Source organism: Ictalurus punctatus, chromosome 4, assembly GCF_001660625.3.
Source record: "Ictalurus punctatus breed USDA103 chromosome 4, Coco_2.0, whole genome shotgun sequence".
In the NCBI taxonomy this organism is placed as follows: domain Eukaryota; kingdom Metazoa; phylum Chordata; class Actinopteri; order Siluriformes; family Ictaluridae; genus Ictalurus; species Ictalurus punctatus.
The window spans coordinates 13495738-13552500 of NC_071284.1; the positions used below are offsets into that span (position 1 = coordinate 13495738).

The 56763-nt window shown below is 42.5% G+C and overlaps 1 protein-coding gene across 1 annotated transcript; it reads left to right on the plus strand.

The window, feature by feature from the left end:
• Window positions 1-23718: 23718 nt before the first annotated feature.
• Window positions 23719-44553, plus strand: tle3a (TLE family member 3, transcriptional corepressor a). Its single transcript, XM_017466529.3, has 21 exons — window positions 23719-24169; window positions 24769-24943; window positions 25603-25703; window positions 25976-26039; window positions 27211-27255; window positions 31653-31715; window positions 32206-32310; window positions 36398-36596; window positions 37010-37017; window positions 39186-39308; window positions 39426-39476; window positions 39650-39802; window positions 40352-40481; window positions 40810-40985; window positions 41288-41361; window positions 41568-41817; window positions 42381-42628; window positions 42721-42868; window positions 42959-43109; window positions 43443-43519; window positions 43944-44553. Exons 2-21 carry the CDS (start codon window positions 24920-24922, stop codon window positions 44049-44051), a joined length of 2298 nt encoding a protein of 765 aa, XP_017322018.1. The 5' UTR covers window positions 23719-24169; window positions 24769-24919; the 3' UTR covers window positions 44052-44553.
• Window positions 44554-56763: the final 12210 nt, after the last annotated feature.

Genomic DNA, 56763 nt, shown 5'->3' on the forward strand with positions numbered 1-56763 from the left:
TTAGGAGATGCATGGAATCTGCATATTATACACCTTTGTTGGAATGAACCAGATTTCTCTGAAATCTGCAATACACACACAGCCCTCATCTCTTCTCCAGGAGACTGATTGATTTATTTACATCTGCACTGCCATCCCTCCAGCCTCATTTTAATCGTCACTCTTGGTTTTTACTTCACCGTCCTCGTTTCTCCCCCCGGTTTATCGATCATGTGATGAAGCGGCGAGTGGAGAGGAGAGGAGCCTCAGTGGGTTTTTTAGTAGATTTAATGGTTTTCATTTTGCCACTGCGATTCTGCGGACTGTGTTATTGATGGTTGTCTTCAGCTCCTCCGTCATGCCATCCATTTTGTTTATTTGCAGAGCTGACCTTTTTCTGGATTGCCCCATGCCTCCATTCAGCCTGCTACGCCACTGTACCACTATCGACTACTGCATTATTACAGTTTTAACCATGTTTTTTATGTCATTATTTAACAAGGTATTAAAAGCTTCTTCTTTTTTTCACAGTCCATCTTGGGAATGGTTTCAAGATTGTTTTGAAGCATGAGAGGATATTGTGTACTGTATTAACCGCAGTCTAGTACACAAAGTACTTGAAATGCATTATGTATTAAAAGAATGCATTTCAGACGTTTTCCCCAACGCCTTTGGCATCGGTAGCATATGAGCAATTACCATGGACAAGAATTAGGATAATTCTTCTTTATTCTTCTTCAGTGTGTCTTCCTGTACTGAGAAAAGAACAGAAAACCTGTTCACCTAAAATTCATTTATCATGAAAGTGTAAGGTTAATAAAGGTTTTAGGATGAGACAGATATAAGAGAAAGCTTTCCAAAGCTGTTGTGATTTAGATAACTTTTACAGCTAAATGTATCTATGCATGGTTAGTCATTAACTAATGCACATTCATGCTTTTGTGACATTCGTGCTCTTTTAACGGACAAACGTTACAGAGATGATGCTTTACAAAGAACTTTGACTAAATGATTTAATAAATGTGAATTAAATATCATAAGTATCATGAGTTTAGATAAACAGGTTTTCCTTTCCTTTTTCTGTTGACGATTTAAAAAAAAAAAAAAATGGTAATCAGCCATATGCTACAGATGCACCAGATAGAGATTAGGTTGGAACATTGCTTCAACCTATTAAACTGACAGTATTGCTGTAGGCTGCTTATAGCCAGCAAATTCCAATATAAAAATCTATTAATAATGCGTGCGCACGTAGATGGGTAACGCAGAATGAATTCTCAGTGGTGTTTTGTATAAGAATTATGAATGTGTGCTGTTTGTACCTGTGGTCAGTCAGGATGAACCTGTTTGCTTCATAGAGATGATAGTGCTTTTTGTGCATGCACAAAAGCTTCAAATAGGATATCATGTGTGCTGTAGCTACATTCAGCACATTCAGCAGTTGTTTTTATATGAGCCGGATAGGAAACTGTGAGTCAAAGAGGCCTTTGCTTGTAGCAAGCTGTGTTGCGGCTTGTGTGGAAGTCACGAGTTTAGTAGGGCATAATGAGGTTAAAAGAGCAAGTTCCTTTTCTTGAGGGCGAAATGTGGGGGAAGTTGTGACTTCAGAGCATGCCTGCAACCCAGCATTGTGCCTCCAAGGAGGATATGGAAAAAAACTTTGGGTAGCATGTAATCACATACAATCTTCTCTCTCTCTCTCTCTCTCTCTCTCTCTCTCTCTCTCCTCCTTCATCTACTAACATGCACACACACATACACATTCATATGAGTCACAGCCACATGACTATTTTAAAGGACCTCCTTCTTCCTTGTCTTGAGTCTTGGCAACGTTATCTCAGAGTGACAGTTGTGGCTTGAATGGCAGTGATATATCCTGACGGGGAAAGTAAGACTGCATATCTTTGAGGGAAAGCAAAAAGCCCACAGACCAGAAACCGCATGCCGGCAGCCTCTGCAGACTTCAAACACTAACAAGCTGGAATAACATTTTGCTTGGGGTGTCTGCTGGAGGCCTTCCAGCTGCTGGCAGCCTGATTGGGGACAGAAAGAGGGGAGAGAGAGAGAGAGAGAGAGAGAGAGAGAGAGAGAGAGAGAGAGAGAGAGAGAGAGAGAGGGAGAGAGAGAGAGAGAGAGAGAGAGAGAGAGAGAGAGAGAGAGAGGGAGAGAGAGGGAGAGAGAGAGAGAGAGAGAGAGAGAGAGAGAGAGAAAATGAATCAGATTCATCTTGGGGTATGTAGTGTTCAGATGTGGGCTAAGTTTGTGTGTGTGTGTGTGTGGTGACTTCATGGGGTGAAGTGATGTCCCCCCACACCATTAAATGACACTTACTTTAACTGTCAGGGCTTTCTATTGACATGGAAACAGCAAAAATCTCCATGTTGACCTCCCAGTGTTCTGGGATGAAGTTTACCATGTTCCACAGCCTTCCATCTCTCCTCATCACTGAGTATCAAGAACGATCTCTTTCTTCAACACACTCGTTACTATCCTCTCTCTCTCTCTCTCTCTCTCTCTCTCTCTCTCTCTCTCTCTCTCTGCTTATGTGCTTGGAGCGTCCACTCACATGGTTTATTTCATGCTTAATGTGCTGAGCAGAGTGTCTGGTTGTTTGATAACAGGAAGTTGGAGGTGCTGAGCCAGTGGGATCACCTTTTAACATCTCTGTTTGTGGGTGTGTTGTGACACGGAGGACACGCACAAATATACACACAAATACATGCACACACACGCCTTGATAAAGAAATCATACCAATAAAACACACAAGCTCGCATTCATTTATTTCATCTCACATGCACAACTATAGTACAGCCCACAACAAACACACACCCACACACACACACACGCACACAAATACATTTTGTGTGCTCAAAAAGACAGTAGGCCCTAATGTGATAACTAGTCACACGTGTCTGAGGAGAGTCTGTGGCTTTGCTGTGAGGTGTGTGTATGACACACACACACACACACACACACACTCACCCCAGCTGACAGGCCTGTGACACAAGGCACACAAAGAGAGTGTGTCTTAGATGTTAGAGCACAATAAAAAAAATGTAAGTGAGAGCACAGTAGCTTAACCACACCACCCCGAAAGGAAGTGGTATAGAAAGACTTTCGGGTAGAGATGTGGGTTGTTGCTTGCATTAGAAAACAAGGTCAGCGCTTACTCAAGCTTCAGTGCTCAAGTCAAATGCCTCTGAAGCTCTGTTCTTTCCTAAAAAGGGTGTAGTGAAACATTTAACAATTCTAAGCAACAATCACACTCTTTCTCTACATTTACATGATTGTAATGATAGAATTAAGGGGAAGTGGCATTTCTATTATTAAATGTTTTCCTTCCCACCTTAAATGGCTTGTGTGCCTTGTACTAAATGCAACACAGGCCTAATACTACAAGAGGCATCTTCATTCATCTTCCCAGCATAGTTCAACTCCAGTACTTGCACATCCATTACAGATCAGAGCATTTCTATAGAACCAAGCCTTCCTCTATTTACTTGCTTTTCTGGTGTTGAAAAAAAAAAAAAAAAAGGCAGCTGAAGCACAGCTTAGACCACCCACAATGTCACGGAAGTATAAATTGGGTAGAATGTGGTCTGGGTGCAGCGAAGCCTCTATCCAGATAAGTCTGTTCTTTCATGAACCACATGAGAGGAGCCTACAGCTGCAGAACATTTCCGCTTCGCACAGACGCAACGCCATTTTAACTTCACAGAGCTGGAAATCAATGATTTCATTGAAAATGATGGTGGGGAAAAACACATGCCCATGTAGTTTATGTAACAGCGGTATTCAATAGTGACACTGTGTACATGTACAAGTCAGGATGTTGATGGAAAATGTAACTACCTTTTTCCACATCTGTAGTGGTTTAACAGAAACTGTTCCATTATATATTTATACAACAGTACTGTTGAATTGTCAGTTCTGATTGGTCAGAAGGTGTTCATTTTTTTAAATGTATTTTTTAATAACTGCACAGCTCTGATAGTAGTTCCGGTTGCAAGGCAACTCGCAGGCTTATATCAATGCACTAGATCGAATTCATTATTGTTTCTATAATAACAACATTCACTGGGATTTGTATTGTGGGTGTTCCACATAAATTGGATGGATTTTCGAAATCGTTTATAATTGTTGATATGATAACAATATCTGTGAGATGTTTATTTAGCATTTTTGGAAAGAATCTCCAGTGTTAGCATTTTGTAAAGAGTTAAAGCTGTTCCTTTAAGTTGGGAAAGTCTTCAGGACAGAGGGTTGTTACCAAGGAACTGCAATTACTTGCCTGCATTTTCATCTTCAAAAGAGCATAAAAGAGAATAACGGTAGAATGTTTCTCGGACATTCCACGTGAAACAAAACTAAAAATGAATACAAAATACAATCGTTCTTTAATAATAAAAAAAAATGGTATAAGATATAAAGCACTTGTGGATGTGCTGTTACAAAATAAATTAAATAATAACTGTCCAGACACATCCTATTACCCTGCCACTGATATGCGTGTATATACATGGGCGGCTGTGGCTCAGGTGGAAGAGCGGGTTGTCCACTAATCACAGGCGGTTCGATTCCCTGGCCCACGTGACTCCACATGCCGAAGTGTCCTTGGGAAAGACACTGAACCCCAAGTTGTTCCTGATGGTAAGCTAGTGCCTTGCATGGCAGCTCTGCTATCATTGGGGTGTGAGAGGGTGTGCGAATGGGTGAATGAGAACCAGTGTAAAAGCGCTTTGTAGGACCGCCAAGGTTAAAAAAAAATCACTATACAAGTACAGACCATTTACCATAATACTCAGACCAACCTCACAGCCTCAACATAGATTCCACAAGACGTTGGAAACATTCCTTTGAGTTTCTGGTCCATGTTGACATGATCACATCTCATGTTAATTGCAGCAGACTTATCAGTTTCACATTCATTCTGCCGTTCTACAACATCTCAAAGGTGTTCTGTTGGATTCAGAGCTGGTGACTGGGAGGACTCTGAAAGCCATTGAACTCATCGTCATGTTCATAGAACCAGTTTGTGACGACTTGTGCTTTCTAACAATATCATGCTAGGAGTAGCCATTATAAGATGAGTGGTTGTGGTTATAAAGGGATGCAGATGGTCAGCAAAGATACTCAGATAAGTTATTGCATTCAAACAATTCAAACAATCGATTGGTATTAAGGGGCCCATTGTGTGCCAAGAAATCATTCATCACACCATTACACCACCAGCAGAAGCCCGAACTGTTGACATAAGGTCATTCATGCTGTTGACACCAAACTGCAGTTATTGCAGACTTCCACTCTACAGTTACTGTAGACTTACTGTAGACTCGACCCAGTCTGGTTTTTCTGATGTTTCTGCCAGCCTAACTGCTACTTCCTGGATGTGTGTGTGTGTGTGTGTGTGTGTGTGTGTGTGTGTGTGTGTGTGTGTGTGTGTGTGTGTGTGTGTGTGTGTGTTTTTTGCACCATTCTGTGTAAATTCTAGAGATGGTTATGCATGAGAATCCCAGGAACAGTTTCTAAAATATACAAACCAGCGCATATTTCAACAACAAACATGCCATGGTCAAAGTTATTCCCAATAAAGCTCTTAATCTGTATAATCTACTTCATTACTCAGCTGCCACGTGAACGCGGCTTGGATAATTTCATGAATGACCAAGTGTACAGGTGTTCCTATATACGTATATAAGTTTATCCACTACCTTCACTGAAGTACACTGCAGTTATTTCCTGGATTCGTATATACTTATATACTGTATATATTTTTCTATATCACATATTTCATTAGTGTTGCATTAGTAAAGGTTAGTACAACCTGGTAATATGAATTTAAGAAAAAATCGGAGAGTTTCTTGTGACCCCGAATGAATACATTTATTTATTTATTTATTTATTTATTTATTTATTTATTTTTACATCAGCAGAATGAATGAGGCCAAAGGATGAATTATGACCGCTTTATGTTTGTGCAGCCTTTTTTTTTTTTTTTTTTATCCTTTTTATATGTCATCGATTTACACCAGCGAGGCTGCCTCATTGTCCCTGCCACTAAAAATAACAGAGAGGGAAAATAACAACAGTGACACAGCGCTGGTATTGATTTTAACGGCTGGCCACGGTCTCCTAGCCGCCCCAGGGCACCTTTTATCGAGAGCAGTAAAATAACAAAGGAGATGGGCTGGAAGTTTTCCATGTATACCAATCAGAGTTTATAAATTGCTCCATTACCTTCATTTCCCTTGGTTACTCTGGGAACATTAGCAATTATTTTCTCGGGGGCTTCACCCACGAAACTAATAATCTGGTGATTTAGTGCCTTGTGGCGCGGTGCACCTACTCCCGCCTGCCTTAATCCATTCATCCCGCCACCTATCAGTTTGACTTCGCTAGGACAAATTGCTTTCCTGAGCACATCCAAGGGAAAATGGGTCAATAAGTATTCTCCAAGCTCCCTCTCCCATTAGGAAGTGCTAACAATGTGTCTCGAACCCACATGCTTTAAGATTAGTGAGGATCATTATGGTGCTAATAAATAGAGAGAACAGCTTAATGCATATTCCATATGATGAATTCAAAATCTTCTTGTATTTATCTATTGCTATTTAACTCTCTGTAGCACAGTGCTGACTAAATCAGATGACTCATACAGTATGTACTGCATTAGGATTATAATTTATTAGTTGTGTATACAATGCATCGTGTTTGTCTAAATACGGATGTGTGTGAGAGTGGGGATAGCGGGTGTGCATGCGGATATGCTTTTATGTGTACCCACGGTAAGCGAGGCTTCTTGCAGGGCTGAGGCTTATTTTAGCCCGTGTTAGTACAGTAGATGGATAGCAGGCTGATGGAGTGGACAGGGTTGCTGTGTTGCTGCAGCCTGCTGTCCCATTAGCAAGTCCCCAGGGACAGACAGACCTGGAGGACAAGGAGACAGGTCCAGATTAACTCATATATCACTGCCTGGGGGACAGCACGAGACTCTGTGACATCATCACCCGAAGACAAGGTGGCCACCCCGCAGCATGGCTGATTGTGCGCTCCTAAAACACTCTGACTCAGATGATGTGACCTGACAAGTTGTTTGTTCCATGGCATCGCTGCAGTGGCACCATCACAGTAAATTGTACTCAAGGGGATTTTAGCTGCTCTAGTTAATGTGTGGTTAGGGGTAAAGGAATGTTAGTGTGAATGTTTGCATACTCTGAAACATTTTTAAAAAGTTTGTTTTAAATTGTCAAGTAAGAAAATGGTGAGATTATTAGCATTAAAAGGGAAACAATTAAATCGATATTTCTTGTGATTTATTTGACATTTTCATATCTCCTGCTGTTTGTTTTGGATTTTTGTGAATCACAGGTTTTTCTGTTGTTGTTGTTGTTTATTCTTTGCTATGAGTTTCCCCCCCACTGTTAATGCTACAGTATCACTAAACACTTTTATATCTTTTATATATATATATATATATATATATATATCTCCTTCAACCCAGTGAAAGATCAATATTTTCCCATTCTCTCCCATTAACTTTACTGCTCAGAAAAAAAACCCTGCTTGACACTTGGAGAATGCTTGAGCATTCGTTATCTTAATGCCTATTTACTTTATTAAATCTTATACACTGTTAACTGTAATGAGACACCTTCAAATAAATGAACTACAGCATGTCAACAGGATCTGCAACTTATAAGATTAGAAGCAAAAAAAATAACATAACTACTGACAGACTCAACAGCTGTAATATTTAGGCGATGTTGTAACAGGATACAGTAGAAAAATGTTAATAAATGAACACCGAATTCTGTTTTGATGCAAACATCTGTGTTGAACTCAGATAAGTTCAGAATTGCTTTCGTAGAAACTAAAAAGAGTAACTTATGGGCAACATTGGAGATACCTAGAAGCATAATGGGATATGTTTTCAAGAAGGCTTTAAATTTGAACATGGTAAACAGTCTGTAATACGACACACACACACACACACACGTACATTCGCCTGTGGTCACATGGTTCCAATGTTGGCCAGCAGCCTCGACCTCAGCTCTTCCCAAGCTGGGTGGGATAGGAGGCTCAGCCAAGCCACAGCAGTGCCAAGACAGGCTGGAGACCAGCACACACCACAGCCAAAGTGTGTGTGAGTGTGTCTATGTGTGGGTGTGCGTGTGTGTACGCTCACGCCCAGCATCACTGTATGCCCACAGAATGATGGGATGTGGTTCCCCCCGCTGCTGACCTGTTTCTACCAATGCTACATACCACAGGGGCCCACCTATAAATACACACACACACACACACGCACACACATCACCTAATTATCTAACCAGCACCTGGTAACACTACAATAGTGGTTCAGTCCATGGATGTGCATCAAATGGATGGTGCTCCAATAGATGCTGTGCTTTCGGACAACTGTATTCCATGTCACCACGCAGGATGTGATGCACTCTGAAACACAGTAGTGGCACAGTCCTGTGGCACGATGCACTGCACTTTATTGGAGTCAATGCTCCGTGCTTAATTCCGGTGGCCGGGGGAAGAGAGAATGGAAGTGCGCTTGCTTTTCTCTTAGTTGCACTATGCTTCACTCCCTCATCAGGAGTCCTCCAGGCGCTGGGGGACAGGATCTATGTGTCACCCAAGCCCAAGCCATCTCTCTCTCTTCCCGCTCAGGCCCTTGGGATCTGCCCTTTGTTGCTGTCATGTTCTGTTGGTATAATCACTCAGACTAAACTGTACATTTACCCTGGATCTGAGGCAGTGATAAGAGGCCCTAAGGCTCAGGCTTATCTGCAGCTATCAAAGTAGGGAAAAAAGTAGGATTTGAGCTACCACCACCATCCCCACCTTCCCCATACACCACACTCCTCATCTGTCCTGCAGGCCTTCTGTTTTGGCTGAATGTAAATGCATAACAATGTCAGACAGAAAGAGAGATCCAAAGAAAAGACAGAGAGAGAGAGAGAGAGAGAGTGAGATCATCATGCAGCAAATCCTCCTTCACAGGAAAGCTATTTCACTGAGAGACAGACAGCACAGACAGCTACACTTCATCCTTCATCTCTTCCCATTTCCACTCTGGACTGTACCATAAAGGGCTACGAGGAACATCTGCCACATGTTTTGGAAAAAGTGCTAGCAGCATTCGACATTTTGAGAACTGAGTAATTGGCACCTTATGTTCCCTCCTGTCAGTATTAGCATAGTTTTTTTCTCAGCCCTGTTTGAACAGATTGGTGCCATTTTAAAAACCAAGACGAATTAGGCATGATTAAGGGTGAGGGAATTAGGCAGGGAATTACTGGAATTGTGCAGCCTTTTTGAAAAGGTCCTGGCTGTGTACAAGCCTGAGGAGCTGTTAAGATGGTGCATGTGTTCAAGTTGAATCAATAGCCCAGCCGTAGACGTCGCACGCAAACCACACCGCAGCCGCCCAAAGTGTAAGTCCGCCAGCTCCACACCAGAGTCTGCGCTATCTTGAGGTCAGTAGCTAGGGAGGGAGAAAAACATCACATGAGAGCCACAATTAAAGCCCTCAGACATGAAAAGTGGCTCTTTTTATTCCCTGACAGGCCTCCCGTTGTTAATGGCTGGCTCTGGGCACACAGAACTAGCAGACTACACTGCCTGTAGCTGGAGCGGTTTCGGCAATGAGGAGCCGATGCTAGGACAGAGCCAGGGCCGCGGGTGAGGTGGCTAAGCTGCCTAGTTTCCCTCAATCGCAGACTCTCTTTCATTCCCTTGCGCTCTCTATTGCTATGCTCATGAGCAAGAGTAGCTAATTGCCTCTAACAAGCAACTGTCTTCCAGCTGATTAGAACGCTCACAGTCAAGCAGGCGTGAGCTATTTCACACGCCTCCCAGTACACCCACCATCATCTAGTGAAGCTTTTCCACTGCTTCAGAAATGCAAATGTCAGAAGGCACCTATCTGTGGCCTGACATAAACACACATGTTTAAATATTGTTGCGTGTTCCATCCTCTGCAATATACACAGAGGATTTGAGCACACGCATCAAAGTGGGCGAAGGCAACGGAGCTCATGCCCAGTAGCTCAGCACATGACATGCTTTACTGCTGAGGAGATCTTGCTCCAAGGCTGTGATTTATTATCTGGCATATCGTAGCCTTCGAGTGCTTCATACACGCTGAACCTTTGAACTTCTCTTTTAAATCTGCAGGATTAAGTGGAATATTAGTCCCATATACAGTCGAATTCCTCCGATGGAGATAAACTTCCTCCATATCTTAATGGAACGCAGACACATCGCTCTCTGATGATAAACGAGCCCCACACTCAAAGCCGGCAGATTTGCCAGCACCGCTGTAATGCTGCGGATGTTATGATACATTATCAAAGGTTGGAGTTAGTTTAGGGTGGAAAAAAGTGCAAGCTCAGGACTTTCTTGGTGAATGGAAACGCTGGCCCAAATGCCCAGACTCCCTCTCACCCTTGCACGCACACACTTGGAAAATGGCACAGCTGCTGCACCTGCCTGCGTTTGCTGGTTCTAGACTCTCCTGCATCTCCTCACGCCTCTCTAAGCTCTGCTAATGAGGGGATTTTAATTACTGATAGCGTGGCCCTATCCCTCCGCTAACTGTACTCAGCTTCATTAACCGCCATCAAGAGGAGAGTGCTGCACATAAACACAGCTCATTAGTGCTGCCTCTCCTTCTCTGCTCATTGCTCTCTCTCTCTCTCTCTCTCTCTCTCTCTCTCTCTCTCTCTCTCTCTCTCTCTCTCTCTCGCTTTGCCTCCCAATGGACTGAGCAGGCAGGTCATTTTTCTGTGCCCACTGAGATTAAGATACCGAACTATGTAAGCAACAGCTCTGGAGGGGGGAGGGGGGAGGAGAGAGGGGGGGTGATGTTTGTACACTGACTATTTTTTACTCTGAGGGAAAGTCAATATTTGTGCTTTTAGGGGCTGCAGTGCGGTCAGATCGCCACTGGATACTGAGAGAGGCTGGGTTCGTCGTTGAAATTTACACACGGATGTCAGCGAGTTATCTTGACAATAAATGTCAACATGGTGTGGGTTAATATCGGTGCAAGTGGATAACAGCTGGCAATGCTCCACAACATGTCAGATAATATGGTATAATCTGCCTCTTCACACTTCAGATAGTGCAGAAGGGCTAGGTGAGATAGCTCGACCTTCACCTCACACCCTCCTCACTTTCTCCAATCAGAACTGCTCAGTGGAGTTGAAAATGCATTTGGATCTATGTCCGAGAAAGAGTGAGAGAGAGAGAGAGAGAGAGAGAGAGAGAGAGAGAGAGAGAGAGAGAGAGAGAGAGAGAGAGCATCAGTGGCAGCAACCTGTTCTAGTTTATCTAGTTAGTTTATTCATTGCACCCACCAGTCCTCCCACACACATCTATACAGTTTTTATTGCTGCCAGCATCTATTTCTCTCTAGTGACAGAATATTATGTTTGAACGATTCTGAGAGAAGAATACCGCAGTTGGACTGCTCAGCGTGCTGAGTTTTACAGGCGTGTTGCTGTGGGGCTAGTTAAAGCAAAACCGAGTGCTAGGCCTGGAGGGATATGTGGCTGTGCGTGACAGCGGCTGCCCAGTAAAAGCTGGCCTTACAAATTCATGTTACTACAGAGAGCAGAAGCTCTCATGACATCATTTCCTTCTCTGGAATGTGAAATGTGTCACATGTAAATGCTCTCATTTGCCATTCTAATTACCCCCACAACCGATACCTCTACAGCTCTCACTGGCCGGGCGTTACAGCTCAGCCTCTCCGTTTCGGATGGCAGCATGGTTATGAAGTGAAAGTTCATAAAACACACTTGGTTTGACACTCTATCGTTTCATGGCTGAGTGAAAAGAAATCCTTTCGGAGAGGTTGTAGCCAATCACACCCGCCCACGTCATCAAAGCCTTCAGTGCTTGGCTGGCACAAGCACGATCACTGTAGCAGGTACACTGAGCTCTTTGTTTACCCTCTTCTCTTACCAATCTGGCGCACAGATGGCTAACAATTATTTCGCTGTGTGCTCATTGCTTCTGGCAAACTACCAGTGTGCGCCTAGATTGGTGTAATCTTTTATTATTTATGATTGTCTAAGATTCCTGGATCAGGATTTGAGCACAAGCTGTTGAATAGCTGAGAGGAGCGATTGAGAGGGGGAGGCGGAGGAGTGAAATTGAGTGTAAACAGAGAGCCTGGAAGCAGAAAGAAGTGGGAGAGCCGCCGTAATGAAGTTGTGAATGTTGGGGGCTGTTTGCAGGAGAGACGCACCCTGTGAATTCGAAGGAGTTTAATCCCATTATCACACACTAAATATACAATTTGTTTTAAGCTCGCGTCGTCAGTTGAGTTGTATGATAATAAGTGGAATGCTGCAGGCGCTTTTGGGGAGACTTTTAGAGGGCACATGCTAATAATTAGATATTAAAAGTAAGTCAATTTGGATCCTCATTTGAAGTGAAAATAAGAGGCTTAGCTTCACACTGTGGCATCATATTAATTTGCTTGGTCTCTCTTTCTCTCTCGCTGGATTATTTGTGGTTGATGATATTAAAAATCTCAAAATAACAAACATGGCTCCCTTCCAGATATCTAATGGGGCAAGGAAATGTCACTATATGAAATATAATATCATTTATTATGTGTGAAATGAGTCATCGGCATCGTATGCATAATAACTGTGTCTGTAGGGGATAGATTTAGTATGAAGAGCTATGCTTTGGTTCAATAGCTTTCTCTTTATCCTTTTCAGCAGACCTGCACAAAAAGTGTCACCAGCCTTAATGGTGCTTGATAACAGTGTGTGTACTGTGCCGTGCCGTGGATCTCACAGTGTGATCTCTGTTCAAAGGAGGCCAAAGCTACAGCCCGAGGCCCTCTCTTAACACCACTGCTCCATGCTTAAGAACTCGTTCTCTCTTCCTCTCACACACTCACCTTTCTCTATTATTCTTTTACTCAACTCACCCCTCTCATTTTCCCCTACTCCCTCTCCCTCTCCCTCTCTCTCTTTCACTTTATCACTCTATTACATTCCCTCCCTATCGTGTTCTCTCGCTCTCTCATTTTTGACTTAATAGCGGAATGGAGTCCCCCTTGGAGGCGGTGGGCTCGGCGGATGGAAGAGTAATTTTTTTAGGGGAGCATGTGTCAGTCAGGAGCTCTAGTAGTGCTTGTGCACAGGCAATTTTGCCTGGAGGAGAAGCGGTTTATTGCTTTTGTGGCAGGAAATAAGAAAAGAGACCCTCTATGGTGTGGAAGTCATGAAATTACAGTATCCTGGAAGAAAATGAATAGGAGCCCTTCGTGAAGTAATTGCGGCCGGCTTTGTTCTGTGAAAGGAGCACATACTGGTGTCCTCAGTGTGTCCAAGCACCACAATCCTCTCTCTCTGTTACTCCAGAGTAAGGGATTTGCTCATGGAGATCATAATATATATATATATATATATATATATATATATATATATATATATATATATATATATATATATATACTACCAGTCAAAAGTTTAGACGCACTCATTCTTTTTTTTCTCTCCAAATCCCCGTCATCAAAACTCTGGAATAACACAAATGAAACTATGGGAATTATGTTGTGATAAAATCCAAAATGAATAAAAATAATTTCGTATTTTAACATCTTCAGAGTAGACACCCTTTTTGCCTAGAATTTCCAGAAATGTATTCTTGGCATTTTCTCAACCAATTTCTTGAGGAATTTCCCTGAGATGCTTTTTAAACAGTATTAAAGGAGTTCCCAACTATGCTGGACACTTATCGGCTGCTTTTTGGATTATTTCGCTTCAAGTCATCCATTAAAAAAAAAATTTTTGCAAATAAAATTTTTTTTTTTTTTTTAAAGAAAGAAATTAATATGTTGGCACAATTATATTTTTGTCTATAACACCGATTATATATATATATATATATATATATATATATATATATATATATATATATAGAGAGAGAGAGAGAGAGAGAGAGAGAGAGAGAGAGAGAGAGAGAGGTGAAATATGTCTGTTCAAATGCCATGGCCATAATACCTGAATGTTTACCCCTCTGACTCATTCCAGCACTTCTATGAGACTTTTTGGTAGAAATTAAATTAAATTTAAAATATATATTAAAAGGTCAGTATTTCCAATAACACAACAAACCAATAAGATACTGTCTGTGATTATGATTTACTAGTCCTTTGTCAAACAGTCTGTCTGATCTGCTCTTTTGTGCTTATTGGTGCAGTCACTTTATTAGCTGAGTTCCTCTGGTTCCTAAAATATATGCTATAAATCTGGAGTTGTCATCTGTAAAGGTGCTCTGTGTGATATATCTTTATAATCACACAGCACTGCTAGCTAGACAAGTGATGACTTAATCCCCCTCCTAATTCCCCACAAAGCACTTGTTTGCGATGGAGAGCCACAGTTATTTCCACATCAATGACAAAAATCTCAACCATTTAAACTTTTATTTTTCAACACCATATTTATGGCTGTATGGCTTTCAGCACATAGTGGTTGCCAGCACTGGAGCCATGGATCTATTCATCTTACTTTCAATTTCGTTGAGTTTAACAGAATGATTCTAAATATTTAAGTCATTCATCTTCAGGAAAGGTTTATCCTGGTCAGCGTCATTGTGGATCCAGGGCCTATCCTGTGAACACTGGGTGTAAGGTGGGGACATACCCTGTATGGGACACCAGTCCCTGCACATAATTATTCACACTTTTATTGGAACAATATTGGGTAGCCAATGGATCGCATTTTGTGACTGCTATTGTAGTTCAAAATGTGTCCAGTAGGTAGAACCTTGGTTGGAGATCTGGATGGACATGATATACACAAGGAATTTCCGTGCAAAATAAATAGGGCAGGAAGATCATCCTACACCACTTCCTTCATATTGGTGTGTGTTTCTGTTCACGATACTTTTTAAATGTATAACAAGATAATCATAGTCATGTAGAAGTATTGAAACAGTGGAGCAGATTATGTCAAATTATATAACTACCATTAAAACAACCCTAAATCATTTCAGGGGTATTAAATCAAGTCCTACCTAGAAACAAAGGTTTATATAATGGAAGTTTCTATAGTTGGTTATTGGTTAGCTAAATAGCTAGCTATATTTGCCCACTGTCCTAAAGTTAATGCTAGCATTGAAAAAAACAACAAACAACAACAGTAAACTTTTTTTTAAAAATCTAACTCATGCCTATTTGTAGTTCGATAAAACACATATTATCACCAAAGTGCATCCTCTATTTTGCAACTGTTGCTCCATGAAGACATCCTTGTGCATCCAAAGCTGATTTGCTATTTGCTATGTATGTTCCATTACAATGAATGTAATATTGCATATAAGATAGAATGTTTATATTTCATTGGCAAGACAAACAACTTGGACTGCATTTGGCCATGTGGTACATGTACATTTGAGCAATCTTCAGTATTTATCGGCATCCTTTAAATGCATTCATCACACTTTTTATACACTTGCGTTTCCGTGCCAACTATGCCCTGACTTTACAGAGGATTCATGTTGTGGTGTTTGCTCCTCGGGTATTTACAATGAGTCAAATTAGATTATGAATACATATTTAAAAGCACAAGAGTCGTCATATTTAATCACTCCCAGCAGATCTAAGTTAAGAAGCACCTAATACTGCCTTTTCTGAAACAGACTCACATGAAAACACATTCATATTCTCAGGCAGTTGTTCACCCTGTTGAAGAAATTACAGTATTGATTAGTTCTGGCATTGTACAGAGTGAGTGACGAAGGTATTGCCTGCTGATATGGTGTTTAGTGAGTACCAGCAGCGAGCGTAATAAACAAAAAAAGGAAAATGTCCAGGCATGCCTGGCTTTGATAAGTAGCTTTTCATGGAGAAAAAAAAACGTTTCAGATAACAAGAGAGGAGTCATGAAAACAATAAACATGTTCAGTTGAAGGAGGTGTTTCTTATGTTGCGAGGAGAAGGTGTGAGGCTGCAAACTGTGCTGACACCTCATCTTTTGCCCTGGAGGTCAGTGTGGGGGTATTTCACAGGCTGAATGTAAAGCTAAAGCACTCATTGACTACAGTCAGTTGCCAACATTATCACTATTTGTCTCCTGAAAACATTAGCATGGTTGTCTCTGTGGCTGGCATGTGTGAACAGAAATCCTATTCTTTTGTGCTTACATGTTTTGCACTGAAGGGCTCGGCTGGAGTATCTGGCCCAGATATGACATGATGACCCCAGTGGCCCACCTGCAGCTTTGCCCCGAGGTCGGCATTCTCAGCTGCAGACAGACGTCTACACAGGCAACTCTCCCTGTGATTGACCCACAATCCACTGGGCTTTCAGTTCCCATGGTAACAGATCTCCATGCAGTCATGAAATCTTCTACACCACAATTGCAAATAAAGCTGGAATGCTGTGGAAATTGTAAATAAAAACAGATTGTAATGATTTGCAAATTTCATAAACACATATGTTATTCACTATAGAACACAGAAAACATATCAAATATTTAAACTGAGTAAATGTACCATTTTAAGGCAAAAAAGGTCATTTTGAATTTGATGGCAGCAACACGTCTACAAAAAGGTGGAACAGGGGCAACAAAAGTTTGGAAAAGTAAGTGTTACTAAAAAGAAACAGCTGGAGGTTAATTGGCAACAGGTCAGTAACATGATTGCGTATAAAAAGAGTATCTTAGAGAGGCAGAGTCTTTCAGAAGTAAAGATGGGCAGAGGTTCTCCAATCTGCGGAAAACTGTATCTACAATTAGTGGAACAATTTCATAATAATGTTCCTCGACATAAAATTGTGAAGCCATGAATATCTCATCATCTACAGTACATAATATCATCAAAAGATTCAGAGAATCTGGAGAAATCTCTGTGTGCAAGAGGCAAGGGTGAAAATCAATATTGCACACCTGTGATCTTCGGGCACTCAGACGGCACTGCATTAAAAACAGGCATGATTCTGTAATGGAAATCACTTCATGGACTCAGAAACAGCTCCAGAACTCAGTGTCTGTAAACACAGTTCACCATGCCATCCACAAATGCTGAAGTCATATGTGAACATGATCCAGAAACGGCGTCGTCTTCTCTGGGCAAAAGCTCATTTAAAATGGACTGAGGCAAAGTGGAAAACTTTGAATCGAATCGAATCGAATTTGAATTTTTTTTAGAAACCAAGGTCCAAAAGCCTGCATCTCTGATGGTATGGGGGTGCATTAGTGCCTATAGAATGGGCAGCTTGCATATCTGGAAAGGCCATCAATGCTGAACGGTATATACAGGTTTAAGAGCAACATGTGCTTCCATCCAGATTCCATCCCGTCTTTACTTCTGAGAGACTCTGCCACTCTAAGATACTCTTTCTATACCCAATCATGTTACTGACCTGTTGCCAATTAACCTAATTAGTTATAAAATGTTCCTCCAGCTGTTTCTTTTTAGTAACACTTACTTTTCCAGCCTTCCGTTGCCCGTCCCAACTTTTTTGAGACATGTTGCAGCCATGAAATTCAAAATGACCTTATTTTTTTTTTCTTTAAAATAGTACATTTACTCAGTTTAAACATTTGATATGTTTTCTATGTTCTATTATGAACAACATATGGGTTTATTAGATTTTCAAATCATTGCATTCAACACATCAGTGTTTCCTGTAATGTGCCCTCACTCTCTAACCCTCTCTCTCAGCAGCTGGTAAGAAGACACAGTATGAAGAAGAAATCTGTCAGACAATTTATTTTGCTTAGATTAATCTGCAGCACTGTCAGTCATGATGCTTAAATCAATCACACTCCAGTGATTTTCTCCAACTGCTGCTGTTGGAGCTTAAGGCTCCAACATATGACAGCGAGTCCCAATTTGTGTAAAAAAAATTAAAAAAAATAAATGAGTGAGGAATGGGGGAGAGGAACTAACTAGAATCTGTTTAATCTATGAGAACATGTTAAGCGTTTATAAATCATTAAATCTTGAGGGGTGGAGTACGTCTGATGATGTTCATGTTAGAATTCAAAATGTATCATAATGAAATTAGCTGGATATAAGGTGTGCTAGACAAGACAAAAACTCTGTTTAATCTGACAAAAGATTATGTGTGGAGCGTTATTTGGCCTGCAGCAAGTGACAAACAAAAATGTCAAATTTAGTGCTTTGAGCATTTTTTTCCCCACTACCGTGTGTGTAACAATGATGTTTCACAAAACCCCCAATCCCTTCAAAAGCTTTTTTAAGGTGTGGCAGCTCTTATGCTCTTGATTATGGTCCATTGTGTTGTCTGTCCTTTGTTCAATTCAACCTGGAGCTCCTTAAGCTTTATGACCTTAAAGACCAAATAGGAAGTATCCTTGTGGGGACAGACTATTTAGATATATGTGTATAAGTGTGTATATGTGTGCGTGCGTGTGTGTGTGTGTGTGTGTGTGTGTGTGTGTGTTTGCAAAAGGAGAGGAGAGGAGTGTCAGACAAGTGCGAGAGCCGCCTGTTGATCAGTGAGGAATAATGACAGCACAATGCCCTATTAGGCTCTGCCTTCCAGTGAGTAATCTTTCCCTCCTTTAATGAGAGGGAGAGGAAAGGCGAGGAGAGACAGACCGTGGTTTTATGCTCAGGGAGTTCAAAAGGACGGCTCTGGGAACTTTAGCAGCTCATTGCGAAAATTGATGTAGGCTAAATGCCGAGGAAAAGTGGCTCTGGCAATTACCTAACAGCAGCGTGAAAACAGCTCCTGCTTAGCTTGAGTGAACATGCCAGCACTCAGGAAGTGTGACAGTGTGGACATACACCTTTTCTCACCTCCACTCTATGAAAGGAGCAAAACTAGCAGAAAGCACCTAGCACAAGTCTGCTTCGATGATGTTAAAAAAGAAAAATCCCTTCTGCTGAAGAGCAAAAAAGCATCCATCTCAAATGCTGTCATTTTCTCTGCTCAGCATATTGGCCTACGCGATTGTGTATCAAATAAATGAATGGACTACTAATCAGCGGTAGCAGCACTGGGTCTTTCAATTGCTATGAATGGCTGACAGGAGGTCACTCTTCAAGGGCTTCATATCATACAGCCTGGCCGCCTGAGCAGAATCAATGATGGCGTTACCATCATGGAGGAGGAGAGGCGTTGTAAATGGGAGCGTACAAGCCTCTTGACAGATGAGTCAGGCGCAGCACACAATAGTCATTAAAAGCGCTCTGTTCACCAAGCTCTCACTGTAGATCTTTCTATATTGTCAGGCGCTGAATAGCGTTAACCCCTGCATCAAGGACATGAATATAATCTTAACAGATTCTGCAAATGAGAAAAAAATGGCCATCTGACCGGCAGTGAAATATTAGTCGGGGAACAGTGGATGGAGGAAGTATGTGCGGGGCATTTGTGTGACCATTATCAGAGCTATTGATTTTTTTTTTTTTTCCTGACAACATGGTGAGGAAGTCATTGTAGCTGAGAGATTTTACTGTTCATTGAGTCACCTCTTTATCCCAACAGAACAAGCAAAATGGTCTGTGGTACATAAGGTTCACCCAACATAGTGCTAAAATAATGTAGTAATAATCTGATCTTGGGTATTATTTTTGTTTGAATACTGCGCATATTATTTGCATATGAATTTATATTAAATGTATAGATGGAGTCCATCCCTGTTTGACATGGTAACCCATTCATTATTCCTCACAGTGAAAAATCATCCACACTATTATAGGTAACAGACTTGTTGAATGAAGTTACTCATCATTAGTCATTACTCTGTAAAAGTAATGGTTACATCCCACAGTCATGCACACTGTTTGTTATCTACACACAATACACAATAACATTACCAAGATAACTTGGTAAAAAAAAAAAACTGAACGTGTTTGGCTATAGAAATTTCTAAAGAAATTAATTTACAAAAATACTTTTCTGCTCCTGATAAGTATATCTGCTCCTGATTATAAAAAAAATAATAATAAGGGTAATATGTACACTATGAGGTGTCCATAGTGTACATTTTACCATTATTTTTATGTTTTTACTACTCTAATTCTTATTTTTCTATTCCTTTTGTATATATTATAACTATATTATAGCCATATTAATTCATTGTACTGAAGGTGCATGCAAATCACACCGAACAAAACAACGCATTTCACATTTCATATTTCTTGGCCATTAGGGTACGTTGTTTGTGGGATTAAAAGAGTGCACAAGCTATTGCTGCGTTTGATTAAAGCTTGTAACTCGACCTTTGCATGAGAAAAAAACAACAACTAAGAAAACACTTTTCCCTCAAGAGTGAGTTCAGCATATGATGTCATGTCACCATGGCCACCCAAATATCAATTCACTGCATTAAACAAGTTTTATAGTTACTTTAGGCCAATCAACATAGACACACAATCTATAGCACTGACCACAGAGTTCACTGTTTTGAAAGTTAATACATCATAACCTCGTGATTACTAATTAAATGAAACAAACGCTTTCATGGAGATCTTCACGTTTTCATTCCACATTGTAGACTCAACACCTCTGAGTCGAATGCAGCACTATGTTTTCATACATTGCATCCCTACGCAATGGCAGCCCTGAAAATAATGCACAATGAATAGGGCAGAGTTTTGGACACAGCACATGTCACCAGCCTATTAGCTTTCAGAGCGCTGTGCTGATGTGTGTACTTGAAGTTTTAAGATATCAACGAGTGGCTGTGGATATCTGAGAATTCGAATTTCAGAGTAGTAATTGGTTGTGTTTCCCTCTGGCCGGTTGTATTGAGGCGGCCTGGGGCCTCTGCCAATGGCTCCGTTCCTTTTTGTTTGGTGACACTGTTCATGTCTGCATTTGTCCCTTTTGATAAGGCCTTTCATCCTGTTTGCATTGATTACAGCCTGTCGAGTCATCCTGATACACTGTCGGCCATTCATACCCCCTCTGTCACACACTGGGCCCATTGTAGAGGCTGGAATGTGTGTGTGTGCATGTGCGTGTGCGTGTGTGTGTGGCTATAGGATTGGATTGAAAACCATGAGAGTATCGAGGAGACAGTGACACGGCTGCAACCCACTCATCATGGAAATAAGACCCCCATTTTCTGCTCCATGAGCAGGAACCTCAGACTGAGTACGCTCAGGAGCGAGGAGCATTACTCATTTATGTGATAAGAGAACATTTCTGGGTGTCTGAGTATTTTATTTTATTTTTTGTCTGTGTCACATTAATGACCACATAGAGAGCAATCTGCATATGGCACCAATCAGCTGGTGATGAATACAGCTCTGTTTAATCATTTATCTGTGTCTTATTTTTCAATGTGCAAACAGTAAATGGAGCTCAAAAGATACATGGCCTCCTTATCAGCTAACCTCATAGCTTTTGGCAGTGGCTAAGACTTTACAGAGAGAGGGGGAAAAAGCCATTTATTGTGAGAGCTTTCCCACACAAGATTACACGAGTGCTAACAACATCAGAGCACATGTTAATACCTGAAAAACTGGACTCCCCCTGCTCATTGTTACTGCTACGTTTGAACACTGCTTGTTTTTAGTCATTTGTGGTGTGTGCATGTGTGTGTGTGTGTGTGAAGGGAACCAGGTGGGTGTGTGGGAATGGGGCAGTGACTTGGGTTGAAAGTGGAGAGGGCGATCCCTTGTTCTGAGAAGAATTAAAAGCACCTCTGCAAATAGCGGCATGTGTAAATCCTGGGGGTGGGAGGTTCACAGCGGCTGGGGTTTCCGTATAAATAAACAGTGAGTGAGGTCTGCATGGGCGGATGGGCCCTTGCCCTCTCCCCAACTCTGAGGTTAGGGCCAGCCTTTTGTTGCTCTAAATCCAAGCACTTTCTATTCAGCCGACTCAAGGGGGGGGGTTGCCTGGGAGAGATTAGGCTGCCAGTTCTAGTGAGCACACACACACACACACACACACACACACACACACACACACACACACACACACACACACACACACACACACACACACACACACACACACACACACACAGCTTCTTTCTCAGCCAAAGGAATGGCCCAGAAAAACACCTCCTCGTTTTTTTTTTTATAACAAGAATGGACAGAATCAAGAGTCTCGGTCCCAAGCCGGGTGCAAAAACCTGTTGTGTGAATGAGTGTCTGACACCGTCGGTTTGCTACCAACACCATGGAAACCTTCAGTTCTACAGCCATCACATCAACGAGCCATAAGAACTCCCACAACTGGGATAAGCGTTAAGCGTCTTCATGGTGCATTGCATATTCTCCAAATGTACAAGACCACCCTACTCTGCATACTGGTGTTGCATATCATGTGTGCACGCTAGAAAGACAGTAAAAATGGGCCGTTACATTTGTATTATAATTATTATCATTATTATTATCATCATCAAGAATAAGAATTCCCTGCTTTAGCTCAAAGTAGTAGTTACTGTGTAATTGTGAACATATTACATGTATTACACAAGCACATACATATATTATATTGTATAGTATATAGTTTTAGATATAATAGAAATTTGCAGAAACGTGTGAAATAAGTGATATTATTGATTAATGGCTAAAAAAAACAATAATATTAATATTATTCAGAGAAATCCCTCCTTTAAAAATACTGTTAAGTGTTTGCATGGTGCTTTGTTCCTTTGTTTTATGTAAGGCTCTCATTACCACGTGGTAGTAACAGATTGTTTGAACTGGAAAGAAAAGCCATTCGAAGCTAATTAAGCAGCCATTCCAGGCACTATTCACGAGCAGAAGACCGAGAAGCACAGGCATTTGTCAGCGCTTGACCCCGCGTGGTATTGATTGACAACAAACCTTCTTGAATGACAGGCGTAACTTGCGCCGTCCAATCGGAATCAAGAGCACCAGCGAGCTGCGCCATGATTGGCTGGGAAGGTGTAAAGCCGCAGACCGAGCCCACGTGGGTGACGGCGAAGCAGCCAACCCAGGATAGGCTGTTACTGCACAGCTCAGACATGGCCGACGTTCACGGGGATCAGACCCAAACAATCTTATTTCCAACTTCAGCTATCCGTCTATCGACATAATGGCTCATATTCTCACCGTTATATGCACTTTAAAGGCTCTGGGAACAAAAGTACGTTATACGAAGGACTGCACGATTCCAAAAATCAGCCAATGAGGCACTCAGATTGAGCCTCAGGGTGTATTGAGAGGATTTCTATAATTTATAGTCACTATCTAACCCAGGGCAACATCAAGCTGCGCAGTGTGTTTTATATTTAATATTAAGGAGTACAATAGCTTTACAAGTAAAGGTAATGTTTTGTTTTTCATGTGCCTTAAGGTTTTAAAGGCTGTTGTTGCTTCTCCCCCCCCTCAATCATTTTGTGTTTCTCGTTAACAAAATATTTTAATGGAAGAATAACAGCATAATATATCCTTATAGTATCCCAATACAGTCTTATAATAAACTGACAAGTGTGTAAGTGGATAGTAGCAGAAAGAAAATACTTCCTTAAGGACAGTCAATTTCATGAATATATGTATTCAAGACCAGATAAAATAAAAATAAAAATAAATAAATAAAACAGTTACACCAGCTAACCTCGAAATGTTTAGTGATTGCAAGCTACCTGTTCTGATCTAAAATGGCGAGGATGACGTCACCCAACGACCCGTGGTTCCCACGTGGGGACAGCACGCTGCGATTGGACGGACTGCCTTGACTCCATGTCCGGGTGTCTGATTGGTTCACGAGAGGCGCTTTCGCGGCAGTGCAGCCCTCGTGTCAGTAGTCTGTCTGTGTGTGGCACAGGGCAACGGCGCCGGACTGAGAGGAAACGTGAGAGCGGACTACAGCGTTACACATCCAACCCTTCCTAAAGCTCTTCAGAATCTCGGAAGTACATTTTGGAGCGATTTTTTTATTTTGTTTTGGATTACGCGACCGGTCGACTGAGCGGCGGAGTTTTGTGCGGTGAAGTGAGTGAATCTTTGAGCGCCTGGGCTTGGGACCTGCAGGAGGAGAAGCAGTCGTCTCTAGTCGCCTTGTAGAGAGAGAGAACGACTGGAGGGTTCAGGTTTATCTCAGTCGTTGGTACTGAAACATGAACATTTTCGACGTTTGGTCGACGGAACTGCGTTAGAGTCTCACTCTGAGTTCCCAGGACAGCGGTTCCGCGTTTTTTAAAGTGGCTTTCGGTGCTGTTTGGACGCTCGGAGACGCGAAGGCAGGTAGGTGGCTAGCAGGTTAGCATAGCCACAATATATTGTTCTTCCACAAGTCATGACTCGGGATCGCCAAAAAAAACAACGAACTTAACTAGCTCACCGCTACATCTGTGTTTACATTATTATTACTTAGCAACTTGGAGGAACCTGTTTTCTAATGTGTATTTCGGAAAGGTGAGAGGTGTGGATAGTTAATGGCCAAACAAAGAAAGAAAAAGAAGAGAAGAGAACAGTCCGCGCGCCTTGTCAGTAATTGCTTAATAGCTTTGTTTTTGTGTCGATAAGGTCAGCTTCACATGTCCGCTTCAGTTTATTTAGTCAGTCGGCTTCCTGTGAATACTTAAGAGCTTGTCGAAATAGTCGAGCGACAGTGTAAAACCGCATTGTTGCACTATAAGTAGTCCGTGTTAGTCTGATGAGGAATAAAAACTACATTCTCACTTGAACTGCGTGCGCGTGCCGCTCAGACTTCTCTAAACCCGGCTTTAGCTCTGAAATGTGACTGAATACGAGTCAGTGTGTGTGTGTGTGAGAGAGAGAGCGAGAGAAAGAAGCTAACGCTGTGTTTTCCACGCTTGTGTTTTCATTGTCTGCCTGATAAGGTGCAGGGGTTCGAGCGGATCTGAGAGCAGGGGAGTGTGTTGGTCGGGGTGTGTTTACCCCCAGCAGCTCTGGCCGATGTGCTGAATTACACTGGGTCATCTCCATCCAGAAAACCGGCGAGCCTTCGAGAAATAAAGGATACATTTCAAGATGTATCCGCAGGGCCGGCATCCGGTAAGTCGCACATCTTGAACTGATATGAGCCGTAATTTGCTCCATCTGCATCGATTTAGCTATTCTGATGTACACCGCTCCTTCACTCTGCTTGCTGAAGCTTAAGTGTGCTCGAAAGGAGGCAGCAGATTCAGTGGAAATCAAATAAAGTTGGCTTAAAAAAAACAACAACCCCAGACTTAAACCTGGATTTTAAAAATGCAGTCAAGCTTGAAGCGAATTAAGAATTCCTTTAGAACAACAACAATCTCCTGAGAAGTATTTGTTTACTAGTCCGAGTTTTTTTTTTTTTTTTTTTTAAACAGAACACCTGGTTAAAGCCCAGCAAAAGGATTGCAGAACTAACAGTATGTGAGGTTTTTTTTAAATTATTTGTTTGTTTGTTTTGTTTTTGTCCATCTAAGTGACATGACCCCCCCCCCCCCCTCCTTCCCCTTTCATCCGCTGGTGTTTTATGTGAGCCTTTAAAATTGCTTCCATCACCTAGATGTCACTGTAGGAAAGATGTCACACTTGTTTCGGGAGGGGGGTCTGAAATGTTAGAGGTGCTCCCGGCGGGTGCGGAACACATTCGAGCCTCGCTCCGTGTTTGCTGGAAAACAAATTTTGGTTCTCGCGGGATGTAATTGAGTTTGATTGATGTGATGGCTGTCTTTCAGGCGCCCCACCAGCCTGGTCAGCCGGGCTTTAAATTCACTGTGGCAGAATCGTGCGACCGAATCAAGGACGAATTTCAGTTCCTGCAAGCTCAGTATCACAGGTAATATTCTAAAGGCTCTGAGACGGTCTCATAATAATATAAAATAATAATAATAATAATAATAATAATAATAATAATGTGTGCTGTTAGTGCAGCGTGCATGAAAAGAGACTATAGGTCTATATTCCATCAATAATGCATGCATTGGTTATTTAACAAAACAATGAAAATTTGTTACCGACACTCCTGAGGAGAGACATGAATGTAATTGCAAGTCGAAGAGGATAAAATGGCAGTGCAGTTGTAGTGTCTAAAAGCCTGTGTTATTTCAGTCTTAAGGTGGAGTATGACAAATTGGCCAATGAGAAGACGGAGATGCAGCGCCATTATGTCATGGTAAGATGATATATAAAAACTTTAACTCTAATTATGCTCTTATTTATGGAGAGTATGCGGGTGGTGTGCTTGGTATATACCTGCATTGTTGTGGTGTATGTATGTGACTGAGAAACCTCTCCCAGTGCCTTTAGCTTTATTAAAGGGCTCTGAGTGACTGTTTTGAGCCTTAGGCTTCTTTATACGCTGCCCCTTAGCCACAGGGGTCAATGACCATAGCATCGCCCCCCTTTTTTTCTTCCTTTGGCTCTCTCCTCCTTTTTATATTCCACCCTCCTTCCCCCCCCACCCCCTATCTGCCTCCCTCTGTTCGGGGATCTGATTATTCTCCAAGGAGACGCTGCTCTCTGACAAATGCATGGCTGTAAATTAGGTGAGGGGTGATGGAGGAGGGCCAGGGGCGTCTGTGGGAAAATACTCGATTGCGGCGGAAAACGTACAGTCTGCTGATAATGAGATTTAACACGCAAACAAGGAGCTCGACTGAAAATCGCTGTTAATCTTAAGTGCGAGCTTAATCATTTACACCGTCTTAAAAGCACCAGATTCAACTGTAAGTGTTTGGAGATCAGAAAATTTGCCCCGCCCCAGGTTTTCTGATTAGCAGAGGAACAAACAAAAGGCTTGACGTGATTCGACAAGGTTAAACCGTGGAAGTGTATTCTCTTATCTTGGGTAAACACGTGAAGGATGACTTTAACCAATACCTGGGGACGCTAGTTAAACATTCCGTTCACATTAAGAAGCTTGTCTGACTGATATGGGGAGGAAAGGTTAGGTAAACACCAGGAACAATCCTCCATGACTGTGCTGATAGAAGAGGCTGCAAGCGGAAAATACTTTACAAAGGAATGATCCCATGTCAGAGATACTCCTGTAGTGAAATCATTATCAATTATGCTGGATTTCAGTTAATTGGATTCATTTGGATAGGTCTTGTTCCAACTTGACTTAAAGAAGCGAAAGGGCCAGATTTGAAATGCCAATGTGAAAGGTTTTGAAGTGTTCATCAAACGCTCCCTCTTTCTCTTACCCCTTCATCTTTCACAGAAAAAAAAAACCCAGACACCCTCATCCTTCTGATGCACTGTGAGAACATTTGATGTTCGCATATGCTGAATGGAAAAGAATTTTTTATTTTATTTTTTCTGTTGTTTTTTTTTCTCCTCAGTACTATGAGATGTCCTATGGGCTGAACATTGAAATGCACAAACAGGTATGTGAGCCTTTGATATCTCCCCTCCGTCTTTACACACGCCGTCTCTGGATCATGTATATCCTAGATAGACGGTTTGTGGTGTGTGAGATCACTGTATCTTTTCTTCAATGTGTCTTCACTTTTTCCTACCTATGCAGAGTTAACTGCATCTGTCTGCATGGTCAGATTCATTGAGATTAAAGCTAAGCATTTGGCACAAAAGGCTCCTGTATCTTAATGGCTAAAGAGAGCGGAGGCTGTCCAGGACCCATTTTGTCAGCAGATTTAAGAAAACTGTATAAAATATAACGTTGCAAAAAATTTTTTATATATATATATATATATATATATATATATATATATATCCCCTTGTTGTAAAATCAGCTTTTTTTAGTCAATTCCTTTTAGCATGCACAAATTTCAAACTATACCTGACTCATACTCTTTTGGAATCTTTCCTTTTGTTTGCTTTGTTCTCGTGGCATTTTCCAAAGGATAATCTCAGGAAATGTGTGTTTGCATGTGCATGCATGTGCGTCGTTTTGATTTATTGCATGGTTCCATATTCTAGATAATCACGCAACAGCAGGAACGTGTTCATGGAGTTGGTTCATCACAGAGGAATAGCGCTAGTTTAGTCTGTTCGCCCTCACCCTCCCTCCCCTCCACATCCTGAAGGTTAATAGCATCAGGGAGGAGCAGCAGAGCAGGCGATCCATCAGTGTCCTCCGTGTGTGTGTCGGTGTGCTGGGCCGTTCGTCAGGTCTCACACTCTTCTGATGGCTCCTGTCAGCCACTTATCTCTCAACCAGAAAGGGGGGAGAGAGAGAGGGTGGGGGGGGGGTTGTGGAGGCAGTGAGGCGAGCGAGTGGGAGGGCCAGTCCTGTGTAAACAGGTTAATCGACTGATCCATTTTAGTGCTTTGACTTTTATCAGCCGCCGCCACAGAGCCCATGTAGGCACTTGAATAATTCATCCAGTCCGAGGCGAGAGAGGTGGGTGTTGGCGAGCAAACGCGCATACCTCCTCCCACTCCTCCACATTAACCCCAGATCAGGAGCACAACGAGCAGGAGCAGACGAGGAGTGGTTAACCACCATAGGCGGCTCGGGTTACTCAAGCCACACCACCATATCCTCCAGACTCAAGGATTTATTTCCATCAACAGGAAAATCCGTCTCTCTGCATCTGAGACAGTCCCCTCAACCCCCTGCCCCCCGCCCCTCCAGTGTTTTGTGTTTTAAATAGACAAGATGGAATGCTGAATTTTTAGCAAGGCATTTGCTCGCCATCTGATATCTGCAGACAGCTGTAACGGCAAGCGGAAACACCGCTCTGATGGCTGCTTTGCCCTGTCAGTGAGCTGCCATGATGGTTTATTATTATGAGTTGATCCAGGTTTCTCATCTGGTGTGACTGGCGTCGTGGAAATCCCCCCTCCCTCTGTGGCCAGGTGGTTGCTTCTTGCATGTAGAGCCTTGGATTGAGCTGATCTGCCCTGGTTTGACACTGGGACTCTGATCAATGATTTATACAGGGGGGACTCTAGTAAGTGTTTGCTAACTGCTGGATGGCTCTTCTTAGCGCAAACCAGAGCAAACAGACTCGCTGTATGAGGTGAGCACACACAGTCCCTGTTAAAAGAAAAACACAAGGTGGCTGTAAGTGAGGGGTGGGAGCCCAGAGCAAACTCCACCCTTCATGTTCTCACTAAGAAGTCTGGGGTCAGGTACACAGGGTGACCGAGTGTACCCGTCACACCGAATCCGAGCTATACTTCATGGTTTGTTTTAGAAGACACGTGTTCTCAGTTTTATTCTTCTAGATTACACATCTCAAGACTTTAAACACAAATGACAATTCTTTGCTCAGTTTCACACTATGAGCACTGTTGTGTGTTTGTGTGTGTGTGTGTGTGTGTGTGTGAGCTGACTAGTTCTGTGTTGCATGAAGCCAGCGGTAGTTCTTCATTACTGTGTCAGAGGACCATCCTACTCTCTATTGAAAACTGGAGCCCTATCAGCCTAGCGGGGTCAAGTATTATTTGTGATGGGGAGTAGAATGGCTGCGAGCACCAGTTGTTTTCCCTCTATATTCAATGCTCATCAGTGTCTCACTCTGTTCCGCCCGGCACTGATAGCAACAGACAAATAGCTTTCAGCACGCCATTGACAGGCTGGCCCTAGAGTGCTCTTGAAGGGGTGCTAGACAGGTCCGAGTACCTGTAATTGTGTAGCAGAGCATGAAGCTCGCTGTTCAAGAGCTGGGCTTTCATCTGCTTAAAGTGACAACATCCTATTTTTATCTCCAGCCAGAGCGAACACACTTTCCTACTGCCTTTTCTGTGTGCAGGCAACATTTTAGTGTGTTAGGGTTACAAGCACGTGTTAGGGTTTATATATTATACGTCGTTTTGGCACCCAACGTGGCGAGGGATTTATTTATTTGTTTGCCATACAGAGTGCGAAGGTTTAGTTTGACTGACAGATAAGTCAACCCTTGACCCCACTCAGACAGCTGTCAGCATTGTGGTAAGCTCTTAAGGAATGTACATGGTGTTTATACCTCTCCAAATCCTGTCAAATATTTTAGCCCCTGACAGGTTTATCTTGGCAAGTAAGGATTACACATTCTGCTGGCTTCTCAATTTTTGTTTTTGTTCATGTGTATATATATATATTTTTCTTTTTTTTCTAGTAAATGATCAGACTCTATTACTTACTTTATTACCCTATTACTTTATTATAAAGTATGTAACGTAAACATAAAGCAGACAAAATGATCATTCTGATTTTATTTTTTATTGAATGGATAACAGTCTGTCAAAACATGTTGGGTTTGAAAGCAACAAATGTTGGCTATGTCCTCTTATTCACTTTCATGTCCATGCTCTGCAATGGCTTTGATGTGGAATACTATCCGCCTAAGAGTACTGTCAATATGTCCTCCGTTTCCAGCTGCCTGCTTGCTTGTTCTAGACTGTACACTGCTTGGCTTGAAATGAATATCGCCACATCATACTGGGGGAGAGGGCAGGGAAACTTTTATCCATCATCTCATATATTGTGTTTGGCCACCATGGTCACTTGGCATTTTTCAGCAATATGTTATAAATAATTTCCTGGTCAGCACAGCACTGCATGTTTACAATTGAATGAGGGGAAAAATGAAAAATATGGCTGAAGAGCGATGTGATGTTTGTGCACGGCTCTGGCCTGGGTTGAACTGAGGCTCATAAATTCTGTAGATGATACATCTGTAGCCAAGCACGGTCTCTTTCCCTCCTTCATTACATGATCCCCCCCCCGCCGTCACAGTATGAGCAAGACCTGTTATGCGAGTTGTGAGACAGTGCAGATATAGGTTATGCAGAAAATAGCTGGATTTCTCTTTACAGAATTTGAGTGCTGGGCTGGAATTGATGCTTTAGGAGGATATATGGAGAGATAAGGCAAGCCTTCTTGCCTCTGTTATCCCTTCCCGCAGCCTCCCCCCACTGTCACCATTTCCTCTCTCTTTATCTACCTTCCGTGCACCGTGCTCATCTGATCGACAGGCCGAAAATTCAATTTAATGACCTGCCCGCGTGCCTGTAATATGATTTTACAGGCTGTTACGGTCAAGCCGAGGTAGCATTTGCATAATGATTGGGGCGCAATAGGAGACGGGGGCGCTCAGCCGCAGTTGCCATGGCAACCATGGCCAGGCTGGTGGAGAGAGAATGGAGGTCGGGTGTGTATGGCTGAGGATGGTGGTGGTGGTGGTGCTGGTGCTGGGGAAAATGAAGAAGGAGGGCAGTGGGGGTGGATCGGGCCCAGAATACTGACAGAATTGGCTCTAATCCAGCGTCTCTCATTACCGACTGCTGCAGACGTTTCCATCCTCAGCCAAAAGCCTCATCTTAATTCCCAACATCAACAAGTGGCTTTTCAGTATGTAGCGAAGCCGAGACTGGGCTTAACTTGAAGCATTTCTTACTGCACTCTCGAATACAGCCGCATCTCAAGCACTCGTCTGTGAATGACTTCCGGGTTGCAGTACATGCATCTGATATAGCATAGCGAGTAGCAGGGAAGTCCTCATCAGCAGCAGACTGTATTACCAACCCGACAGCGGGTGAAGTGTAATGGTGCTCTTAACGTGGCTTTGGCTTCCGTGCGGTTTGGAGTGTACACTCATCGCAGCTGTGCTCCCTCTCCCCTAGGCCCTCCTAATGCTTTAAATATTTCACATGTCAATATCACGCTGTTTGGAGTGTGCCGAGTCAAGCGCTGCTGATTGCCATGGTAATTGACTTAATCGCTGTAAACACTAAAAGGGGTTGAACTTTTTTTCTTTTTTTTTTATATGACAGTGTTGTACTTTCCAGTGCTGGTCCATTGCCTCATCACAGTTTCTGTTTCTCTCTCTTTCAGACTGAGATTGCTAAAAGGCTTAACGCAATTCTAGTTCAGATCATGCCCTTTCTGTCACAAGAGGTGAGTTTTTATGCTGTTTATAATGACTTGTCATATCAGACGTATTAGTGCTCAACACACATTCATGTTCTTGATGCCTTAATGTGTTTAGTTATGCAGCAATTTGAAAGCAGTCAAGCTGAATCTGCCAGTGTTTATGCATAAAAAAGGCATCTGTATTTATATATAAAATAATTACGGATGGTGGATCAAATTTAAACACAGGATACCATGAACACATTAGTTTACCAAAACTAATATGGAGATTTTAAACAAAGATCTATGATTCTAGCCATATTGCACCACTAGTTTGCATTCATTCTTAACTGCGGCTTTATCTGCTTTTTTTACTTTGCGTATAATTATACAGTGCCTTATTATACAAGGCACATGTCCACCTGTTTTGCATTGAAGAGCATTTGAATATAGCATGCATTATGAAAATGTTTTGACGTGCTTTGCGTGGAGCTTCTTGGGTACATTTGACTGTGTGTGTGTGTGTGTGTTGCAGCACCAACAGCAGGTTGCACAGGCTGTTGAACGTGCCAAGCAAGTGACAATGACTGAGCTGAATGCCATCATCGGGGTACGTGGACTTCCCAATCTGCCTCTCACCGTGTGTATACCTCTTTAATTCTTTTATTTGACTGTAATAATGGGGCACAGCTGCAATGTCATCCTCAAATTGACTATGTAGTTAATCCTAATTATAAATAATTTTAACAGAATAATTTGAACTCCTGAATTTGATTATACACAGTTTTGCCCCGAATTCTATTTTGAAATGTATTTGAATTAAATTCTTGCATTAACATGATCGTATTTAATACAGTTGTATAATTGTGATTGAGGTGTGCCCAAATGTCCTTGTGTTTTTCCTACTTGTTACTTGTAGTGATTTGGAGTGTGTGTTGGCTGGGCTTACCGTGTGTGTGTGTGTGTGTGTGTGTGTGTGTGTGTGGGCTGATTGGGCTAGTCTGTGTGCCTTGTTCTTGAATGTTAATGAAAAGCTTATTGGAAGCTTCATCTCAAAACTAAATGCTTTAATTGGATCAAATTTTACTGGCGAGGTTCATCCCTTTAGTGATGACCTGGACAGCTCTGACAGACAATAGATACTGATTTCAATACTGATACTGATCAGACACGTGCACATACTCAGCGGTCATCACCTTGGTACCTGTAATATACCCCTTTAACTTTACAAGTCCATTCATGCAAGTCTACTGTAGTTTATCTCTGTTTTCTTTCCCATCTGGTGCTGATTGATCACCTCCAATAGGAGGATTTAGATCAGTGTTTGAGTGAACAGGTCCAGCCCCATGGCCCAAGAAGCTGGCCTGGCTGTGAATTACTGTGATCACAGCGACTGAACTCACATTGACTGGTCTCTATTTAATAGCGTTATTCCAATGCAGCGGTGAGGTGGAGGACCAGAAGGGACAGCTGTATAGCTTGATATCGAAATTCAATTAGGAACTAAACACTGACACACAACTATCCCCCTCCCCATTCTTAGATAATGACTTCCTGGAATCTAGGGCAGAATGAGGCAGGCATGTGGCCGCTCTTAAATGCCAGGCTATCTACTGGGAAGGGCCCATTTGATAGGTTTAATGCCGCGCTGCACCAGACCTGCTTTATTGCTTAACGACTCTGTTAGAACGGGAGAATCTGAAAGTATTGGTTGGAATTCTACTGGGGAGGTCTGACTTTTTTGAGTCGCGACTAAGATTTGGTTATTTTTGTTTGTTGGGTTTTTGGGGGGTTTTTTTCCTTTTATTTATTTATTTATTTTTTTTAATAAGTGGGTCACCTTTTCTCCCTCTGAGAATGGATTAAAAATGGAGTCGACATTTACGTTTCTGACATTTGATGGTTCTGGCTTTCGTATTCATTCCACATATTTTCTCTTTTGTGCTTTCTTTATATCCTTGGGCAATAAAGCGCTAGCTTGTCTTGGGCTGCTTGTGTGATGGAAAAGGTGCATATATATATATATATATATATATATATATATATATATATATATATATATATATATATATATATATATATATATATATATATATATATATATATATATATTTTTGTAGGAGGCAAGCATTTGTAATTTACACAGCAGTCAGTATTCGTGCATGTGTGCGCATGGTTGCCAGTGTCCTCATGAATACTTGAAGGCCAAGGTGAGATGAGAGTGGCGTGCTCCTTCACACACATGCACTGGCAGCGCAACAGCTGCTAACATGTCTTATTGATGGACCACAGTGCAAGTAATAGGATGCATCTAGGACAGCCCCCCCCCCCCCCCCCCCCCCTTGCAGCACGTTCATCAAAAATCTCAAGATGGCTTCTCCTGGCAGCTCGGCATTTCTGTCCTCGTCACTTAGCGCACGAGTGCATTTGGTGCTGTATATTTAGAAAGCGTTTTCACACCCTATTTCCCGCCTGTGGTTATGAGTGGCTGTATTTAGTTATTGCTGTGCGTAGAATAAGCTGAAGCATGCTGTGACCGTGTACGGGGCTTGAGTAGATGTAAATGTGGTTCGGAGCAGTACTGATAGACATGCACACGCTTTCAGCTCTGTTACTGCCACCACAGCAGCTACTTTTAACATGTCTTCCCAGACCTCTCACAGGAGAACCGTTAAGATGGCCTCCGCTTGTGGTAAAGGTCCAATTAAGAGTGTGTGTGTGTGCGTAAGAGAGAGGGATCTGTTGTAGATAGTCCAAGGTTGCAAGTTGCATGGTTACAGTGCTAAATTGTTTAGTTTATCCCACCTGAGGATAAGAGTACGTGGGTGTCTAATTTAGCCAGTTGGGTTTTCTACTGCCCAGCCATGTTGTTATATATATTTTTTTTCCATCTGGTGGCCAGCCAGTGTTTGGCAGCAGTACTTCACAGTTGGGGAGGAGATTAATGCCAGCAGAAGAGGTCTTTATCTATGAATATTAAATTAGAGGAGGCATTTTATTTCTTTTTCTTGTCTTCATAGCTGGGGCTCTAATGAGGGTTCTCAATGATTGTCCATGCATATTACACATCAGTGGCTCATTAGCCAGAATGAGCAGGGAAGAGCCTCCCCCGTGAATCAACTGCCTTTTTAATTTCCCTCGTGGTCAATCATCTCCTCTAGCTTACACACCACACACACACACACGCACGCGTTTTCCCTTCTATATTCATATGTACTTTCTTGCACGCATGCACCTTAAAACCATGCAGCCGTATAATAAACAAATGACTGCCGCTCCCATCCTTTTAGTTTCTTATGTCCGCCTATTCACAGGTTCACCTGAGACCTGGCGCATAACTGAATTGGGGAGGGAGGGGGAAAGGTTGCGGCTCAAATCCCGGGTGGCACTTCTCTATATACCATTCTCTTCCCTGCCATTCTCCAAGGCCTTCACAGCAATATACAGCCAGCTGTGCAAATAATCGGCAAAGCTGTTAGCAATTATAGTCACCCCTGAATAAGAGCTCGTGATGGACATCTTAATAATGATTTGTCCTCTGGAAAGGGCAAGCTTTCGGAGCATTCCAGGCTTCTAAATCAGCCTTTAGTATTGATATTTACTCTTGGCATGGCATTAATGACCTTCTAATAATTCCAAAAGGTTGTACTTCCATGATTGCCATACATGGCCAATAATATCTAACCTTTTCACTTCAGAAGAAAATGTGCACACTCAAGATTTCAGTGAGAATGGCCATAAATGGCACCTGATTGAGTTGTGGTCTGTATAGAGGGGAGGGAGTGGTACATGCCATAACAGCAGCTAAATTATTCAGCCCTCCAGAGCATAGTAATAAATTGTGAAGTGTGTGTGTGTGTTTTTCTTTTTACTGGTGCCTGTACTAAGTATTATTTAAGCTTGCTTTAAACGGCACACTTCCCATGCTGAGAGGCTTTTAACTCCTGTTAGCTTGCCCCGAGTCCTTCAAATATTAATGGGAATATTGAAGGTTTGAACTCTTGCCAGCATGAGTCTGGTTGTTGTCCACTGTAACCAGACACACACACATGCGCACATACACGCACGCACATACTTTCAACTCCTACTGCTATTAGACTTGCTTTAAAAGTTGTCATGAGTGACTCAGTTTGTGAATTAACCAAACCCGTGTGTGTGTGTGTGTGTGTGTGTGTGTGTGTGTGTGTGTGTGTGTGTGTGTGTGGCATTTTGATGAGGTTAAGGAGCAGGTGGTAAAGCCCCTGAGCTGACAGACTTTGAATGCCTGTTTGTCTTGGAACTGTATCTTGAAGAGTGCTTGTGTTTACAACTTCATTCAGGTTGACTTGACCATTTAGTTTCGGGCTGTTTTCCAACATGGACACTCATTTAGGCAGACATGTCAAAACCTGTCTTGCATCATTCACTTCCAGTTTCCTTTGTTTTCCAGGTTTTCTTGCCCAGCCATGATTAACTTTTCTTTTCTGTCTCTTAAGTCTCTGTCTACAGTTTTGAAGTCTTTTTCTTTTCTTTTCTTCCTTTTCCCACATAGCTGTGCCTTGTGACAAATATAGAAATGTGTGGACTGTTGTGTCTGTAAAATGTATGATTAATCCATGAGGGTTTTAATGTGTCTCCTCTAGCGTGAGCTTTTGGACTGGGCTCGTACTGGCTCAGACTTTGTGCATTTGACTTTTTGTTGGTGTGTTTTCCCTCTGGCCCACTCGCAGTGTGTCTTTCCGCAGCAGCAGCAGCTCCAGGCACAGCACCTCTCTCATGCTGCCCATGGCCCTGTGGCTCTGCCTCCACACCCCTCGGGCCTCCAGCCCCCGGGCATCCCCCCAGTTACAGGTACCGGCTCAGGCCTGCTGGCACTAGGCGCACTGGGCAGCCAGCCTCACCTGCCTGTGAAGGACGAGAAGAACCACCATGACCTGGAGCACAGAGGTGAGAAAGTCTAAACATTACCGCTGAAGAAAGACTACAGAACTAGTGCTTCAGAAACTAGTTGAATTCCGTTTTTGTTCTGATCGTATGGAATGATCCTGATTATTTTACCTGTGATGCTGTACTAACTGTTAAATTAAAATCTAGGGCAGATTTGTCTTTGTACATGCACTTACAGAAGTTGAACACCGTTTATAGGCAACATATTACTCATAATTAGAGCATGCTTTCTGGGTCAGAGGGAAAAAAAGCACACATGTCTTGGCACTTAAAATGTAGGATGAAATGTTTTCTAGGTGATGAAACCCTCTCTTATTTGGAGAGACTCATTGACTTTTGTTGTTTATATCTTCTCTGTGGCTGGCCAATCTTCTCGTCTATTTCTCTCCTCCAACTGGATCCACTGACTGCAGAGAGCACGGTGAGTGCCCAGTTTCCCATTGGCTTGTGTGTTGGCTTTTACATTTTTCTTTTTTTCCTCTCTCACATATATCCTCTGTTCAGTTGTTCACTCCTACTTGCTCTCATTCTGTCTCTCTTTGTCTCTCTTCCTTCCTGCATGAAAGGGCTTTTTAACCTGTTTCACGCCTAAGAAATTTTCCATTAATGTAAATGTCAAGCAAGACTTCTTTTGCCTGAAACCCTCACAAGTTGCACTGCGTACAGTAATCTGCTTTCATTAAAGTGACTAATGGGGAAACAAGGTTTTCTATGAAATAAGCTCTCTCATCTCTATGCAGATGGGAAATGACTCGTATCACAGTGTACAGATTAGCACTACTGCGTAATTGCATCACAATTAAAGACGACTTTAACACTCCTCCCTTCTTAGCAGATTTATTTGATCCCCTCAGTCTCTCCCTCCTTTTCTGGGATATCCTGTCCTTTTTACTGCCCCTTTTGCTTTTTTTTTTTTTTCTTTCCTTTTTCCTTCTTCCCTAGCTGATAAATATGCATGAACATAAGCGGTAGCATTGTTTTCCTGCCTCTCATCTCCTCATAAAAGGCGTTTATTTGATGGGAGGGTTCAAATCTCTCTGATGGCCGATTGTGGCAGTGAGATTGGGTTTCTAACAGTCCCAGCCAGAGCTCAATGGGTGCAGTCATGTCTAAAGGAAGAGGAGCTCCTCTAGCATTTACGACCCCTGGCTTGTGTATATGCGTGCGTGTTGTGCCTGTGTCTTGGGTCATCTGATAGCACAGTTGTGACTCTATTTAATGAGACACGCCAAGCATCTCTTTAAAAGGTCAGGCATCTCACACACACGCGCACACACACACACACACACACACACACACACACACACACACACACACACACACACACACACACACACACACAGGACTGTGGGCTGTCTGCCCAGTCTGCTACTTCATCTCACTTCTCAGCTCAGTTTCTTTTTACACTTGCCATGAACTTGGAGGCATTCTTGCCCTCTTGTGCTGTGCATTCTCACTGGGATGAGGGGAAACCTAAGAGAAGCTCTCAGGTTGGATTATGTTTAGAAAATGCCTAGAGAACACTTAAGAAAGGCCCATTTGCTTCGCTGACAACACCTTCCTTAGCTTGATGCGTACATCGGAGTATGTACTACAGTATTAGTCCTGGTCTCTTAGAAGGAAATTTTTTTCCCCCTTTGGCCAAAGGAAGTACTTTTTTTTTTCATATCGGTTCCAAATAGTCTTGTTTTGTGATTGTATGTGTATGATCTCTCTCTTATTTTATGTGTGTGAATTGACCCTTAAATAAAATGAGGAAGTGTGAGACCCAGTGGACAGAGCCTCACTGCTGGAGTGCAGCTGCCTGCATGTGACCTGCCTGCCTTTGGCCATTTGTTTGTAGTCCGCCAACTACACAAGCTTGGAGTCAGAGCTCAGCAGGCTACACCAATCAATGGCCTTTACATGGTCTCTCACACACACACACACACACACACACACACACACACACACACACACACACACTCGCACTCGCATCCAGTCCAGGCCTGGCTGCTCTCAGATAAAGAGCCGTTGTTCAGCACTATTACTGGTCATGTCTTTCTTGAAGCTGTTTGTTGGTCTCTTTTAAGAAGGGGGGAGGGGGGCTGTGAAAACAAGCCCCTCTCTTTGGTCTGCTTAACTGTGGCTGCTCTGTTGTGTAGCCAGCAAATTCTTGGGTGTTTAGTCTAGCGTAGGTTGTTAGATACGGCTTGGCTAGTTTCAGTGCATTGTGTTAAGCCTGTTTTGGGTTTTGTAGGCGGCCGATGGGAATGCATAGGCCTATCCTGGCTTTGTAAAAGTGTGTGGTTTTGGAGTGATATGTACTACTAGTTTCCCCCACCCCCTCTTTTGTATTTTCCCCTTCCTCTTTTCCATCTTGGATTTCTTTCAGAATCCACAGCTGCAAAGTACCTGTCATTGCTGTCTGCAATTGTGTTGAAATCTGGCTTAAATTAATACTATGGTCTCAAAGCATATTACCCAGTGATAAATACCAAATAAAATTTGCTTTATCTTCTATCCCTGAGAGTGATGAAGTCTTTTTTTCTTCTTCTTCTTCTTCTTCTTCTTCTTTTTTTCCCCCTTCCTTTCCCCTTCCTTCTATAGAACAACTCAATTTCCCCATCTGACAGCCTGCGTACTGCCAGTGAGAAGCATCGCGGTTCCTCTGACTACAGTCTGGACTCCAAGAAGCGCAAAATGGAAGAGAAGGACAACATGAGCAGATATGTGAGTCTGAAAAATGCAGTGTGAACTCATTATAAAAAACTTTGCTTCAAGAACAATGTTTCTTTGTAATGGGAGATTGAGGTGCATTTTTTTTTTTTTTTTTTTTTTTAAATACAGGATAGTGATGGAGACAAAAGTGATGATCTTGTGGTCGACGTTTCTAATGAGGTGAGATTTTATTGTGTATATATAATCAGTTGTGAGTTTGAATTTGTAGAATATTAACATTTGAAGGAGCACAAAGTAGTTCTGCTAAAACTGTTTGCCATGTGTACGATCAAGCTGAGATTCTTACCTGGGGTATTGTTTTGGCTCTTTTGTTTGGGTCTTTGTTTGCGTAGGACCCTGCTACACCCCGAGGCAGCCCAGCACACTCCCCACCAGAAAATGGCATTGACAAGCCACGCCCTGCAAAAAAGGATACACCTAATAGTCCTGCCTCAGTGGCCTCATCTGGCAGCACACCTTCTTCTAAAACCAAGGAGCATGGCCATGTAAGGGCACGTTTGCACACAATTATAAAGGCTACTTATAATTTTAAACACTTTTTTCGTCTTTTAGGGTACCAACAAGTAAATTTTAACTGAAAGATATAGCTCAACGCACTGATCTTGTTGTCGTGTCTCTTGCTTTTATATACGGCTTAGGAAGGAATGCTTCCCGGCATTAGCTTTAAATGCGTTAGTATTACTTAGGAAATGTCAGACATATAGCATTTCTGTAGCAAGATCTGTCATGTCCTTTGTACTAATAACTCAATGTGCTTAACCATTCTGGGCCCTTCTGCCTTGTCAGAAAGATTAAAGGATGAAAGCAGGGGGAAGGATGATAATGAGCCTCATCTCCATTGTACCATTAATGGCTTTTAGGATAAAAAGTGGGGTTTATAGCTTCATAGGAATTGGTTGTTTGTCAGAATAGGACGGGATTACATTCAGTGGGCACTCAAATCTCTGCTTGTATGTTGCCTCACTTCTTTCAGAAGATTTCTAATCTCTGTCTGTTTTTTTTCATTCTCTCACTCCCGTCTTTCTCGAATACAGAATGATAAATCATCCACACCTGGTCTCAAGTCTAACACTCCCACTCCACGGAATGATGCCCCGACCCCCGGCACCAGCACCACGCCAGGGTTGCGGCCCATCCTGGGCAAACCGCCCATGGAGGCTCTGCGTAAGTATAGCCTATACACCCACACTGAACCAATACTCCGAAAAACAAAAAACAAAGTGTTCACATTCACACTTTGCTATACATCACAAGAAGGTGAATCACTTTATATTATATGACCTTAATATGAATTTTTAGCTTGGGCATTTTCTTCAGAATTCTTTTTGAACAGAGAGCTGAGTAGTGGTCTCTGAGAATCTTTGTGTTACTTCGTGTGGTTCAGTGCAGGCGGTGTTGATTGAGATGGCACTCCATACACCCGCATCTTTTTCCTCTTTCTGCCTGTAACTAATGCTGATTTCTGATTGGCTCTGTGCGTCCATCTCTGTAGCTGCTCCTGCACTGCGAACTCCCCTTTCCATTGCTGGCTCTTACCCAGCTCCTTTTGCCATGATGGGCCACCATGAGATGAATGGTTCGCTCACAAGCCCTGGGGTCTACGCCGGCCTACACATCTCTCCCCAGATGAGTGCGGCTGCTGCTGCTGCATATGGCCGTCCGTCCATTGTGAGTGTTTGTGTGCATGTGTGTCCTTTCTAAGGCTGACCCCTATATTTTTAATAGACATTTGTTTTCCCTTTCTCTTGCTCTGGACTGAGAATGCATGCTGATGGTAGTGAACATGAGAATATCAAGCCTTTTGTGTTTTGATAAAGTGAGAAAGAATGTAATGCAAGTTGTGCTATTTTAGTACATTATCCAGAGCTTTTTTTTTATATATATATAAATGTTATCTTGTATTGGTTAATGATTGCTCTGTGCTACTATGTGTGAGGATCTAATTGATTTGTTCATTTGCATTTTTTAAGGCTGGATTCGATCATCCTCATATGAGAGCCCCAGGCCTCCCTGCCAGCCTCACGTCAATCTCTGGAGGAAAGCCGTAAGTATCTCACCAAAAGTGGCCTCATTCTGAGCCTTTCTTTCACAGTACTGTTTATGTAGTGGCTCTGCTACTTTTTGCAGCTCTTAATAACTAATTTCAGACCATTTGGTTGTTGATTTAATTAGCCCACTTCAGTCAGTAGACATTCCATGCTGTGGACCACAGAATGCTTAAGACTTTTTGGTTTATTCTCTCTTCGTCAGAGCGTATTCATTCCATGTCAGTGCTGATGGACAGATGCAGCCTGTGCCATTCCCTCCTGATGCTCTGATGGGCCCTGGGATCCCCCGCCACGCCCGCCAAATCAACACCCTAAGCCACGGCGAGGTGGTATGTGCGGTCACCATCAGCAACCCTACACGTCATGTCTACACTGGAGGCAAGGGCTGTGTGAAGATCTGGGACATCAGCCAGCCTGGTAGCAAGAGTCCTGTGTCCCAGCTCGACTGTCTGGTGAGAGCTAAACCCAGTATTTACTGTTATCAGTGTAATTGCAGTAGCACACATATTACTTAAATGCCTTGCTTATTGGACTTTTAAGGGGTATTGCATGGATCAGTGTTAATTTTTGTAAATTAAAAATTTGAAACCACAGTTTATTCTAGCTTTTTTATTAGCAAAGCCAAATAGCACCATTGTGTATTTTTAATCTATCAAGTACTGTGATATGTGTGTGTGTGTGTGTGTCTATATATATATATATATATATATATATATATATATATATATATATATATATATATATATATATATATATATATATATATATATAAAATAAATTAATTCTTTGACATTGCTTTTCCTCAGTTAATAGTCAAGTGCATTTTAAAAACAAAAAAACACAACTTTATGGCATTCTTATACTTCTCTAAAAAGTTACAGAATCATGTGATGGTGTGTGAATTTTGTGTGGAACAGTGGTCCATATTGCCACATCTTGATGGATTGTGCATTGTCAAACAACAGAGGTAGCTTTCTTTCATTTTGGCTCACTGCTCTGTTTTTCTTTGGAGCAGAACCGGGACAACTACATCCGTTCCTGCAAGCTGTTGCCTGACGGTCGTACGCTGATTGTGGGTGGCGAAGCAAGTACCCTGACCATCTGGGATTTGGCTTCACAGACGCCACGCATCAAGGCTGAGCTGACCTCATCAGCCCCGGCCTGCTACGCTCTGGCCATCAGCCCTGATGCTAAGGTCTGCTTCTCCTGTTGTAGTGATGGCAACATTGCCGTCTGGGACCTCCATAATCAGACGCTTGTCAGGTACGTCTGTGAGGAGCTGATAAGCGTGACTTGTATTTGAGAAGTGTAATTGGCTGTGCCTCTGACCACCTACTGCCTTGTGGGTATTGTAGGCAGTTCCAGGGCCACACAGATGGCGCCAGCTGCATCGACATCTCTCACGATGGTACTAAACTGTGGACGGGTGGCCTGGACAACACCGTGCGCTCGTGGGACCTGAGAGAAGGGCGGCAACTGCAGCAACATGATTTCACCTCTCAGGTCAGTTTCTCACCTGTTCCTTTCCTATCAGCACCAGTCGAAAAACTTGTCAGTGTATTGAAACCGTCTTGCTTTCTGTTTCATGTACAGATCTTCTCACTGGGCTACTGCCCAACAGGTGAGTGGCTGGCTGTGGGCATGGAGAGCAGCAATGTGGAGGTGCTCCACCACACCAAGCCGGACAAGTATCAGCTCCACCTGCATGAGAGCTGTGTGCTGTCCCTCAAATTCGCCTACTGTGGTAAGACACCAAGCCATATTGGGTTTACCTTGCTTATGTGAACTAAGAGCACACTGATTGCTAAATTGGAGAGAAAAAATTACTGCTTTATGACTTGAGATTGCATATTGTATCTCAGAGATCACTTTAATTGCATGCTTCTCACTTTCCACTGTTTTCTGTTTGAAGCTATTTGGTGTTTACACATGAACTGCATCTTCCAATTGAGCACAACCTTGGCTGTCCTCTCCCTTTAAGCCTGTGTTCAGTCTCTTTGCACATATCTCTGTTTAGCTCTATCTTGCCTTGGCAGCACAAGCAAAGCTCTAATTACATTTGATTTCCCTTGACAAGGTAAATGGTTCGTGAGCACTGGGAAGGACAATCTGTTGAACGCGTGGAGGACTCCCTACGGCGCCAGCATATTCCAGGTACAGAGATCAATAAAGTCTGTCTGCAGGAAGCTCGCCCTAGAGGGCAGAGTGACCGCTAGCTGATGGACAATGCCTACATCAGCGGAAATGGACCAGAGTGTGTCATTAGCGCCAGGGCCCTGACCACTTAGGCAGGATGTGGGCATGCACACGCAGCCACCATCCAGTAAATAACACTAAACCTTTAAAGTGCTCAAGGCTGAAGTTAGCGTAAGAGCTAATGCGGTGTGACGGTGTGGGAAGAAGTGCTTATGTATACAGCTCCCTTTTTTTTTGTGCTTTGAGTGATCAATTGGGTCAGGGAAAAGGCGGTGTCTGTACATAGTAGAACATAAATGTTTTGACAGTTACTTCTCAATAGGCTTGCTCTTTTTATCCCTCTTATTAACTTCCTCTTATTTATTTCTCTCTCCTCTTCTAGTCAAAGGAATCCTCTTCAGTCCTGAGCTGTGACATCTCAGCAGATGACAAGTACATTGTCACCGGCTCTGGTGACAAGAAGGCCACAGTGTATGAGGTGATCTACTAGGCAGCGGTAACTGAGTGAAGAAGTTCAGTCCATGTTGAAAAGGAGAAACGGGGAATGGTGTGTTGAGGGAAACCATGCTCCTTTTCTCCTCGCCAGATAAACACTCTGTCTACCTGACTCTCATCCCTCGTCATCCCCTTTTTCGTGGACTGTGTGACTAGCAGCAGCCTGGAATAGTCAGATATGGACTGATTTAAACCAGGACTTGAACTGGTCTGGTGGAGACTGGGCAGCCTTTCGCCCAGTCACTAATGCTTCTTACTTGCTCATTCCTTGCCCACTACACCTAACGAAGGGCATTTGGCACTAGAGAAGAGAATCTTTTTTTTTTTTTTTTTTTTCTTGTTGGATTTTATGTCTTTTATTTTATTTTTAATTTTAAAAAAAAAATAAGGTAAGAATGTTGCAGCATGAAGCGGTGCTTCGTTCTGAAACTTTATTCATGTGGAGGTTTTGTGAAAAGTGTACATAATGGAGTATTAAAAGGCCTTTTATAGATTTATATTTTGGTGTTCAGTTACACTCACAATGGTTCTTTCTCTCTCTCACCCTCTCCTTGATGCTTTGTTTTTTCCGCTGGGGTTTGGAAATTAGATTAGGACATTATTTTTTTTCTAAGGATATTCTATCTCTTTTTGTTCCTGAGAAGTTAATTTTCTAGGCTGACCTTTTATGGAAATCTAATTTACCCCCCTCCCTTCCTCTGAAAAAAAATTGAGCTAGATCATATTTCGGGGATGTGTGTGGATTATTATTATTATTATTATTATTATTATTATTATTATTATTATTATTTTATTTTTTTATAAATACCCTGTGAATTTGTCCCCTCTGAGTGGTGGAAAGCCCCTGCCTTATAAACTCCTGTGAGCACCAGAGGCTGATGTCTAGCAGAAAGGGCAGCGCAGGAGGATGGACGCTCTAAAAAGTGACTCTTCTAACCTCCTAGAAGTGTGGCCTCCTATGAGACAGAGTTGCCTCAAGAGTGGATGGGCCAAACAAGGTAGCTGTATAAAAGGCATGTGTGCACTGACTGAGAGGAGGACCCTTCACCTGATCTGTGACTTCATTACATTGGTGCATTGACAGGACTCAGCATTTTGTCTTGTAATGGATGAACATGATTTGAATTAATATTGGTTAATATTTCCCCGTTTCCCTTTCTTTGGAGCCTCCTTGGAATTTGTGTGCATACTGTCCCATATGCAAAAAGCACAGAGTTAGTTTATTTGTCTATGGCACCAAACGAAGCATAATGTCCAAGTTAGACATACAAACTTTAATCAGACAATTGGCCGACTTCATCATACTACGCTGTCTCCTGCCTTACAAAGAGTCAGTGGACACAGTCATGTCTTAAAACACACACACACCAAAGTATGTAGCAAACTGTGTTGTCACTGAAGATATGTACAGTTGTTGATATTTCAATAAACTGTTTTTGTAAAAAAAAAAAAAAAAAAATTAATAATAATTATTATTTACTAGATCCTATTTATTGCTTTGCTTTATGTTACTCGAATACTTTGAGCCTGACAGTGTTATAGTGTGATCAGTGGAGAACTGAACTTACCCACTTAAAGGAGGCATGACACAAACTTGGCTCCCTGAATGGGTCTATTGCCATTGGAGTACTTTTAGGATGCTGGCAGAAACAATTGCCCTCTCCAGCCCATTTCTCCCTTTCTGTTACTGAGCAGACACAGGGGCTTTCGCATCGAGTCCCTCTTCTGGCTGCCTCTTCAGTAATGTTGTTGTTGTTGCCTAATAAAAGTTGAGGCGGATGCTTTCAGCTCTATGACTCTCTTTTTCACCCTTTCTTTCCCTGTCTTTCCCAGTAACCCCCTCCATTCCCAACCCAATGAAGTGTGCATTTCCTGAGTGCATTTCGTATGGTGGCTTCCCTTTTCTAGTTCAGCTTTCTTACTCAATCAATCAACTGAGGGGCCATGTAGGGGCCATGAAAGGCTCTTGCTCCCTTCTGAGTACTTGACGGTGGGCTCTGGAGAAGGCCATAGGCCACCTAGTGTTCTGCCCTCCATCAATCTTTCTGGCTCCCAATGCAGTATTTTTTTTACTTCTAGTGTCTTGTTCTATGGTCCTCAAAAGCGCCATCATTTCTTTTGAAAATCTGATTTGATGTTTATGGAGGTAAACCATTATGTATTTATTTTTTGAACAATACTAAGAAACTTTAAAGGTTACTAACCCATGCTTGGTAATTAAGCACTCTTGTGAGCACATAAGATCACTGCAACTGCTTTTGTTATAATTATTATTATTATTTTTTAATCCCTTATTGCTTACAACACATACTGTGGTATGTGTGTAAGTGAAGGCATGACCTGCACAGATTCAGTGGAGAACATGGCATGGCAATGCAGGCTTTTTACATGACTAGTCTCCTTTCTTCTTTTGAGCCAGTGGATGAGGATGTTGGGGCTGCTGAGAGGCTGGCAGAGCACTGAATGACAGGGTAATAATCCCTTAATCACCTGAGCATTGCCAGGCTGGGGTTTTATCTGCAGAGGATGCAAAAGCCCCCTCGGTGATGTGTGATTACTGCGTTTGATCTGGGTAATAACGTCTTTACTGTGGCCCAGCCTGAGCCCTAATCTGCACAGTGCATTCTAGTGGAATCGCGTTACACAAAGACCACCAGAGTTTTTCTGCAGACCACAGGAAGGGGAGGAGAAATGAAGGTTGTCATGGAGACGGGGCCCTTCTACCTCATTCCCGCTCTCTCCCTCCCCACTCCACCCCCCTTCCTGCTACTCAACAGCTATTTTGTCTCTCTCCCCTTACTCTCTGGTTCTCCTTCCCTATTTTTTTTCCCCTCACGAGCATGAGGACAGGGTTCTGTTTACTTGGCACTGTAGGGCTCTCCAATCCCTGAGCAGTGCTGACCCTGATAACACTTACCTACTACAGGAGCAGGCCACTGACAGCTGATAATCTCTCTTTCTCGCTCTCTCTCTTGCTCCCTCTCACTCTGTCTACAACAACACACTGTTCATTTGGATTAGTGTGGATTGAATTGGATTACCCCCTTTTGTGCTCAGAATGCTGATGTCCAAAAGTACAGCGTTGTCAGTCTGGGAACTTCTTGCTGTTCTTTGGCTCTCCTGATGCCTCGTTTTAATGACCATACCTAACTAGACTCTGTAATCACTTATTATAATCTACAACAAAGCATTCGGTGATCACTGGCTTGTAGCTAGCATGTCTGCATTCCGAAGGTTCTTACACTGATACTGTATTGAGCACGCTGCATTCCTCGCTGTTTGTGTTGGACCTGTACTCCAATGTTAGCCTGTTCCTGGGGGTCACATGACCGGCCTTTCCATCCCATCCCATCGACGGGTCTAATTTGCCTTGATCAGAGTCACACGACGGCATGGTAAGAGCGGTATTTTTAAGGCAGAATCGTCAAGGCATGTCTTTGTATTCCTTCCAAACAAGCATCGAATTCCAGGCAGTAATTAGATATCTCCTGTAATGAGATTTGTGTGATAGGTTTGCTCTGAGAAGGTACTAGCAGTCGCTCACTTTGATATTTTGAGAAAGATAAGCACAAGGGCCATTTTATGGTATGCATTAAGTTAACATGATAATTTCACACAAACACTAGGATTATAAGCACAGCTTTGGATAGGAAAAAAGCAGAAATTATTACCAAGACAAATATTACTTCCAAATATTCAGGATTTCTTTTAATAGCCTTTGCTCATCAGTCCCATCCCTTATGTCTATTAATTCAATTTGTGGAATGTCTAGTGTGCGTGTTTCAGCGTTATGGTGTGTGTTTTTGGAGTGCAGCATACCGCTGAATTTTGAAACAGCAAAGAATTGCTTTGTTCTGTTTTCTAATCTACTGACAATAATCAGGGAATTTGCAATAAAAGATGTTTGGTGTGAGTATATGTGATTAATTTATTTTATTATTATTTTTTTTAATATGGGTAGTGGATATTATGCTTCTCTCTTTGAACACACATTAAGGCTATTGTGTGATTCAAGAAAAACCATAAACATGGCTTATATTAAGTTGTCACGCAAACAAATGTCGGTAGGTTCAAGTTTATTTTCTAAGGCTGGGTTGAAGCTAGTTCCCAGATGCTGCATGTGGAACTGCTTTAGGTGGACAGGATCAGCCATATAATGAGTTCCATTTAGGTAATAATTGCCTCTAATGGGATACTAAGCAGGATCACTTTCAAGCTCAACAGTGGCTAATTTGAAATAATTACAATGTTTTATTTCTCACGCTAATCAACCTTTTTTCTGATTGTTTGGCTTTGCTTGAGGTTGTCATCAGCATCCTTAATCCTCTACTTCTACCTGACTACGTATTAACAAATCATACAAACCTTGCCAAACGAGAGCACAACTGGGCATTTTTCACGAAGTAGGTCACCATTTTGCTGGGGTGATGGACGTTGACCTTACTAGGTCAGGCTTAACCAAATATTTCTTTCAAATTTATGTTCATGTGCTGTATGTTTTCTTTGTCGATTGTTATCTGAACATGGAGTGTGCAGGGTGGTTTTCGTGGATTGAAATAATACATTTGAAGGTCACAGTGAAAGTAGCAACTTCCCACTGCTTTAACAGGGAAATTCTGGCCACATCATTCGTGCATCTCCAACACATAGGCAAATCCAGTGCAGGGTGAGGTCTCTTTCTGTCTGGGACACTGGATTCAGATCAGGGGTCTGAATGCTGCTTTGGATGAGGCTCACGATGATGTGATATTTAATTGATGACTTTCATATTTGACTTTCATATATTTCATATATATAGAAATATTCCTTTTTCATCGTCCTGGTTTGTAGCACAGTATCTTAATCTGATCGTTTGGATCATTCACATTGTGTACCTGACAGAGGTATGAATGATTAGCCATGCAAGTTTTATGGCTTGGCCTGATTTGCCTTCCCCAGGGTAGCCATGCAAACACACGTGTGGAGCGCGCACACACACACACACTTAAGGGCAAATGCACTCATGCGAATATGTATATTTTAAGCAGATATGCAAAACTTAAGGGAGGGAGCTCATGGTTATTGTACTTAACTAAATTCAATGCTGTGTATGACAAGCTTTCTAAACTCCAAGTCTTCGTTTCGTCTTTGTTTACTTCAGTGTCTGCGAGTGTGTGTGTGTGTTGTGGGGGTTGAGAAAATCAGACCTATATTCTTACTATTAAATTAGTCGCCTCTTGATGAGATCAAAGGTCATTTATTTTTAGGCACACTCGAACATACCTTTTTTTGAACAGTGCAACATTTACTAATGTGACGATCTCTCCACTAATGCTAATCATATCTCAAGATTATATAAGTGGACATGTTGCATTGTAGGATTTGGATGGTTGATCAGACACTCAGCTAGGCCTCCTGGTGTGCTTGTCTTCATGTGCCAGGGAGTGTACTTAAGCTTACTTAATGCTGAAGCTTGAGACTTGTCTCTGTTTATTGAGATGTTGCCTTTCATTGGCATAGATAATTTGATCATCTTCTATAGTTTATTGTTTATATTATTATTATTGATTACTCATGTTGTTTATGGCTTAAATTTGTAGTGTGGAGGTCTGTGGATTTTTTTTTTTTTTTTAACATTTAAGGGGGTCCCTGCCTCAAAATCTTTAAGAACCCTTGTTCTATAGAAGAAGCAGCAAGGGTCAACCTTGATACAGTTGCTCAAGGGCCCAACAGTGGCAGCTTGGCAGTGCTGGGGCTTGAACCCCTGACCTTTTGATCATCAAGCGCCTTAATTGTTGAGCCACCACTGCCCAAGCCTTGCTGATCCTCTAAAATGGCAAAAGGACTCCCAATGAGATGCTGATACAGTCCCATCTTGCTTGCTATGTCAAATGTTATGTTGTGCAAGTCTGTGTCCTTTTCTATACAGTTAGTGGTCTTCGTGCACTTTCATTTTAAACCTGTGACTGAAAGGCCCCAGCATTGTACATGTTCTCTATATGATCAAAACAAACACGAGTGATGGTATGACACAATGCATTCCCCACAGTGTACAATTTTTTTTTTTTTTTTTTTTTTTTTAAATCAAACATTACAAAAGGTTAGTCATCAGTTAAATGCTTGCCCATGGGATGATCCATCCTGGCAGAGAGTCGGGTTATTATAGAAACCACAGTACTACATTTAAGACTTGTCTTTATTTACATGATTACTTTTCACCTCATGATTATGGCCAGTTTGACAATTTTGGGTGAAGTGTATTCTTAGGTGGAAAAGGTGTGCTCTGTTGCAGATATGTATTTGTGCGGCGAGGCTAAAAGTGCTCTCTGTGTCATGGCTGCTTCATCGGTGCATCTGTCTTTGCCTTTCCCTGCCAGCCACACAAAAGCAGAGCCATGCTAGATTGAAAAGGCGGATCTTTTTAAACTGATATCTTTTCGAAAATATATTATGACATAATCATGTTTTCAGCTGGAGGCCTAGAGAGCCTGCGCTCTCTGTTCACTCACCTTCCCCCAAACAACAGAAAAATGGAGAGAGAAATGGAGAATGGGGGGGGAATGTGGCTGTCTGCTAATAGAACCCAGAGGCACTCTGAAACCTTAGCCGTTCTGTTTTTCCGCTCTGAGTCGGGAGATTAAAGCCGGGGAAATGTTACGGGAGGCTGGATAATTGCCCCTGTGTCTCCAGCAGACAAAAGCCAATGCTCAGACAATTCCCCTCCGGTAAGTTGTCAAGAGGGGCTCAAGGATCCTTCAAGGCTGCAGCAAATTGTATAGTCCTGTCTAACAAACTACCAATCTCTGGATATTATGAGACGGCCATACAATCCTGGTCGTAATGACAGCTTGCACTGCTGTAATAGAGTGGAGGCACAAAATGGCTTTCCTTTTTTCCTTCTTTTTTTTCCTTCTTTCATGAATGCACTTCAAAAGGAACAATTGCCGTCTTTGGTTTTCAGTCCTTTCCATTGTTTTAATGTTCCCATTTGATTTTTGATTAATACCTGCATCATTTTAAAACTCTTTATTTTCATTATTAGCACTGAAGCCGAGGAGTAGGAAGATGATTGAAACGTTTCCTCCTGAGGCCCACTTGGAGAAAAAAATCTAATGAGATGAGTTGCCACCAGGCCTAGTGTTGTGAGTGGCTCTGTATCAACAGGGGATTTTGTGATTATTTTCTCTGCATTACTTTTTTTTTTGCTCTGCCTTCTCTGCTTCTGTTCTCCTGTATTTTAGTATTTTTCTCTTTATCTCCACCTCCCTTTTACCTGCTTCATGCTTCATTGCCTCCTTACCAGCAGCAGCAGCATCGCCTGGCTCCAAGTGGCCCTTTTTGTTAGTTCGGTTCATGTTTAGAATTAGCCATTTGACAAGAACAAAAGAAATTAATTGGCGGTCTAAGCCCTAATGAGACGGCTGTGAAATTAACAGGCCTCATCAATGGAAACAAACAAAATCCTTCAGCGCCACTGTTGAGGGAGCACTACTCTGACAGAGCTTTTGACACAATGATGAATAGCGGGTCAGGAGAGACCATCTGTGCTTATTTAAGCCTCTGCAGGAGGGGGGCTGGGCTGCGACCTGGCTGGAAGAAATGGTGCTAAAAAAGAGAGAGAGGAAGAGAGGGAGTGAATGAGAGGGAGAGAGAGTGGGAGCAGAAGAAAAAAAAAAAGCTTAGAAAAGCTTCAAATTCACCAGCTTTATTCATCACCCTTCAGCATGACACCACTGCCCAACTATGGCTACAAAGGGAATAAAAAGCACTTACATTTGCATGTGAAAGGTTTCAGGGACTCTGACTATGCGTCCAGAAAGCCAAAGAGCTCTGATTTCAAGGGATATTTAACCTCCATTCAGATGGCAACAAAGGGCTGGCTGTCGGGGCTGAGAGCACCGGCTCGGGCTGATTGGGGATGGAGGGGGGGAGAGGGGGGATGGGTGGAGGGGAAGTGGGGAGGAAGGAGGTGGTGGTGGGGGCTTTTGGGATCACAGACCTCATTTGTTCTCCCTCTTTACTTTGGCCTGTCTCTATATTCACTGAGGAGCTGCTATTTCCTAACCACCATCACCACCCCTCCCCCTTCCTCCACCGTTCGTGAAGGCCTCTGGGATTTAGGCTGCTTTGTAAGGCTCTCGACTGTTTTACGGGCCTGAACGAAATATATTAATAAGCAGTCTGGTGCATGAGGTATGGCCATAATTGCAGCAGGGGTGAACTGGGGAGGGTCAGAATACACATGTAAGTTTTCTTCCCTCTATGGATTTTCTGTCCAAGCACACGGCTGGCCCAGTGTTCAGCACATGATGACTGTGACTGTCCTTCCAGCGCTCCCCAAGTCTCTCCTGTGTGCACTGATAAAAATATACTGCTCTTGTTGGCTTGGTGGTGTTTTGGGGGGTGGGGCTGTGTAAGAGTGGTGGTGGTTGTATGATGTTTAGCACTCGGTGAGATAAGGAAATGTTGGATGAGGTGGAGAGGAACGAGAGTGATTTAGGTCATCTAATCTGATTCTCAGAATTGGTTGAGCCTCAGTAGGGAGCAGTAATTACATAGTGGGAGGGAGACCCCCGCCCTTTACTCCCCTCTTCAAAAATCAATCCTGTCTTGTGGGGATGGAGGACTGTGGATGTCTTGTAGTGAGGGGAAGCTCAGCATGCATTAAATGCAGTGTCACCATGTAGTATATTGATTATGTATAACAAGACCTTATTATATAAATAGGTAAATCCTTTCTAAGAACAGCCAGATTTGCTCCATATATTAACAAGGATCATCCTAAACATAAGACACTTGTTGCTTGTTTTAGCAGACCAAAGGAATGACTTCAATCAATTGCAAACTAACATCTAATTAGTCGTTAATTAACCTACAGAGGAGGAATTAGGCACTACTGAAGTTGCTACACAGCCTATTTTTGAGATGTACACCATCTTCAAGGCCTTCCAAATTCAGACTTGTTGATCCGTTTTGAATCCCTTGTGGTTAGCTTAGCTTGCCGTAATTACATTAAGAGCTGCAGGACATAATCCTATAAGGAAGGAACATGATATCCAGCAGTGTACTTTTTTTAAAAATTATTATTTAAATCAGAGCTTACCTTTTCTAAATAGTGGTCATATGAAGTTTTCTGCATGGCTACAGGTTATGTGTTTTTGTTATGTGTGGCTGGAGCTCAGCTGAGGCATGTCAAACAGGAAATCACAGACTGAAACAGGTGCATGCAGTTTGCACTGAAAGGCTCCTGTTTTAGCTTGATCATCAGATAAGTATCCTCCTGGGACCGCCTCAGAGAAATTATGCAGGCAGAGAAAACGCACAGGCCTGCCCTTCCTCTCTGCTTACCTTCTGCCACATCACACACGGCATCATCAAAGTGTCTTCTGCATAATAACCAACTGTCATTACAGCCAGGCCTAACAGAGAGTTAACCTTCCCCAAGGACCCTGCTTGCTCGCGGATCAGCACAGTAGATACTGCACGTTTCAGCCTCCTGTCTCTCTTCCGCTTGCATGTATGAGAGAACGTGTGCGCGCATGCGCCCTTGAATATTGAACGGCCTTGTATTTTAAAATGCGCAGACCAACAACAACAAAAAAAAAGTGTGCGCGTGCGTGATTGTAGTTCTAAATTGCACCCATAAAGGAGTGCAGAGGCTCTTCATCTGTAGAAATGACTTGCACGCATGGCTGGCGTCTGGAAAGTTCGCTCGGCTAATCCACTCATCGCGCTGCGAACCGTGCAGCGTGTGCCCGAGTGCCCCTGCATAAATTACTGCCACGGAACATAAAGCGGAGGATTTTGCTTAACGATTGCCCCGGAACCGCTTTAAACGCTTCCGCTTGAGTAGTCGATAGTGCTCGGCCCATTCAATTATGCAGCCGGCCGTCCCTCATTAACAGAAGGCCGACCTTGACATATCTAGCCCTATTTCTCCACTGCTGCCAGCAGCTGCCCCCACGCCAGCTAACACACACACACACACACACACACACACACACTGCTCTCTGTTTGCTTTGTGTGCCGGGCCTGAAATCCATGAATATCGATTAGTTGTTTGCAGTGTAATTGAAAATGTCAGTTATGAGACCAGCACGGATAAAGATCGGCAGGCTGACTGTAGGTCTACTACTACAGCCTGCTCGATATGTGTGTGTAGGGGTGTATTAGAGGTAGAGAAGGCAGTCGGATAAATAATGAATTTCATAGACTCGGTTGTAAGTCTGCAAATGGAGATGTCGGTCTTTGGTCCATTGCTTTGGTTTCAATAATAATAGCGGTCTAGCCTATATGGAAAAATATTCATGGAAACTCTTGGGGATACTTTTTACCCTCCTTCATTTCCTAACCTTTCGCTCATGCTGGTGGGCTTGATGGATTGACAGCCAGTCATGCGATTTGAATTCAGAATCAGTTTCCTAAAGGTCAAAGGTTGTTTGGCATTCAGTTCACACGTGGCTCCAGCGTACAGTGTGGAACATTCTGGAATTTTTATTCCACGTTAGCATTAAAACATAACGCTCATGCAGGTTGTGTTACACCTTCAAATGATTACTTATCGATGGCTAATACCTTTGCAGACTAATCTCAATAAATGAAAATAACCCTTAATAAAGTATTATACAAAAGTGCTACAATAATGAAAACGACTTCTCTAAATTAAACATGGTGAAAAGATGCTTATTTGTAAATATGAAACAAAAGTCTCTGTCGCATTACATCCATCTCTTATTTGAGTACACACAGCTGTAGACACACATACACTCCTGCAACATTACAGCTCTCATATTCATGTTTCACATGTTCTTTCCATGCCTTTGTGGGCTTTCTCTGGGTTCTCAGGTTTCCTCCTACATCCTCAAAACATTTCAATAGGCTAAATTGTCCTTGGGTAGGAATAAGTGTGTGAATGGATGCATGAAGATAGATGAGATACACCTGCATAACCGTTAATAAGAGGTAAATAAGAAAAGCTGTGTGCAGACATCTGTTGAGCTGTGTATTAATTTGGTTAAAATATTTTTATTGCTATAGAATTAAATAAGAGACTTTCCTGGGTCAGTGGGACCAAATGAAGCCTCTGATATTCTTAATTTTTTTTACACGTACGCTAGCTTATGCGCAGTTGTACGCATAGCCTTTCAAAGTATACTCCGTTTGACATGTACGCATACACAGCCGGTGACGCATGCGCATTACGACAACCTGCACTACCCTCTTGGCCTACAGGAGTCAGTATAGAGCAGTAAAGCAGGTCTTTTTGTGTGAAGCACGACAACGAAGAACAATGTTTGGACAATCTCTCGCCACGATTAGCACCCATATACAAATCCTTATACGCTTTAAGGCTAGAATTATACAAATGCGGGTACTTTCTAACCTGCACGCGTTTCCATCTCTTACGTTTTTTTCAGTATTTCTTCAACTACCTTGAGAATCAACGGCCCTGGGTCACTGTTGCAACCTTGTGGAACAACTAAATAGTGCAAAAGAATTAAATGCGCATGTGCGACCGGTTAGAAAAATCGGGCGGCGAGCGTACAATACTCGCACACTCTTTGCTGATGACAAAATTAGCGTCACTCGTACTGTACACTGTTCCTAGCATACACCTAAAAAGGGAAGCATACTTTCTGTTTAAGCTGTCAGTGCCTTACAGGAATCTCCTGCTGCCGCTTGCCTTCTCACCTTTAATCTCATTGACAAGGGTTCTAGTCTCTGAGTTCAAGTGGTCACCCGTATTTCTACATAATCAAACAAATCTTGGAAACCTTTTCACCTCAGCCTCTCACACCACCCTCACCTCAACAACCCCCCCCTTTGAGCACGGCCAGCCTCCCAGGATGCCGAGCAGCAGCGTGGCCCGCCTGCTGGTTCCCTAATCGATTGCTAATGGCTTCAGTTCCATCACTGCAGAGCAGCTTGGAACTCAGCCCCAGGACTGAGCGGAGCGGAAAGACCATTTTCAGCTCCATGAGCCGTTATACTGCATCGAGAAGCCCATTCGGCATGCTCCATAACCCAGTTGACGGCTAGTGCATGGCTGCTAGATGGCCTTTTACCCTCTATCTCTAATGCCTCCCCTCTTTTCTCCCCATCAATTGCCTCACCAATCATAAGATCTGGAGCCATTTGGCCCAAAAACAGTGCTTTACTGCCTCTCTTTGTCGTCTAATCTTTTATAAGGTCACCTATACAATTTGACAGTGCTTCTCTGCTTGCACATATAATTCAAGTTTGATATCTCAAGTCACATTTCTTTACCCTTTTTAAAAGAAGCGTGATTTGGTTTTAATTACTACTGTGCAAATGAGCTAAATCTGATTCCTTGTTCATTTTGGTAAGTGGAAAAAACTCAGTCAGTGTTTACCCTCCTTATTAGCTAAGCCCAGGTCAGGCTAGCTGTTAAGAATGTGTGGAGTGTTATTCAGTTCTCAGTGTGTGAGGTAACTTGGGCCTCTACTAATCTGGGATTTTTGAAATCCATGCTGAGACAATGTTAATGAGCACCCACAGATTACAGCCACAAGCTTCCCTGTAGGCCACCTACAGGCCTCCAACCACAACACCACCTGTTCCTACTGTGTGTGCATGCGTGCGTTAGTTTAATTGCATTGGTAGTAGGACAAGATTCTAGTCTTGACTCTCTGTGACGATAAACTACTACAGGAACAGAGAGGGTGCTTGGAGCATAAAGCTGATTATCAGTTATGTATAAACTGCTG

What these genes read in the sequence shown, in the direction of transcription:
- tle3a (XM_017466529.3), top strand. Translation starts at nt 24,920, where the DNA reads ATGTATCCGCAGGGCCGGCATCCG. An exon ending in TGCCCTTTCTGTCACAAGAG is followed by an intron (nt 31,716 to 32,205) that starts GTGAGTTTTTAT and finishes TGTGTGTTGCAG; the next exon opens with CACCAACAGCAGGTTGCACA. An exon ending in CCTCAAATTCGCCTACTGTG is followed by an intron (nt 43,110 to 43,442) that starts GTAAGACACCAA and finishes TCCCTTGACAAG; the next exon opens with GTAAATGGTTCGTGAGCACT.